Raw genomic sequence first — 72,089 nt, forward strand, 5'->3', positions numbered from 1 at the left:
GAGAAAGGGCCAGGAAGCCAGGGGAGCAGGGGCCACCCCAAGCTGGGACCAGACTGAGCTGACCAGCACCCCAGCCCTGCTGAGTCCTCCCTGCTCTCTCTGGAGGAGACGCGGCTCCGCCCTCAGGAAGATTTCCCTCCCTGCTGCCCAGTCTCTGAAAGGCAGCCTGGCCTCACCGGGCGCCAAACCATTTTGGCCAAACTCTCATGATTGGCCCAGGGAGAGATGTTGGCGTCTTAGGTCGGGCTTCCTGTGCGGCCACGCCCCACGGGCGACCTGCAGCTCCTGGCCCCACAAGGGTATTCAGATGTGGGGAGAAGCGTGGCCTGGTGGGAACCCCCATTTAACCAGGTTGTAGGACCACTAGCCCCCCACTCTATGTAACACCCCACCCCTAAGACATCAATGTGGTTAAAGTAAAATGCCTTTCATATAATAACCTCCATCGGGAATGAGACAGGGGACCCCCAAGGGTTTTTGGGAGAGACTGGGTTCTGATTTTTGGTTTTAATACGAGGCATAAATAACTGTACACGGGGCAGCTATATACAGAGTGGCGCGACATCGCCTCCTGGCGGTCACTCGAGGTGGTGCGCTCAGACAGTTCACACCCACTTGCCAGGCCTGACACAGCAGATTTGGTCTCCATGGAAACGGGGAGGCTCCACTCAGTCCAGGCTGCTACTTGGTAGCAGGTCAAGTAAAGCATTTTAGGTGAGTAAGAGGATGTAAGAGGTGAGACTTGGAGACATAATTTCCCTCCACTCCTGTGACCGCAGATTATCAAGGGCTGTGGCCATCCTTCAATTCCGTGCTTGCACTTCAACTTCTTATGTGGGCTGCGGGAGATCTGATGTCACTGGGCTGCTCTGCTGCCGCACCCTTTTTCTTCTCATAGGGAAATAAAGCACCAAAGATGTCTTCATGATAGCGCTTCTGGCTCTTTAAGAGAAAATAGAGAAGATGCATCAGCACTGTTGGTCCAACCACCTTCCACTCATCAGGTCTGGGCTAGGAAGAGGCCCCGGGGTGGCCCCAGCTCCCCCATCATACCCACACTCAAGGGAATTTGCCTTCCCAACTGTCATGCTTTGTTATGCTTGGATCTCACTTGGAATTGCTTCCATTTCTGTCAGCACCTGCTGTGGTGCAGACCACCATCTCCTCAAGCTTTATCTTGGGTAATAAAACCTGGTAAAGCCTGTCTAGGGTTTGTCCTGCCAGATGCTCCAAGAGATGTGGGCTCTGATGTTAAAAAAAAAAAAGTGGGGTCTAAGTTTGGGAAACATTTATTGCACATTTTCTGCCAGTCTTGAAGATCTGGGATGCACACAGCAGAGCAGAGGATGGAAGTCTGGTGTTAAGCAACAGCTTTGTCTATGCTCAGCTGCACGTGTCCCAAATGTCTTTGACCTTCCTTGAAACATTTCTCATGGCAAATATCTACCAACCCACTGAGCACATTTTGGGAAATGCCTGTGATCGCCTGGTTATTCTTCAAACACAACAGACTAAGCCTCACCCCAGGGCCTTTGTACATGCTGCTCCCTCCAGAACAGTCCAGCACTCTGTCTTCTCACTCTCTTCACTACCCACAGGGCTCACTTCTCACCTCCTTCAGATCTTTTCTCAAATGTCACATTCTCGATGATGCCTTCCTTGACCACCCCATTTAAGTGACACCCCTCCAACTCCGTTCGGTTTCCCGGGTTAATTTTTCTCCAAAGCACTACACATTTTATTTGTTTTGTTTTGTCAGTCCTACAAGCATGTAAGCGCTTTCCAGGCAGGAATTTTTGGCCTGTTTTGCTACTCTTTTATCTCCCAGCACACAGCAGATGCTCAATAAATATTCAGCTGTCTCTGGTGTTCATATCCCTGCTGCTTTGAAGCCTTTGGCTACAGATACTTTCTGAGCAAGGAAACTTGAGGGGAGACCAGGATTCTTTGCTTCTGTTCTTCAGATGGAAACAACAGAAAGAGTTTCTGGTGGCAACCCGAGAGATGTATAGTGGGACCTAGGGCCCACCAAGCTCGGACCTCCAGCCATCAGAAGGACTCCTTTGGGGTCCAGGATGATAAGCCTGACTCTCAGCCTATGCCTTGACCTGCATCCCTCACCACATACCAGCTGCCATACCTTAAGCTGGAAGAAATAGTCCTCCACCTGCTCTTCATTCAGGCTCAGCTTGGCAGCCACCAGCTGCTTCAAGGTGCAGGCCACATCCCGGGCCATGCGCACGTCCCCGCAGATGTAGATGTGGCCTTGATCTTCATGGATCACACGGAGCACCTCTCCGGCCAACTTCTGCCGCAGGATGTCTTGAACATAAACCTGAAGACAGAGAAGAGGGTAGATCCAGGCCCTGCGCTGGGAGTCCTTGTGAGGCAGTAGGGGGCACAGTGCCTGAGAGGGAGCCCCCTCCAAGCCAGGTCCTTACATGGGCCCAGGCTCAGAATGAGGAGGCACAGGGGCACATGGCCGGCCCAGGGCTGGATTAGGGCTAGAGACAGAAATCGTTCAGTGGGGCTCCCACATCATCTCTGAAGTCACCATGATTCAGTAAGGCATCAATCAAGCCACTTCCTCTGCTCAGGGCTCTGACACTACCTGCCTCCGCCCCAGAAAAGGGAACTTCTCAATACAGACCCTCTGTGGGATCCCCACTATAACTCAGAGCCAGGCACAGAGTCCGGGCTCCTCAATTTCATAAATCCAGGAGTCAGTGGGGACTCTGCTCTCCTTCCACACAGTGACCCCAGAGCTGGGCTTAGAGCAGAGTATGAGATGAGCCTTTTGGGGACAAGTTCACCAGGGGTGGCCCAAGAGTCTGTTCCGTCTCCCAGGGTTCATGGGGCACAGTGCTCCCTGGGGTTGGGGGGGCATCAGTGGGCTGTGGTTGGAGCTGCAGTCTTCCAGCTTTGCTGTGCTTGATCATAAGCGGCCTGGACCATCTCTCAGCAGGCTTTGGTGACTGGGGTAGGGCTGCCTGGGACTTTCAGCAGGCTAGGCTCTGGGGATAAACCCAGTGTTTTACCTTAGCCCTGAACCTTGCCGAGCATGGCTCTTCTGGAAGAGTGAAAGTGAGCAGCCGACAACAATGCACACCGCATCCATTGTCGCCCTAAGCAGAGGCCCACTCAGAAGGGAGGGGTGGTAGAGAGCTCCCCCCACTGCCCTGCCCACTGCGCCAGCAGCTGTCTCAGTCACCTTGGGCTGACCAGGCAGGCGAGAATAGGCTGTGTGGACCTCAAACAGCACCCCCTTCTTTTTCATCTCCAGCGCCTCCTCCCGATAGAGGTGGTCCTCGTCTGGGCGCCGGCACCCGAACACCAGGGTCATGCGGCCTCCACGGAGCCCTGTAAAGACCCGGCAGGCTGCAGTTACCAGGAGGGCCGCTAGAGGGCGCGCCAGGACTCAACTCTGACAAGCTGGCGCCCAAATTGAATTTTCATTCCAGCCCCCATAAGTCATTATCTAGGAACTGCCCTCATCTTGCAGATGAGGGACGAAGCCCCAAGATGTCAGGTCCCCAGAGTCACACAATTAAAGCGTGTAGAGACAGGATTTCATCCAGTGTCTCACAGATCCAAAGGTCTGGGGACATCTCCAGCGTGGGCGGGAGGAAGAGATGACTCCAGCCCCACAGGGGCCCCTGACTGAGGCAAACTGGGAGAAGAACCAGATAAACTGGGGCCGTGGCCCAGCTCTCCCGAGGCTCCAGTTCTACCCCAGCCAGGCGCTGGCCACCCGTACCCCCTGGGCACCCAACCCTACCTTTGTGCTCAGCTTCATGGAGCCGTTGCTGCCAGAAGCTGCGGAAAGGGGCAATCCCAGTGCCAGGCCCGATGAGGATGCAAGGACGGGAGGGATCCTCGGGGAGCTGGAAGCCGCTGCCACTGCAGGGGATGGAAGGAGAGAGGCCCGTCTGCAGACACCCCAGGCTGGGAGACTGTGCAGGACAGAGCTGGGTGGGTGGGGGTATGTCTGGGGTCAGGGAGGGTGTTGAGGGTAGAGAAGGAATGAAGCTCAAACTTGATCTTCCACATCTTGTAGACTGTTTCATTTCCCCGGCCAGCCACACCATCGCCTCACCCTGGGGTTTTTGAGAAAGGACCAAGCCTCCTACTTTGGACCCCATCACTGCTGTCCCCTCTATCCCTGCTGGGGACTCAACCAGGCTCTACTGCCAGGTGATAGACCGGAGAGGCTCCAAAGGGAACTAGTGCCTTCTTTATGGGACAAAGGACCCAGAGTGACACCAAGCCCCAGATCCCTCCATTTCACCCAAGAATCCTGGGGACTGGTAGTCACACAAAGTGTGGGGGTGTTTACCTTCGCACAAAGCAGGGCACTGAGTCTTGGGGCTTCAGGCTGTTGAGCCATGTGCTGCAGACACCATGGTGCAGGGGACCCTGGCCATCTGCAAGGACAGCACAAACCTGACCCACAATGCCCCCCATTCCTGTTGCCCACGCTCGAAGCATCCCAGTGGCTCAACCGACACCACACATCCCCTCCAAATGCCTGCCCAGACACTCTGCTGGCTGTAACGAGGGGACTCTTTTTCTTCCTGGTTCTGAGATCTACCCACTATTCACCCAGGGCTGGTAAAGCTGAAAGGGACTTATAGAGTGGGCAAGCCTCTCTTTTTGCCATTGCAGAAACTGAGTCTCGAGAAGGAAAGTGACTTGTACAAGGTCACCCAAGAGGTGATAAAGGCAGGTTTCGGCAAAGCTTCCCTGACTCCAGCTCCGACGCTCCTTACAACAGTTTCTTCAGAGACCAAGCCAGTCCCTACGCAGCTCCGCTGACAGCGGCACAAGGGGCCTGTCAGGGTGACCTCACTCACTGCATAAAGTGTCTTCACAAGTCCAACCTTTGCTGGTAGGAACCCCACGTGAGGAAAGCTGCTGAGTGTTCCCATCTGTACTGACACCTCACCGTCTCTGCAGTGGCCACTCCTGGCTTGGGAAAACCTCAGCTTCTCTGGATTACACTCCTTTCTTGGAGGCCCACCTCTAAAGGAGCCCTCCACTACTTGAGAAGTCCCTCTGCCCAGTTTTTAAAAACTGTGGGACTGTGCTTCACAGAGCACAGAGGGTTCTAATGTTGGGCCAGCCCCCGAGATTGTCAACCAAGGCAATGCTCAGTTACCGGGACAAGGCAGGGCCCTTGCCATGCCATGAAGTAGCCAAGGGCAACTGAACAGGTTTTGGGCCTCCCAGTCTGTCAGCCCACCCCCAGCATCTGCCTTCAGAGCACCCTGTACTTTTTCTCTTAACATCCAAATAATGATAACTGTTTACCTATTTTTTGAGACTCTCTCCAGTGTTCCTCTAGATGCGAAACTCCACGAGAGCAGTGGCTATGTATGCTGTATTTCTATATTCATGAAGTTGCCAAGTACAGGGAGGTATGAAATAAGTGGTCACTGAATGAGTGAGTGAAGGAATGCACTGTCAGCACAGCTCCGCCCCTGTGTTCTGGCTGGACTGTCAGGAAGGCTTGGAGTCACGGGGCTCCAGGAAGGACTGTGTGCTTTTCACATTTGATTTCATTAAATTGTCCCAATAGTAGGACAACAGAGTGGAGGAAGGTGGTTAAGAACATGGTCTCAGCAGCCATACTACCTAGGTTTGAACCTCAGTTCTCCACCTACTAAGAGTATGACTTTGAACAAGTGGCTTCAATTCACTATGCCTCAGTTTCCTCACCTGTAAAATCCACACAGTCCCCATCTCACATGGTTACCAACAGGTAGTACATATACCAAAGGGTTAGCTCAGTGCCTGGTTCATAATTACTCCCTCTGGCTATCCACAGCTCTGTAAGGCAGGTGCTACCACCCCCACTTAACTGGTGAGAAGACCAGAGGTCAGGGGTGCTGAACAGTTACCCATAAGTCACAGAGTTGGACTACTGTGAAGTCTGCCCCACCTCACCTTGGGTGTGGTATGTGAGCACAGCCACAGTGAGGTGGACCTCCGTGGGGGTGCAGTCCCTGGAGGAGCTGATGGAGTAGTATCGGGGTTTCAGAAGAGGGAGCTGGGAGAGCAGGAAGTCAGCAGACACCCTCAAGGATGGAAACTCCTCCAGCACCTCGAGGAAGGTGGGGCTGTTGGTGAACTTCCACTTGTTGAACTCTGAGGGCTGAGAGTCAAGGGCAGTGTCAGGGACTCAGTGCACCTACCCCACACTGAGGGGAGAGGCTGACACAACCCAGTCCTTACTCATTCATTCATTCATTCATTCATTCATTCATTCCCTCAACAAACACGTCCTGTACCAGGCACTGTCCAGGGTGCTGAAACTGGACAAGCTTGGAGGGGAAATAGTTCCTTTGCTGGAGGAACTCAATCCAGTGAGTAGCATTTGTCTAACTTATGTGCTTAGTACTTCATTGTCAGCAACTCATGGTCAGGAGTTAAATTCACCCTTTATTTTGGGGCAAGTCTTTGGAATCACACAGATCTGGGTTCAAATCTTAATTGCATGCCCTAACTAACTGTGAGGTTTTGTCCCAATTACTAACCTTTGTAAAATGAGGATAGCATCACCTACCTCATGGGAATGTTGTGAGAATTAAATGAGAAAACATGTGCCAAATTAGTACAGTGCAGCCAAAGGATGATGTAGAGGAGGTGGCTGGAATCAAAGTAATTAGTGATAATGATGAAGGTAAAAATGATGTCCCGTGCCCTTTGCAAAGATTTGGGCCTAGAAAGGTCAATTAATGCATTGTTTTAAATAAAGTAGTGAATTAATTTATTACACTTCATGATAAAGTCATTATAATGAATTAAATCAATTATGATTTATTATGAGTAAGTAATCATTAATAAATGAATGGACTAATTGGTGCAACTACCCATCTGTCACTGTGCTCATTTATCCTTTAATCGACACCATCCACTGCCAACTCTTCCTATGTTCCAAGCTTGTTCCATATTTTGGGAACATATAAACAGACAAGATATAGGGGCTGTTCCCTAGCTAATTTCTGAAGTGCACTTTAGATGCATCCCGCAGACATGCACAGATATTCAGTTCATGCAACACCAATGTGTCCTAGAAATGGGACCAGTCCCATCAGTCTGTGTCAAGTCTCACTTTGGGCAGCAGGGTGGACTCTCCCCCCCGGGAAGCTGAAACAGAGTTCTCGGCTTCAGCTCCCCCATTGAGTCCCTGTCCCTGCCTCTCCCACCAGCCCCGGCCTTTACCTGGCACAGCTTCTCCAGCCTCTGCCTCTCGGCCTCTTCCGTGGCCAGTTGTGACAGCTTTCGGAGCAGCAGCTGGCTCGGGGGCGTGGTGATGTCCAGGAAATAGGTGAGGGCCTGGCCAAGTGAGCAGGGGGGTAGTCGCTTGTCCTTGACCCAGTAGCTGCCTGAATAGAGAAGGAGTCTGGGTATAAGAAAGGCCCCATCTAGGCTTCCCAAAGGGTGGTGAGACATTGGGGGCAGAACCCTCCCACCCTCCAATGGTAAGGGAGCAAAGACACCGAGGCTGGGCACGAAGAACAGCAAAGGCAGGAAGAAGACAATGCCCAGAGACAGGGCTGCCAGGGAAGGCTGACCAACAGCCCTCCAAGGGGCACCCAAGTGGACACAATCATACAAAACTAACCACACACTGGAGTCCAGTCTCCCTTTGGCCCTGGTCTGAATTTCACAGGACACCCACAGTTGAACAACAGACTCACAGCAGCTAAATCCATCCAAAACTAATGGATGCCCCAGTTGTTCCTTTAGAGAGAAGTCCACGTCTGCAGTTCTCTGGGGTGATGGACAAAGAGGTGCTGGGGGAGCCCAATCAGTGGCAAATCTCCAGGAGTCCCAAGAGGCAGTATGCAGGGCAGTCACAGCAGAGAGCCAGGAGCCAGTAAATATGTATTCAAAACTGCTCCCAGCTTACTAGCTGGGTGAGCCTTGGGTTGCATCTCTGATGTGGATGTCATAACAAAACCAGCCTCTCTGGGTTTGTCTGAGCATTGAATGAAATGGTGCATGTAAAATAACTGGTAAAATGCCTGGTAACGGTACTCAATAGATATGTGGTAGAAATAGCAATATTACATTATTTTGTCCAGACCTGAGGCCCCATGAGCCATGTTTGTCTCCCTATAGTCAGGGGACATCTCTGTCTGCTGGTCCCCGAGATTCAGGTTTTCTCACATTCTCCTGGACAGCCAGGTAGACTCTGCTTCTCTGACCCCCACCTTCCTTTTTTGGCAGCTCTCTCTAGGGGGACACAATCTCTGGAGGTGTCATCGTCACTGAGGAAGCCAAGGTGGGGAGCTACTCCCACAGGCGGCCATGACTGTTATTTCCTGAGTTCAGCTATCCTTGTGTTTGTCACTGCACTGTGCTCCCCACCTGAACACAGGAAGTGGGTGCTTGGCCTCCCCATTTGGGATGGCCAGGAGCAGGCTCACTCTCCTGGCCACTCAAATCTGACCCCCTATCGCCCCAGGAAGATGAGGCTAGAGGAGACCTTTGGCGGGGAAGCATCAAGAAAGTAGAATGCGGACCTCCCTGGTGGTGTAGGTGGTTGAGTGCCGCACTGTGAAGCTGTCCGCAGCCTCTGCAGTGCCTGTTCGATTCTGGCTGGCTGGCGAGAATCCCATATGGTGCGGCAGACCTCTCCTGTCTCGCCCGCTGCTGCCCTCAGCAGTGCATTTCAGTTGATCTGCCTGTTCTGCTCCCCGCTCTGTCTCTGGTGAATCCTCTCACCCTCCCACGCATCTGCCCTGTACCCCAGTTCTTGTATGCATGAATAAATAAAACTTAAAAAAAAAAAGAAAGTAGAATGCTATGAAATGTGAAGTCATACAACTGGGATCTAGGAGGCTCCTTCTCTCACCTGGACAAATCATCACTAGCTTGTGGGAAATGGACATTTCCCCATTCTGGCATTTATATGGTGCCAGGAATTACGGTGAAAGCTGCCATGTACCTACACATTTGCTCCTCACCACACCCCTCCACGCCAAGTTCAGCTGTCTCTATTTTAGAGATGATGAAACCAAGCTTGAGAGGTTTGGCTGTGATGTCCGAGGTTGCACATCTAGTAAGTGATGGGTCCGGGCCTCGAGTCTCAGAGCTCACCATTTCACACGGCTGCCACCAGTTCTCTGCCAGTCACCAAGCAAGCTGCACACACGTCTGTTGTGGGGACACATGTGTGCAACTGCCCAGCAATGCTAGCTGCAAGTATTGTTCTCTTTATAAACATGTTTGCAAATGTTATCACATACCTGCCTCCCCTACTAGGTAGTAGCTCCCTCAGGACAGAGTCTCATTCAGTTTTGCAGTCTGTGCCCTGCCTGGCATATAGTTTAACAAGTTAAAATTTCAACTGAAAAATATTGAGCCAATCAACAACAAAAAAAAGTGCCAAAATGAGCAAAAGACTGAACGGGAAAGACTTCTCAGCCTCTGGCATTGGCCAGACTGCTCCAAAGAAGCATCCTCCTTGCTGGCCTGCCGGCATATCGAGGACTATTTACTTGCAAGGTGGCTCTAGTGCAGGAGGAAGTCACCCACTCAGAGGACGCAGCTAGCTCTTCTCAGCACAGCTCAGAGCTGGCCTATGAGTGGGGCTGGATGCTGGGGCCTGGGGGAGGCTGTAGTGCAGAGGGCTCACCACTCTCGTCGAGGGTCTCCAGGCGCACAGGTTGGTGGGGTGCAGGGCCATCCACTACTCGGTCCAAGATGCCCTGGACCAGCGCTGGCTGGTTGCCTGGGAAAACTCCAAGGTGTTCTCCGGGCAGGTAACTCAGACCTTGGCTGCTGTCACAGGAGAGCTCCACCAGGAGGATGGTGCGGCTGGAGGAGGGAAGAGAAGCCTCTGGTGACGATACCAGGATTTCCTTCAGGGCTCCCTGACGGATGGGCCCATTTCCCCAGGAAATGCACCCTCCTTCCATTTTCCTGCTTTGGCCCATGAGGGTGGGTCTTGGACTAGGGCGTGGGCCAAGGCAGCCCCTGGGGCTGGGGTGCTGGAGAGGACTGGAGGCTGGCCAGGCTCTGTGGCCTAACCATGGGGAAAGGGAGGTTGCACCCCTCCTGGGCCCTCCCCCTGAGGACTTAACCACAGACTCTGCCTAAATAAGGCATCCCACTCAGAGACATGTGGGCGCTGGGACAGATTTTCCTTGTCCCCAGCACAAACCCTGTTGTCACTGGAACAAAGACCAGCTTTCCTAAAGCATAGTGGAGGAGAGCAGATAAACAAAACCTTCAATACTCACTTTCCCTGGTGGGAAAATGTCCTTTCCTGCCAAAACTTTTCATGAAAGATCTTAAGAAAGAGCCAAATGGTTTGAGTTTCGCTTGGCCTGCCCTTTCGGTGAAAGAGTCAAGTGATGAAGGAGAGGCAGGGAAGCGAGTGCCTACTTCCCAAGCTGGAAGGCTGGCCCGTGCTTAGTGGAGACCAGGTAAAGGCACCCTGACCACAGGGTTCAGCCAGGCTGGTCCTACCAATAGCCTCATCAAAGTGGACAGTTCTTTCCTCTCCTTTCAAAGACCCACTTGCTCCAGTCTGTCCTTCCTGAAAATAAACCCTGCAGAAAATCATCCATGAAGCCCTGTGCTCTCTCCTACCTGGATTTTGGACTCTGCAGATTCTGCTTCGACTTGAGTTTCATAGTGAAGACATTCTTGGCGTGCATGCTGCTGAGGGCTGTGGGGGACAGAGAAACGGTGAGGTGGCAAAGTAACCCTAAAACGGTGGTGGAGGCAGCCTCTACGTGTCTGAGGTGATTATACCCAGACACTACCCTTGGGGTGTCCCTCTGTGGTGATTCTGAGCTTTTCTTTCCTTTCCCCCGTGTTTCTGTATCACAAACAAAGACCCTTAGTCTTACAGAGGGTGCTTGTGATGCTGCTGGTATTGGGAAATGCAATTTAGATGCCCAAATATGGTGATATGTAGGACGACCCCATGACTGGGGAGCACAGTAGAGCACAGATGAAGTTGGGGATGTGCTATCCATGCGGAAACCTGCAGGACCCCTGTACTTGTGCTCAAGGAAAGCAGAATCGCCGAGTCATGGCATCCGGAGGGCATGGAGCTGAAAGTTCATGGACTGTGGCTGGAACTACCTCCGCGAAGGGTCCTTTACGGTGCATGCTTGGCTGCCACCAGATCTGGAAGGCTGGAGCTCAAATCCCAACCTGGCCAGATGCTAGTGATTTGCCTCACCTCCCTGCACTTTAGCTCTGTGCTTTCTCAAAGGATGAGTGTCAGGGCTCACTTAGACCGGATGGGCAAAGAGCCCAGCACCCTGGCATACCTCAGTTGGCATTAGCTACCTTTTTTCTTTCCACTATCCTCCCAAGGTTCCTCTGAAACAGCCTCCAGACACAAAGCAAGCCCGTGAGTCTTACACCCCAACAGGCTCTTGAATGCAACAAGAGAGATGCCTGCAGCCTCAGAGCAGCATCTGCCAGCGGGGTCTCCTTGACCGCAGCTCAGGGCTCACAGAGTTCCACCCAGGCAGGAAGGGCAAACAAGCCCCGGGTGGTGCAGAGAAGCAGGCACCTTTGCTGAGGTCCAAGGGCTGCGAGTCCTGCATCAGCCTGTAGTGGCGCGGGTCCCAGTTCTCATTGGAGGTGTAGAGCTTGGGGATCTGAATGTGGTTTTTGCCTGGGACATCAAATGTCTCACAGGCTGCCTGGAAGAAGAGAGAGCAGACTGATCATCATCATTGTCGTGGTCACCACACCACCACCACCAGGGCTACCATTTTTACATCCTCATCATTGAACTAGTGTGTCAAATAATTACTAAGCACACTTATCTGACAGAGCTGATGTGAAGTTTCCAGGCTCGGCCCACCATAGCTATTGCTATTATTGTGAATGTGGATATGAGCAGAGTCTCATTTTATCTGCATGTCCACACCATCAGGTAGGTTGGATCACTTCCATCTTCCTGATATGGAATCATGTGGGGGAGGCCTAGGCTTGGGAACATGTCTGTCCCAGGGCCACTGAGAAGTGGGATGCTTTGCTTAAATGGGGAAATCTCTAACTCAGTGGGGTCCAGTCACGGGGTGATCAAGACCCACAGAGTTAGGTACAAGGAACCATGTGGTCCCTGTCCCCAGACTCTCTGTGCCTGGGAAATGAGACTAGGTCATCAAGAGGTGACCTGGATTGTCAGAGGAAGAAAGATCTTAAATCAGACGCTCCCTGAAGGCAGGGAGGTGTCCTGGCCACCTTCTCCCACTCAAGGGGACACCTGCTGAAAAACGAAACTCTTCTGGGGCCTGAGGGAGAGCAGCAGAGCCTGAGCCCAGGCCCGTAGCCTGATCCACACCTCGGGCCATGCCTACAGGACCTGCGGGGGTTGTGCTACACAGGATGCCAGGCACGGGGTCCTGGGCAACCATGCACCACAGCATCCCTGTCTGTGCGATAGGGCTGGCTGTGAACTGACCTTGAAGGTTTGCACGGCCCAGCTGCGGAAGGGCTCCTCCTGCCCACTCAGCTCGTCCCCTTCCCCTGTCAGGGTGAGTTGAGAGGCTCCCAGTTGAGACAACTTCTGGTCGATGTCATGAGCAAAGGCGCAGAACTGAGGGTACATACTGGAGCCAAGGCCAAACACAGCATACCTGCCCGAGGAGGACACCCAGACGCTGGAGAGCCAAACCCTGCAAGTGCCACCCAGCGCCCACACCTCCTGAGGCGGGCCAAGGCAGCCCCCTCCAGCTGGGCCCACGCACACCCCTTTCTGGTTCTCCCTAGCTTCTAGCCTTATCACCAACTCTGCTGACCAGCCCCATGCTTGGCCTACACACCTGAAAAAGGCCCTTGGCTTGACCCTTGACACAATCTGAAGACAGGCTCCCTCTGTCCTGGACATCTCCGATTAGAGTTCCTCATAAACCCCCAGTGATTCAGAGTCTGGGCCCACAAGGCAGTGCTCAGACAGTGGGGAGGGGGAAAGCCTTACCTGAACTTGTTGGTGAGCTTTTTCAACATGAAGAGGGATTTCTTCAGCTTCTAGAAAAAGAAAGAGCCAGAGTTCTCAGGACAGGATTGACAGCATTGCTTTTTCTGTTCTTCTGGTGGCCTATTTATAAATTGACCTCATCTGCCAGGAGAAGGTTCTAGATCCACAAATGGAAATTGGTTTATGGGTGGGGCCTGGCTTGGGACTCAGGGACGAGTTCAGTCTTAGTAATTCATGTGAGTCTGCCCCTTGAGGGGGGCCATCTAGCCCTGGCAGAGGTGGGGGGGGCCTGCCTTATGCAGAGCATCTGCAGAGGGTCTCTTGGTGGGACACAAGTGTCTCTTCTTGTTTGGAACCTGGTGAGAGTGACATCTGGTCCCATGTTTTCTGAAATAAGCTGCTTTTCCAGGAAGTCAAGGTAATTGTAGGTGGTACATGACGCAGCAGAAATAGTATCAAATCTCACGTCAGTAAAGTATTCTCTTCTCTGTAATTTTTTAGGTTATTCCTGTCGCAGTCATCTGGGGAGGAGGGTATCCTTCAGAATGTTAGGAAGAAAGTCTCAGACTCATTCTGAGACTACACACCTCTAAGTACTTGCCTATTGCCTTTTTAAAAAAACAAAGAGAAAGCCAGGATAGGCAACAGTATCTACCTAAAATTCACTTTGTTTTTGGCTTTTCTTAGTTCTACTTTTTGCTGGCTTTCCATTTGTGAGAGTGATAAAAAATGTTTAAATTCAAAAAGGTAGATCAAGTTACTGAAGCATACTAAGAATGTGGTAGGAGAGATGGCACTGGCACATGGTGATGACTATGAGGGAGGTGATGGCAGATAAGAGGGCCTGGCGTACTCTGAGCACTCGCCCCCAGTGTCTTCCTTAGAATGTGCTAAATCCCCCAAATCCTTTCTTGGAGCCCCCAGACCTCTGGGACCTTGGCCACCCACCTCTCCGTTGCCAGGGGAGTCTCCGTTCCCAAATGTACTTGTCACCACCAGCAGCAGCTGCTCCTTCTCCAGGCTGTCCAGCTGGTACTCGTCCATGCAGAGAACCTACAGGTGCCCAGGGTGGACATCAGCCCTCGGCTTCCCACCTGGGACTGCTTGCCTGCCCCAGACTCCCTGGGCTTCCCTCCCCACCCCACCCAGGTTGAGAGCCCCCTCCTTCATCTCTATACCCCCTTCTTCCAACCAGCACTGAGAGGGGAGCACTTAACCTGTCAAACCAGCACATCCTCTTGATGTTCCTCTCCCCTCAAGCCCCACAGCAAACACATCAGCCAGCCCTGGGGATGCTTCCTCCCAAATACTGCAGACGCTGTCACACACACCCTTTGGAATTCTGAGTGTGTGGATATATTTTCCATAAAAAATGGCATCAACCGCACAACAGCGCAAACTAACAATGCCTTTGGCCCCTCAGAACCCAAACACTTTGCCTGAAGCAAATGCCAGTGAAATGCGTTGCTTCCTCGCTTTTCTACCCAGGCCGCTGTTCTACCCAGGCTGACCTGACTTGCGGGGGCGGGGAATAGAGTCCTACACTGATGGGAGGAGTCAGTCACCCTTGAGGTTTTGTGTTGTTTGTCTTATTGATCCTTTGCTCCCCCTCACATTAGCACTGCACCCTGTACCGGGGGCGTTCAAGGTGCAGGGTTCAGGAAGGTGAATAACATTCATCTAACACAGCTCATATATGTTGAGGCTTGGATTCTTTAGGAAAGTGCTTCTCAAACCATGTTCCCTGGAACACTGAGGAACTTACTTGCTGTGTGAGTTTAGGAATTCCTGGACACAAGTCTACCCTTTAAGCACATATATACAATGTTCATCAGCACTAATCCAAGGCTCTGAGGCCTCCAGAAGTAGAGCAGCCATTTTCACTTTCCCAGACATCTCTGCACACAGGCAGAGAAAAATGGCAGGCACCAGCTGAGTGGACTACCTTGGGGTTGAAGGCACAGCTAAACAAAGCCCCCAGGTCCCTCGCCAGTGTCTCTGACTTCCCCGTCTCAGTTGCAAAGAGGATTGTGGCTCTGACTCTGGACGCCATAGACTTGCGCATCAGGATTGAGGCAAAGAACACAGCTCTGTAGGGAGAGACAGAGAGATACTGTGGGCTGAGGCAATCTTCCAGAGGAAAATGGTGGTCCAGGAGAATGGAAGTGGACAGCGTTTAAAATGAGGCAAGTTGAGGGGAAAGTAACCCTGTGTCTCACCAGCTGTCAGCAGTGACTAATGACCCTTCTCCTCCACTCACCCACTCAACCCACACTCGGGCCCATGGCAAAGGGGATCCTCCAGATTGGTGGGAGCCAGAATCCACAGCCAACACCTTTCTCTTTGTTCCCTGCACTCAAGTCCTTGAAGAGGAGGCTGACCAGAGGAAGGGCTGCAGGTCAGGTGTCAACACTGGCCACTCCCACTTACTTAACCAAGACTTTGAACTGAATCTCTCTTTTCCGGGGTCTCCGCTTCTTGTCCTTCCACACATGGGTTTTCCAGGCGTCCACCTTCAGAAAAGAAGGCAGATGTGAGGCAAGGTGGGGCCTGGCTCAGCATGGGCTATGCAGAAGCAAGCGAACCATTTGTGTGTTCCCAAATTGGGGAATGTCCCCACCCCCACCTCACAGAAGTCTCTGGGAGAACTTCATGTGGGGATGGGGTGGGGAGCAGTGTCTGTCTCCCCAGATTTGCAGCTCCAGTGTCCAGCACAGAGTCTGTACCTGATAGGTGATTGGTTATATTCTCATTAATGTCCCCCCTGGAGCAAAGAGGCCCCCCTTCTCTCTTGTTTTAGATGGCTTACCACAAGGAAAACTATATAATGTGTAGTCAGAACTGAGATACCTTTGGGAGTAAAAGGAGCTATGACAACAGGCACAAGCTGACCAGGGCCAACACCTTTAGAGCAAGAAAATTTATCTCCAAACCAAACCAAAATCCTTTCTGATAAAAAAAAAAAATGAACTTATTTTGATAGATAATGGTTACTAAATACATTCTGGGTTGGGCACCAGCTCAGCCATTACATATATAGCTCACGTGAGCCTCACAACCCCTTATCCTGTCATGGACTCAATGCCCATCCTTTTAGGGCTGGGAGATGAATTAGGGGTCAGAGAGTAAAATGACCCACCCAAGATCACACAGCAAAGAAGTGGCAGAATCACTCTCAGGTGTGTCCCTGTCATTGTTTATGGCCTTCTGGAAAGGTAGGCACGTAGGTGGCCACCCTCAAATATCAACCCCATCAGAGAAACAGGCCATGCAAAGAATAAGAGACATTTCCTTATTCTCTAAGGAACTCTCTCTCTAATGGAAATGGACAAAAGCTGCTCAGCAGCCTGAATGAAACCTAAAAAACATTAAAAATGTATGGTGAGGGCCTCCCCGGTGGCACAGCAGTCGAGCGCTGGGTTGCGAAGCTGCCCGCAGCCTCTGCAGCACCGGTTCGATCCCCGGCTGCTCCCCGGCCACCAAAGGAGGGTCCCACATGGCGCGCAGACCTCTCCTGCCAGCCGCTGCTCCCCTCAGCAGTGTACTTCAGTTCTTCTGCCTGCTCTGCTCCCCGCTCTGGCTCTGGTGAATTCTCTCCCCCTCCTGCTCTTCTGACTGTACCCAGTGCTTGTATAAATAATAAATAAATAAATCTTTAAAAAATAAATGTATGGTGATCCTGATCCTCCCCCACATGTCCTGTAGGAGTGAGTGTGCACAGGTACACACACCAGCACGTCACACACATGCAAACCCCCCAACACGTGCACGATACATTTTCCACCACTGAGCCCCCGAGACAGAAGAGAGGAAGCCCCTCTCTTACCTGGTAGTAGTAGAAAGGGGACAGGACGTAGTTAATCATTTCCTGGTGGAACACAGGGGTGATGCTCCCAGAGATCGGGGGGACCAGCCAAACCCAGTCAGCCGGGCAGCCTCCCCGGGTCCGGTACTCGTTCTGCATGTACTTCATGAAGGACTCTGCGGCTGAGTGGTGGTCCATGATGGTCACGTTTTGCTTCTAAATAAGAAGGAGCACTTGACGGTAAGGGGCGAGGAAATCAGGAGGGTGGCCTGTGGCCTGCAAGATTCTGGATGGACTGTGGGAAGGCCTGGCAATCTATAAGGTGAGAGACCAACTCCTCCTGGCTGCCTTCTCATTGAAAACACCTAAGTGAAAGGCACTTTCAGAGCATCTTGAAGGAGGCCAAAAGTCACAGCAGTCACGGCCAACCCACTGGTCACATGGTGGCCTCCCCTTGGCTCTCTGGCCAGGACTACAAGCCTCCCTGAACTCCCAACAAGTGGCTCTCTGGAAGTTGATAAACCAAAGCTCAGCGTCTTTTGGCCACTTATTGAGAGAGAGTTCCAGGAGTCTTCTCCAAGGTTGAGGCTTTCTCTGCCAAGAAGAAACTAGACACTTGTGAGGAGGATTGATGCCCCAGGGAAACCACAATTCACAGAAGACAAATCAACACCATATCCCATGGCCTAAAATTAGAAGCCAGCGGGTCTGAGCCTTCCTGCAATGACCCAGCAATGGCAGCCACACCCCTCAATGTCTGGGGCAACTCCTTAGGTCAAGAGACCTCCCTGTTTAATGTGAGTAGTTCAAACCTTGGCCTCTTATTAGCCATGTGACCTTGCACTATTAACTTCCCTAAGCCTTAGTTTCCTCATCTGTAAAATGGGATGGTAACAGGTCCTATATCCTGAGGCTGTTGAAAGACTGCAATGAGTTAATACGAGTAAAGCAGGCCATGCTCAATAAAAGTCCACTGCTATTATCACTTCTATCTGCCAGGCACTGAAGCACAGGCACGATGGAAGTGAAAGAAATGGGCTCTTCTTTTCATAAAATGATGTTGTCACTTGGGGCAGCAGAGGAAACCCAGTCATGTTCATGTGGGGTGATATAGAGATATAGAGAGGTGAGGGCAGAAGACGGGGCTTAGCGCAGACAGAGGCCTGCAGGAAAGATGGGACTGGCAGAGATGGCTTTTAAGAGGAGCTGTCTTGAGAAACAGGTCCAAGTTAGGCAGGGATGGGCATCCCGAAGGAGGACACGGCATGAGTCAAGGCCGGAAGCACATGAAGAGCCAGCTGACAGAGACAGCTGACAGAAGGCCCAGTCACACCTTCTCAAATTTTATGGATACACACACCGCCACTCCCGGATGCCAGCCTAGATCTACGCTCAGGAGCCGAGGCTAAGGTGATAAAGATAGTAACAGTGATAAGCAATGAAAGCAACACTGAAGTTTACTGAGTGCTCACAGCGGGGCAGGCGGCACAGCTAAACATTTGCCTACATTTTCATTTCATTCTTAGAACACTGCGAGGGAGATAATGTCATTATCCTGTTTTACAGACAAGGAAAGAAGGCCAAGTCTTTTGAAGTTTATCCTGAAGGAGGTTGACAAGGAAGTCCTGGAGACTCGCGCAATGGAGGGGCAGGGTGGGCGGTGAGGATTAGCAGCCTCTTGGAACACATCCACATCCTGCCAGTGTGGGGGCTGCGCAGAGCCCCCGGAGTCAGGAGGTTGTGGTCCAGGGCCTCTGAGCTCTTCCGTCTCATCTCAGAACCCCACCCCACCCAACACAACGTGACCTGCCTATGGGGTGACCAGCCCTGGAGAGCAGTGTGTGAACGTGTTTACTGGGTGATTGTCTAATGTCCACTCCCCGTATCACTCCACAAGGAAAGGGACTTTGTCTCTTCACCGCTCAGATCTTGGGCACGTGCCTGACACATAGAAAATGTGCGATAAAACTGCTGAGGGAATGAATGACTCTGGCCCATGTTCCGGCCTCCAGGGCATCTGCCAGCTTTGTGGAGATGGTCCCAGTTTCTAAAGCAATGTCTTCACACATCTCATGTCTTGTTCCCAAAGGGAAAGGAAGTATTTATATGAATAAGAGCAGCAGATGAATCTGAGAGGGCTCAATCCCACACAGGAACTGCGGGTGTGTGCAAAGCTGGGGGGTAGGAGGCTTATCAATCAGACAGGGAAGCAAAGGCAACCCCTGCTGTATGCTGGGGTGCTCATTTATTCATCCAATAAATTTCGGGGGAAGGCTAGTATGGCCAGACACACTTCTAGACTTGGAGGGAGAGCAGTGAATGAGAGACAGGGCTCCCACCCCATGGAGCTCACATTCTGGTGGAGAAACACCACAATGAAGCAAGAAAGACGTACTATATACTGTCAGGAATTAATAAGTATTATGAATAAAAATAAGGACAGAGTTAAAGGAATGAGAGACAGGATGGAGGTGGGGCGAGGGCACCCTTTTACATGCAGTGGTAAGGAATGGGACTCCGAGGAGGTGACAAATTGAGAACGGGGTGAGGGAAGGAGCCAAGCATGGGATGATTTGTGCGAAGAGTGTTCAGAGGGGAAAGCATATGCAAAGGCCCTGAGGTGGGAACCATCTTGGTGAGGTTGAAAAGCAGCAAGAATTCCAGCAATCATGGGAGACAAGGGGTGGCCTGTTGCTAGAAGCATTCAAGTTGACCTAGAGTGAGTGAGTGGGCTGATGTATCCCTAACCCCTAGCACTGTGACTGGGTGTTCAATACCTATTTGATGCATGAATAAATGAACAATGCTGTAAGGGGAAAATCAAGCATGAGATGAGAGGTTGCACCAGATGACCTAATGGAAAGCCTTCAGACTCACAATACGCCAGACACACCTGGAAACTGTGGAGCACGGCAACATTGATCTCGATGACAGCCTTGTCTTTCCAGAGTGAGGCCAGCTTGTGTGTTTCCAGGCCCATCCTCCTGCCCACTTCCTGCAGAACCAGAGAAATGGGGGTGAGGTGGGCTTTAGGATGCCTATCCCTCTAGCTGGCTCAGCTGAATGGTCCCAGTTACCTCCAGGATATTGTAGCGCTGAACATCACAGAAGTCCCGGACCCCGATCTCTGTGCCCATGTACCAGCCATTGAAGGGGCACGCCGGGAACTCGAGGCCACCCACTTCCAGCAGCATGTTGGCCACTGCAGGCAGGGCATACCATTTTAGCTCCAGCTCCTGGAACCACTCATACCTGGCAGGGAGAGAGAGCCAGCTGCAGTAAGAGTTTTCACTTTTGCCTACCGTCAAGCCCCCCAACAAAAAGCTTCAGAGAAAGAGTCGAGAAAGAAAACTCCCTTCCAAGGTTTGATCTCTAAGGTCATCCCATCTGGAGAGGTGAACTGGGCACGTTCATTCATTATGCATTCACTTATGAAAACATTTATTAAGCCTCGTTCACTTATGCAAACATTTATTAAGCCTCATGTACACGACAGACCCTGAGTTAAATGTTGAGACTCCAACACAGCAGTAAAGAAATCTAGTTCTTCCTCAGAATCATCATTTCCCCATAAAGCTGGGGCCCGAGATGCAATGCAGAGTTGCTGTACCAGGTCACTAGGCAGGCCTTGCAGCCAGCCCTTCTGGACATCATTTGATATCAGCTGGGCTTTGGAAGAGGTGGTCCTGGCAGGCGCCTGAGGATTGGTCTCACTTAAGAAAGGAGGGGGCCATGCATGTTAACACACACCCCTGACACCCTCAACCAACTTACTTAGGATGCTCCATGGACACCTCAAGCACAAGGTCAGGTGGGATTTCAAAGAGCTCAGGGTCTTGACCATTAGCCTGCAGGACCAGTGGCACCACATCGAAGCGCCCATACTTGGGCTTCCAACCTAGGTCGATGCACAGCTGCGGGTAGGAGACGCCCAGTGAGTTCACAGAGCCAGGCACCTTGACCCTTCTGGGCTCCACTCTGTCACCCCCAGAGGGTGGATCCGGTACCTGGGTGAACTCCAAGCTGGCAGGGTCCCCTCTGATGGTGCCATCAGGCATGTGGTAGCCGGCGTACCGTATGAGCTGAGCATTCCAGACCCGAAAGTCGTGCTTCCCATCGCTCCGCTGGGGGAACACCGTGATGGCTGACCTGCCCCAAATCAAGGACAGTGTTGTTCACCACCTGATCCAGTGGGGGCTCCCAGCCATCCCCTGTGGGCCTCCCCCATTCAGCTCCTGCAGCAGCATCCCAACATGCCAAGCTCCCACTGGCCTTTGCATAACCTGCTGCCCTTGGTGACATATGTTCTCCCTTCTTCATTTCCCTCCAGCTCCTTCCTTCCCTTAGGGCCAGCACAGGGACTGTTCCCCTCTGCGAGGGCCTCCCCATCCCTCAGGCAGGGTTAGCAGACCCTCCATAGCCCTTCCTCTTGCTGCATCATATTTCTTTCCCTGCAGTCAAGTTAGTTGGATGCTGATCTAGTTCACAACATAGGTTCAAGAAGGCTAGAAACATCTTTGTGTTTTATTCACCTCTGTATCCCTCCACCCCCCTCCCATGCCTGGTCTGCAGTAGATAGATCCCCATGAATGTCTGTTGAACAAAAAAAATGAATGAATAACTGAATGAGCTGTTCAGTCCTATCAGCCTTGACCTCCATGGCCGGGGTAGGAGAAGGTGAGGCAAGGGATGGGTGCTCAAGAGAAGTGATTCTCTTATCTCCAAGAAAACACCATGGTGGGGTCATCTTCTGGAAAATCAGCCTCTTGCCCCTCAAAGAAAACTACTTTAGGGGGTCCTAAAGTAACTCCTTTAAGACGTTACTTCTTAGGGCCTCCCTGGTGGCACAGGCGGTTGAGCGCAGCGCTGTGAAGCTGTCCACAGCCTCTGCAGCGCCAGTTCGATCCCAGCTGGCCTCGGAGCAACCCACATAAGAGCAGACCTCTCCTGTCTCACCCGCTGCTCCCCTCGGCAGTGTATTTCATCAGTCTGCCTGTTCTGCTCCCCACTCTGTCTCTGGTGAATCCTCTCACCCTCCCGCGCATCTGGCCTGTACCCTGGTTCTTGTATAAATAAAATAAATCTTTAAAAAAAAAAAAGTTACTTCTTAAAGTTACACCATCCCTTCCAGGTGATATCAACTAGAAGGAACCCAAGGAGATGGGCTAGTGAGCAGGCTAAGCCCTTGGAGGCTTTCCAACGAAACCTGAGACTTTCTCCCTGCTTTCTCCTCGATGCAGAGATGCCTTCCCAGCTGTATCTTTTGGCTGAGACTGGGGACAGGGTGGGCCACCACCCCTACTGTGGCCTCAGAGGAAGGTGCACCCACCTGATGTTGCCATTGTTGGTGGAATAACGAATGTGTCTGCAGATGTGCTCGAACATTTCCTTGGCAGTGGAACAGTTCCGGGCATCGAAGACCTGCATACAGACATGGGTCAGGGACCACCAGGACAGAGGCCTTGCATTGATTCAACGTTAAAGCCACAGGGGACAGAAGGAGCAGACCAAATCCTCGTCCCCAAAGCCCCAGGTAGAGGAGTGCAACCTCCTTGCTGCACGGACCTGGACCATCTCACCCATCCTTGTGCTCTCCCAGAGCCCCAGCAGTGCCCTGAGGAGACCCTAGCAAATCCAAAATCCTAAGAAAACCTGATTTTCAAGCACCATAAGTCAAGATTCCCATAGCCCCAGCCTCACTCCTTTACAACACAAGCACATTTCACACAGCGTTTCCAGTACTGTATTGTAATTAGAGTTGGTTTCATCGGCATATGGCTCGTGGATTTGTCTGTGCAAGTGCTTTCACTATTATCCAACAATAAGTAATACCCCAATGTAAAGATGACCTAAGCTGCTCGGACAAAGAAAATATATTCAAAGAGCTAAGAGTTTAAATATGTTAGTGTGAAAAAGAAAATGACAGGCCCAAAATGGAGGTGCTTATGCTAAGCCCACCAAGACTGAACACTTAACCTAACTGCATTTCCACCTCTCCCAGGAATGTCATCTTAACTGATCAGGATGGAATTTTCTGGGCAGCACGTATGAAGTAATTTTTCCCATTCCCCAAAAGACGAGATAATGTGCCACAAGACCTTTATCTATTCCCACAGGTGGGTTATCTTAACCTGAAATGATTCCCCCCTCTTTTATCTTTCCCTCTATAAAAACCTTTCCTTCTTTGGACTGCCTTTCTAATTGCTAGGGAAGGTGCTGCCTGTTTCATGAATCATTTAACAAAGCCAATTAGATCATGAGATTTTTAAAATTAACTCAGTTGCACTCTTGTTATTTAACACGAAGGAAATAACCTCCCTGCAGCACCAGGGTCGCAGTGACAATAAGAAGATTGTTTTGGTCTAAAGTTGCTGTTTAGTCTCCCAAACTTAACACAAGAGAGAAAGGTCAGCTAGAAATCCTGGTGCTGAAATCAGGTTCCAGGCCTGGGGGAGGGGGGGGTGGGAGTTTTGAGGCCCCATCTTGTGTTCAGGAATGTGAAGAGAGAGCCTGGGGGTCTGGCTTCAGGCTGGGGACCCCCGGGCACAACTCTGCTGGCTGTTCGGGCCACCTGACCCCGGGGCTGTCACCTCCAGCTTCCACCCGGGTCTGACGAAGCCCACCTGTAGGTTGGACCACTGGATCCTCCCGATGCAGCGGGGGGCATTGCGCCAGGCTTGCTTGGTGGCGTAGATGAGCTCATCTCCCGTCAGCTGGTAGGTTCCTGTTGTTTCTATCTCCTTTGTTACCGCTTCCACCCTGGCCAGATGTTCCTCTATTTTTGCCCTGGAGGACAGGAAGACATCAGGAAGATCAACAATGAGAAGGTCTTAAATGGGGATTGATTCAATCCACAGAAGCAGGAACTGAAATAGGACACCAGGCGGGCATGAGGTCTCTGCAGAGGCTCTCCCCTCTAGAGCAGCTTCACCGCTGTGTGACATGGCCCCCCAGAGCTCAACACTCCACCATCGCTGTCTTGAACTGCCCAATCGTTTTTTGAACAGCCTGCCTCTCATCTTTAGGGACCTGCAGCAGTCACGTGGCTGGTCCTGAGCCCTGTGTTACCAGGGGCTTTTTCGCTATTCATAGTCATCTCTGCTGGCAGGCACACGCCAGGGGGCAACCTCTCTCAGATACTTCCTAGACCCAGAGGAGCCTCTACCTACTGAGCCACAGCCACAATCTGCCTCCCGGCCAGGGGCACCTATACACCTTCTTATGGGAAACAGATGAGCCAATCCCTGCCATGGCAGTTCCATGTGCCACTATGAGCCAGGTACTGGACAACAGCTACTCTCAGTCAGGGCCTAACTCAGTCTGTGAGGAAAGCATTTCTGTGACCAGGTTATAGGCCAGGTAGCAAGGCTATAGGCGGTTAAGTATCAGGCACGGGACATGATGTAATGAACAGCGAGGTCAGGACTCAGACTCGGACCGCCCTGGTGCCAGAGCCAGGCTCTCTGCCATCCACCTTACCCTACAGGGGAATACAAGCCTGGGGCTGTCGAGGGCCTGCCCATACTTCCCTGGTCAGGCCTGGACAGGGTCAGTTTCTCATGCCTCAACCTGCAGGGCCCTGGGGCCTGCTTGGGAAGAGCCCCACACATCCGGGGCCGGCATTATGGGATTTCTACATCGCACTGTTTCTCAACCTCCGCTCAGCCCATATGGTATCTCTAAGCCATCTTCTCCCCTCCCTCTCAGACTTCAAAATTATCCCGCAGTGAAGGATTCAGTCAGAAAAGCTTTGAAACACACACACACACACACACACACACACACACACACTGCAACCTTGAGATTTCCAATCAGCACCAAAGACATTTGAAATGGCAACAAACAAAACTATTTAAGGAATGAACTGATTAAGGAGAGTGGACAACTCAGAACAAATGCCTTTCTGTGGGTGAAGAGTGCCTCCAAACTCTTCCTAGATTAAAGAAAAAAAGGCACAAAGACAAAACACTTGGCACTATCTTCAAGGACACTCCTGGCACAAGGAATTGCTGGGTGATGGTTGCTGTTGCGCCCCCCCCCCACCAGACCCCTGCCCTCTTTCCCTAACAAAGCTTATAGCCATACCCTACAACATCCCCCATCCAAATGTGAAAACAGTAGCCATCACCAAAACACCGATGCCTCAAACACACTTGGTCCTAACACACGTCTATTATAAGAAAGGATTATTTTTACATCTTCCCTCAATTCCTGTTGAGTTTTTTATTTTACCACTCTTTTCTGTTAGTCACATTTCTGAGGCACTAAAAATGCTAAAATGCCTATTAGTTCTGAAAAAAAGAACTAGTTCTGAAAAGAGAACAGCTCTTGGCGTCAGCAAACTAGATTTGAACTTAACATTCAGCAATTTACAATTTCTAACTATAGATCCTTCATTCACAAGACGATGGAACCCACCTGCTTTCATGTCTTTGGCCACTAGCAGAATTGTGGGGGTGAATTGCTACTTGCTATTCACACCCCTAGGACCTCTTGGGGAGCCCCAGGTATGAGATTATATCCCAGGTATTGTGACCATGAAAACAGGACAGCCTTCTGTAAGAAGCAATTGGGTTTGAACAAGCCACCAAGAGCCATTCTCTAGCTTCTGGGGCAAACACCCATCCAACTGCCTTCCAAATGCCAGCAAGAACTTCCAGGTCTAGAATGGAATTGGAATCGTTGGGGGTCAAAGAGCTGGATGCTTGAACATGAACTAAAAAACTGGGGCTCTCTACTAAGATGTCTGGGTTGAAATCCCAGCTCTGGGACTTCAGAATGTATGACCTGGAGCAAGTTACATCACTACATGAGACATCCCCCGCTGGCATGTCTCCTTGTCTATATTCCTTGTTGCTAATATGTGGAATACAGAGTAACTAAGTTAAAGATCAGATAAAGACAAGCTTAAAAAACAACCCCTGAAAGCTGACTACAGAACAGAAGCATCCAAAGACAAAAGAAGATGGGGAGGAGCCCGAAGAGCGGGAAGGTAGCATGGTGGACTATGGAGGCAATGGTGGTAGACTGCGGGTGCTTTGGCTACAGTGATGATACCTCATGGGGGTGTCCAAATATTATAAATATTTGAAATTAAAGTCATTAAAGAGAAAGGAGGGGAGGATAGCGATGGCACCAATCTCACAGAGCTGGAACGAGCAGTATGTGCAAGGCACTCACACAGGGCCCAAAACATACTTAGTATCAGCCAATGTTAGCATTGAGAGTGGCCCACTGAAGCCCATCCAGAAAGTTCCTGGACCCCAAAAGACTCATTAGTCAACAACAGAGCTGAAAGTTCAAGAATCTTGAACCTCCCAGTCACAGAGCACTTCTGCAAAGGTTTCAGTTACACAGCACACACAGGTTGCCCCCCAAGCCCCTCGCAGGGTTCTCAGGACATGCATTTAAGACGTCTGCCACCTCACCACTTCAAGATTCTGACACCCTTGCCCCAGAGAACTCAGGCCTCAGCGTCTTGCCAAGTTCTCAGACAACTCTACTGCACAGCCAGGATTGGGGGTCAGTGGCCCGGAAGATAAGAGTCTCTTTCTCAGATTCAAGGTCCCTCCTAGCTCAGACGTACGGTCGTAGTAGAGGCATCTGGTGTCACAGGAGTCACTGTTTCTGCCCCACCTGCTTAGCTGGGTCCCCCAGCTGCATAGCTGTTGCTCACTTCAGGCAGGGAAGGGCCCCAAGAGGCTGCAGGACAAAAGCCACACTCCCCGCCAGTCCATAAGCAGCAAATCCAAGCCCTCAGCCAATGTGTCTTACAATCCCTTCATGAATTTTTATTTTAAAGTTTGAAAGGGTCCTAAGTTCACAGCCATACATGTCACGAAGCCTGGGAATGTAGAACCCCACAGAGTATAGAGCAAAGAGCACTGGCCAGTCCTCTCCAAGTCAGGCAGACTGAATCCAAGGTGCACTGGGTGACCCCTGGTATGTCACTGGACTTCCTGATTCATACCTGTAGGAGAAGGGGCTCTGCTAGGTGGCCTCAAGGCCCTCTCTATCTCAAGCATTTCATAATCAAAAGGTTCATATTAACTATAATCAAGGATGCTATATACCAGGACACTTTCCTAAACTTATTTAATCCTCACGACAATCTTATGAGCCAGGGTCTAATATCACTCCCATTTTACAGACTAGGAAGTTGAGGCACAGAGAGGGTAATAGATTTTCCAAGGATATAGGACAATCAGAGTTATACTCCCAAATCCCACTTTAACCTCTATTGTTATATATTTTCGTCTTATGAGAAAGCTATGAGAACCTACTCTGGAGTATTTCCCCTTAGAAAACTATACTTTATGCCTAGATCCATTAGGAGTCTGGGAAGGAAAGGGGTCTGGGGTCAGAGAGCAATGACCGTGGGGGGGAACTTAGGAGAAGGGGGGAAGAAGCAACCCTACAGGAAGCAAGCCTTACTCTTTGAAGGAGCCGTAATACTGGTTGACAAATTCGATAGCTTGAGGTAGAAGCTCGTCTGGGGAGGTAGGCTTGTCCCTGGGTCTGCTGACCAAACTTTTGGGGTTCATGATGGCCCCCAAGCAAGACTTAGACTTGCAAGCGAGATCCTGGAAAGAGAGAGGCAGATGGTGAGGTAGGCCGGTGGGTCTCTCAGCACAGGAGTGAGGGCCATCCTCCTCCAGGGCCAGCTTTCCCGGCCCCCTCCTTCCACTCCACTCCAGCTCCCTGCCATACCGCTCCACTCCTGTAGCACCTCTTCCTTGGGGTCCACCCAGATTACTCCCCATCCAGTTCTTCTTTCCTCTATTGACTGGACTCTGAAGGGTGTGAGCAGGGGTTTCTTACCCCCACCCCCACCCTAGGGTTCAGTCTCTGGTCTGCTCCCTAGTCCTAGACTCAGAGCTAAGCAAAGCTTGATCCTTGAGAACATCTCAACCTCATTCTCATTTAAAGAGATGGATGTGGGGCCTCCCCCGGTGGTGCAGTGGTTGAGCGCTGGGCTGCGAAGCTGCCTGCAGCCTCTGTAGCACCAGTCGATCCCGACCAGCCGCCGGCGAGGGTCCCACATGGCGCGCAGACCTCTCCTGCCATACCCACTGCTCCCCTCAGCAGTGTACTTCGGTCCTTCTGCCTGCTCTGCTCCCCGCTCTGGCTCTGGTGAATTCTCTCACCCTCCTGTGCTTCTGACTGTACCCAGTGCTTGTATAAATAAATAAACAAACAAACAAACAAATAAATAAATAAAGAGATGGATGTGGCTCTAGGGGACACACCATTTGGTTTTCGGCTGTCATGAATTGAAATGAGAGGGTGAAAATCCCAAAGTCAGAGGAAAGCATGGAAAAAATACTGGAAGTACCCCCAAATGTTAAAGGAGGTGATTTCTGCAAGGTATAGAAAATCATTCTACTTTCAGGGTCTTGAATTTTCCAATTCTTTACCACTTTATAATCACAGAATGTCTTCTAAAGTTGGATTAAGAAACTTAGAAGATAAGAAGAAGTATTAAAGGATACCTAGTCCAACTACTCACTGGATGCTCAAACCCCACCCAGCTCCTTGTCAACTAGCACTTGTGTCCTTCGAGGGACAGGGAGATCACTACCTCAGACCAGTTGATTGAGTTAGAAAGTCTCTCTGATACTATGCTGCACTACATCCCAGAAAGAATTGATTTGTTCCATCACACTTTCTGGGTTATCCACTATCTACTGGAGGGGGACTCAACAGAGAGGTGGTATCACCTTCTTATCATAATTCATGAAACATGGTACTCCCAATAAGTAATACTCCCTTTGCCCAAGCAGATGGCTGTCTGGTCTGCCCAAGGGGACATCTGTATGACCCACAAAGGGCCCAAATGGTTTCTCTGGCTTGGGACAAAAATGGTTCTCCATGATACCCCAGACTTCTCACCCCTTTGGCCTTGTGGTAAAGTGTATCTTGGAAACTGGTCCCATTGCCCCAGTTTTTGATCTTCATATGCTGTTGGCAGGATGATGGGGTCATCTTTGGTTTATCCAGGGGTTCTGGAGACTTCTAAGAGGGAAGAAAAACACAGATTTTCAAATGCCTTCAATCCCAGGACCCCACAGGTCTCTCCCAGGCCCCTGGGCCCTGCTTGACCTTGGCAGGGTGGGGAGCTCTGGGTGGGTATATAGGTCAGAGTGTTCATCCATGTCCCTCCCTCCTTCCTGGCAGCTTGGTCACCTGGGCCAGGGCCTGCTGAGAGTCCCAGGTGCCTGGGCTACAGGCCAGGCTTCTCTTCTCACCCAGCACCTTGCCAAATGCTTTCTCATAGGAATTGCAACAGGAGAGTGTAAGGTTAGTCTCCAGGGAGACTACTGTCACTGTCAGTACTGCTCCCACAGAGGCACTGAAGAATACCATAATTACCTTCTCTCCCACCTCTCACCCATTTTTCTGCCCACCTCTCTGAAACACTGTGGTCCAAAGCACTTAGGGAAGATGGAATCCATAGGACAGGGCAGGAGCTGAGCCTGAAGGCTCAGCTACTGAGTCTGGGATTACTTTGCAATGTCCTACCCCAGCTCCAAGAATGGTCTCCCGCCCAAGCCTGCCAGCCCACACAGGCACATCATCCAGGAGCCAACACACCTTAGGCACCACTGCTGATCACCATGGTCATCCTGCTTCCCCAAAGTTCTTCCTCACCACCATCTGTGTCCTCCCGTCTTTACTCACTGCCAGACCCCAGCTTCCACTAGGCTGCTCAGCCTGCCTCTCTGGGCAATGAAGGAAGGGGCTTCCCACACCCAAGTGACTCACTGACCTTTGCCATCTGTGGGATGGGGTGGGGAGGCTCATCTCCATGCTTGCTGGAGCTGTGACACTTGGGGTCATCCTGTGTCACTGGACTGTGAAAGGAAACAGCCATTATGAGTTGGAATATCTGAGGACACAGAGGGATCTTGGAGTCCCCTCTGCCAAACCCTTGTTTGTTGGATGGGGGACCTCCGGGGTAGAGGGTGGGGGTAACTTCTCATGGTTTCCAGTCAAGGGGGACGTGTGCATGTGGCTAGAGGCAGCTGGTCAGACCTGCTCTCCACATCATACCTCCTGCCCTCCGCTGCGTCTCTCCTTCTCGCCTTCCCTCTCAAAGCCAAAAGACACTGGGGAGCTGAGCCAAAGCCAGTGGTCCTAGTGATGACCCACAGAAACTCCCCCAAAGTGGAGTACAAGCATGGCACAGAGTCTGTTGGGCAGAGACTGGCTCCCTCAACCCTGCCCTTCCAGGCCAGGGGCACTAACTACCACCCACTCACTTTTAGGGAACTTAAGCTTTTTTGTTTAAAGGACTTGATTTATCTTGGTGTATTTATTTATTCTAAAATGTTTTACTATGGAAAGTACTAAATATACAGAAGTAGAAAGAATAGTGTAATGAGCCCCGGGGCCCTTCACGCAGGTTCACCTTCAAAACCATTTCAACTCTTCTCTCCCGGCCCCTGCCACCATTTTATTTTTAATTTTTTAAAAAAGATTTATTTATTTACACATATAAGAACTGGGGTCTGGGCCAGAGGTGCCGGGGGTTTGGGGGGCAGTGGGTGTGAGAGGATTCACCAGAGACAGAGTGGGGAACAGAACAGGCCGATCTACTGAAATACACTGCTGAGGGGAGCAGCGGGTGAAACAGGGAGGTCTGCTGCACCATGAGGTTGCTCCCGGGCTGGGGATCAAACTGGTGCTGCAGTGGCTGCTGGTAGCTTCATAGTACTGAGACTTAAGCCTTTGCGCAACTAGGGAGGCCCCCCTGCTACCATTTTAAAGCAAGTCTGAGACATCATGTCATCTGGAAATGTCTCTCTAAGTATTTCTGGAAAATAAGAACTCTTTAAAAACAATATTAATTGCATTTATTTTAAAAGAATAGATTTTAAAGACATTAGACTCTCTTTTGAAAAGAAAAAAGATACACTAGTCTGAAATCATTCAGAAACTTTTGGCTCTTGTTCGGGATTTCAGGTTCGCTCTGCTGGCAAATGCTTTAGGGGATGGAAGACAGGTGACCCTTCTCAGCTGCAAATGCTGAACACCCCACACATGCCTGCTCCTGGGGCCAGTCACACTGGCATCTGAGTTTGCAAGCTCATTGTCTTGTGTGGGAGCATGTGTATCCACACACAAGGGAAATGGGGGGCAGGGGCGCTCTCATTTCCCACTTCATACATGTCTGTGATCTTGGGCTACGCACTGCTTTCATTATTGGAAAAATTATTGAGCATATATTTATAATAGTATTATACAACCAACTACATATATTATATATAACATTATGAGATTTTGAATTCTAAAGAGATAATGTTCCATTAAGAGAACATAGATATGTATCAGAAAGCAATTTCTAGCTCAATCAAGTGATCCAGCAGCCCTATAAAGTACCCTCCATGTGACTGGCTTTCATCACTCCTTCGGCCTGAACTGGTGTGTACCGTCAAAAAAAAAAAAAAAGCCAATACAGGGTAGTGCAGACATCCGGAACAACAACAAAGCCATGGCTGAGAAGTCATAATGGGGCTGCTTAATAGGAAGATGACCGGGGCCTCGGGGAAGGATGCCTTACTACTTTTCACAATTTTATCCCATCGCCCCGGTACCCCAACCTCATCCTACTGGTTCTTGTTTCCTCCCACTTCTGGCCATAGAACTGGAGAATATGAGAAGCGTACAGGTTCGTGTTAACATTTACATTGAGATACAATGATTTTGTCCACTTAACATAGTTATTGTCCCCCAAATATTAAAAAGCTCTTTGATAATCCACTACCTAGAAGGACCATAGTTAATTTGACCTCATCGCCTCTGGTTGGATATTTTTGGTTATGCCCAGCTTCTCCACTATTATAAATAATGCCCCAGAATGTATATACAGTCAGATGCTGGCTGTGTGTGTACACAAGCACAGGAAAGCAGCCAGGGGCATGCCGGGGAATGCTAACAGTGATGGGCATGAGGTGAGAGACACAGGAGATGAGTTTTTCTCTATGCTTTTCTGCATTTTCCAACTTTTTACTTTGACCATGAATTCCTTTCATAGTTTGGGGGAAAATACCTTGAAAAATAAATGAACAAAGCTACGCACAGTCCCCCTTCTTCCACAGTGAGCAGATTTCTTTGGGGTAGCTGCTGGGAGCTAGGGTGACCAGAAACCAGGTAGGCATATTAAGGATCTGGATACTTAGAAGCGAATTATTGCAGAGTCTGTCCAAACACTGGTGCAGTTTTGGTTAAATCCACAGCTGTGCTGGGTTCTGCCTGCCCTACATGGGAAGGGCCGACCCTTACCCACAGGCCCCCAGGAGTGCTGGAGTGCGGTGCTTGCTTAGCCCCAGAACTATCCACCAGCCCTGAGCTGAGGAGGCTGAGGTGGGAGACGCGTCTGTGGTTTATCTGAGTCAACAGGGGTCCGCATTCCCCAGTGGTTCCCTTTCTTCCTCCTCAGCCCATCTCTGCAAACACCAAGAGAAGGGGTAAGGGGCCAAGAGGAGCTCTGGGAAATGAATCTTATTTGCAAAACAAGACCTTCTTTGCGTGTGTGTGTGGGGGGGGGGGAACCGGCGCCGGTGGCCGGGAACGAACCGGCGCTGCAGAGGCTGCGGGCAGCTTCGCAGCCCAGCGCTCAACCGCTGCGCCACCAGGGGAGGCCCTCCTTCGCTGTCTCAGCCGCATCTATCCTAAAGAGCGTAGTGGATCCAGGATGAAACATGTCGAAAGCTTCCAAGTGTCGAAACACCCACAGCTCCTACTCCAGGCGGCACCGACGGCTCTGCAGGGTGCACATGGGCGTCGCTGGGCTGTCTGGGGCTACTGAATCGCAGTCTCGCGTGCATTGTAAAGGAAGAAAACGCTTTAAGCAAAAATCTCACTGGACGCCTACAGCGTGGATGCGCCAACCCATAAGTGCACAGAAAAGCGAGGCTCAGTGCCGCAAGGGCTGGAGTCGGGTCCCCGCGGGCGCCACCCGCTTCCCTCCCCGCGAGCTCGGGCCCTGAGGGAGTACCTGGCTCCGCAGGGGCCGCGGGCGGGCTTCGACCGGAGGATCCTGCGGAGCAGCCGGCAGAGGCGGGGCCGGGCGGCCTCGCACGCGGTGCTCAGCCCGTCGCGCATGGCCCCGGCCGGGCGCAGCTCTCTGGACGCCCCATCCCTGCAGCGCCCGCCCTTTTATCAAGGCCGACTCGCCACCCCCGCCCCGGGGCGGGGCGAGCCGGTGTAGCCTCTGGGAGTTACTTTCAGCGCGCGGGGCTGGGGGCTGGGGGCCGGGGTGTTGTGTCCGGGGGCGGGGGCCGCGAGGCCCCACCTCGGCCCTCCTGGGACCCACACCCAGTGGCGGCATCCGCAGGGACGTCAGCCTTCTGGATGTCGCTGGACGTTTAGACTGGGACAGGTATAGCAGACCTCGGGTTTGTTTATTCCACACTAAAAAGCGATTCTGATGATAATAATAACTCCCATTGTAAGGTGCTTTATAGGTTAAATAGCAAACTTTACTGTTTTTTATTTCGTCTACATCTTACCAAATTCAGTCAAGAAAGAAATTTTGTACTGTTAGGGTCACTTCTTGAGAAGGAAATTAAGGGCTCAGAGAGGTTAAGGATTTTGTCCGAGGCCACACAGCGGCCTCAGGGTCACCGTCCAAGCTCTCTCATTTCACAGGGGTGGCCCACGAAGTGTTAATTTTTCGGTGTTTTCTGGGTAATCCCCGAAAGGAAGCCAAAGAAAGTGCAGGGTTGGCATGACTTTTAGTGGGACCAAAAGCCCCGTCCAATTCCTGCCATGCTCCTAGTCCTTAAGGAGCTGCTGACTCTGCGCCATCTTACGCTGCTCTGCACACTGGGAGCAGGATAACTTCTAAGCACCAGCCAAGGGCAGGGCAGTAGACCTCCAGCTCAGAGTACAGGGAGCCCACCTGGATATATACCAACATATTTAATCCCAAACCCAAGTTTAAGTGACTGAAAGAGAGTATTCTGAGCCAACCACAGCCCAACTCAACTTTGTTCCAAATTCTGTATATCTTCACTAAATGTTCTGCACTAGCTTTAGTCTGTAAACTCCACCTCCCAGACACACACCATCCTCACGTCCTAATTGTTCAGACAAAATATAGAATCATCAACCACATATACTAAGTTCTTGGTCTTATGACCCCGGGGGTTTTAAAAATTACTTTTTAACATCAAAATATATGAATTGGCTCTCATTGCTTTCAGGTGAAAATCCTTAGCATCAATGGTTCCACTTCCAGCAGCATCGCTGCCTGCCCCTCTCACCCGCAGCTTGCAGTCCAGCTGGTCCCACCTCCTCCAGAAAACCTCCCACCTCAGTCCTTCCTGCACTACAGCCAGGCCAGGTCCTGAAACATCCCCAGACCAGATGCCTTCCAAATTTTCCTGTAACCTTCTACCTCTCCTGCCTCTCCCTAGTTTATGAAGCTCTTTAATAACCCATCATTGTGTGCTCCTCCCCGAATCAGTGAGGAGAGCATCAAATTTCCCTATTCCCTTCTTGACTCCCAGAACTGGGTCTTTTTTCCCCTCTGTCCTTTTCTTAATCCAACACATAGTAGGCCTTCAGGGAGAGCCCATATAATGCACAGGTTAGGAACTTGGACTTGGTTCAAACCTCAGCTCTCTCACTTTCCAGATAAAGACCTTGAGTAAATTGTTGAACTTCTAAAATAAGGGTAATAATACTTTCTGACTCACTACTAACACAGTAATAAGGATTTTCTGAATGTTATCTGTTCTTTTTGGCAGCTTCCTATGCAATCAATAAATGACTTTATTTATTATTTATTTAGCTGATAAACAGAAAGATTTCAGGGATATCTCCATGACTCTCCAGCACAATGCCAGCAAATAATTGTTAATGGACTGAAATATGCCTGGGATCAGAAGAATGCAGCCTGATTTAGTAATTTGGAGCCAGACCGCCTGGTTTGGCTATCATTTACCAACTGTGACATCTTAAAAATCACTGAAACTTTCTAAACTTCTGTGTCCTCAGCACCACAGTGGGAGTGTAACAGGGTGGTCCCCAGGAAAGGGGGAGGTTCCAGGTTTCCTGCCCCACCCAAAAGAGGGGTGGAGCTGAGCAGAGAGAGAAGAAGCTGCAGAGGAGACTGAGGAAGGAAGGACGCAGGATGGAGATCCAGAAGGAGACCTGGAGGAGGCACCTGGAGCCGAGAGACACGTGAAGAAACTACGTTTGCCTTTTGGTCGTGGACTGGGTGACACAGATGTGGGTGAGAGACCCATGGGGAGGTGACAATGGCAGCTTTTATCTTGATTTTGATTTTGCTCTTTTCCCTCCAGCATCAGTGGTTCCACTGGTTATTTCTGATCCTTTTTTGTGGGTCCCCACTGGAAGACGCTTTAGACTTGTGGCAAGCTTTGGGACCTTGTTCTGGGCCAATCCCATTTGGGTGGAGTTTTACCCACGAGGGGACGGGTAACTTTGGGTGCTTGATTTAGAAACTAGATGCTTTGCCTTTCCTGTATTGTTTACTAATTGTATTAAAGTTCCTTCCCATTAAAGTCTCATATGTTTTGTGTTGATGCGGCGGATGGCAGAACCCATTTAGAGTAGGCAGGTTTGCGGGGTCTGGACTGCCCCTCTCCTTGCCCTGTAACAGGAGGATAACAAAAGCCCCTTCCTGGAACTTTTGGATTATTGTGAGAGTTAGATGAATTCATCATGTGATAATTCCTCTCCTCCTAATATATGATTTGAGCACTTCCACCAACCTACCTTGGCTTAAAAAGATGGGTTCACTTAGCAGGCTTGCCTCAAGTCAACCTACAGCCTGGAGTCTGAGTTCAGGCCTCCTGAATGATCCCAAAACCCAAGTCAGGAATAACTGTCAATGCCTTAGAAGGTGTGGGATCTGGGGATACACCTACACACTGTAGGTTGACTGGTTTCAAATGTCCTCCCCTTCAGTCCAACCCACATACCACACCTGAAATGTCCTACTCAAGAATCAACAGTGGCTCCCAGCTGCCAAGTAGAGCAAGTCCCAGACTCTTCCTCTGTTCAGTCCCTCTGTTCTCTGACATTGGCTTTCCACCCGCAGCCCCAGGCAGCAAGTCCTGCTTGCTTCTGTCCCTGAGTCTGCCCACTCTGGAAGGTCCTCACTTCTTCTCTTCACCTCCTCACTTACTCCCCACTTTTCCAAGTCCACCAAGTCCACTAACTCCTGTGAAGTTCATAGAGGAGACTCTGTACAATACTACTGAGCCCCATCCTAGCTACCAACAGCAACAGCATCAATGGCAGCTACTACAAACGTCATTTATTGAGCTCTTGTTCTCTGCCACACAAGGTGCGAAGTTCCTCACATGTGAAAACTCATTTAACACTTACCACAACTCCAGGAGATAGGCAAATCAGGTCACTACTCTGGATTTAAACTCAAGGGTTCTTCATTATGGGGGTGGTGAAGGGGAAGGAGACTGTGAAGGAAGGTTGAGGAAGAGTCTACAGAACTGGACTCAATATGGTTAGCTGACTAAAGAAACTACTTTTGAACAAAAGACCAATGAATGGTTATCAGAGGGAAGGGAAACAAGGGATGGGAATATCAGCGAAGAGGGGACAGCTGTATGGTGAAGGATAGATTTGGACTTTTAGTGGTTCTTATCTTTTTACAGATAAGGAAACAGCCTCAGTTTCCTTATTACAGATATGTAGGTAATGTAATAAGGAAACTGAGGCTTGATTTTGTTATGATCCTCTAATTAGGATCCTCTAATGCCAAAGGTCACAGAGGCAAAGTGGCAATGTTAACTGCTTATTCCCATACCCATGCTCTTATGTAACCATGCCCCTGGTTAAATGTGCTTTTCTACCACCTGACAGGTCCAGAGTTGCCATGCCCCCCACCTCTAGGGAGCGCCCTGCCCAGAGTAGTCCTCGGAAGAGGCTCCCTATGGGGCCGTGGGCCTGTGATGCAGGCAGTCCAGTGTAGACCAGGCTGTGATTTGATTCATGCTTTGATGTTACCTCAGATGCCCTTGTCTTTGCTCTTGAGCAAGCCTCTACCGCCCTGTGCACGGCTATAAACTCTTCTGGCACACTCTAGAAACCTGTCTAGAAGCCTGGTTGGTTGGCTTACTAATTCTCTCAGTTCTGCCCCAGCCTTACTCCTTCTACATGCAAGGGTTGGGGACCATATAGAACCCAAATGGAAGCTCAAATTCCAACTCTGTGATTATAAGTTGTGTGACCTGGGGAAATCATTCTTGTCTTAGAGCTTCCGTTTTCTCATTCTGTAGAATAAGATAACGTGTGCTTTACAGAGCCACTGTAGAGATCAGTTATGTCATACAAGTGAAGTCCTGCATAACCCTAGCACAGGGCCAATGCTCAGTAAATTAGATAAGCCCATTCAGCCAGTGTTTTACCCACACTCTCTCATGTCATCCTTAATTGCTAGGAGGCGGGTCCTGTTAGTGTTCTCATACTGGTTCAGAGAGGCTCACTTGCCCCATGTCTCCCAGACAGTGACCTAGGACAGTGCAGGGTCAGTCAGGGTAGCTCAAGGCTGGATGCAGTTTGTCTGACTTCCTAGTACTCTTCACCAGGCAGGTGAAGGTATTTAAAATACCTAACAAGCAGTGAGGTACCTGCTCTGTATGCAGAACAGACATCAGCCGGGAGGCAGCCTTGGCTCCAACCGCTGGGCCCTACTGCCCCCCATTCTCAAGCCAGGTATTCAGTCTCTGCCCTCAGTTCACATTCTTTGAGGACCAGGACTGTGCCACGTCCCTTCCTTCTCCATATGGTGTCAGGTACAATAAGCAGTGGCTGCATAAAATTCCAAAAAGACATCCAAGAAGCAACTGGAGAGATCGGACCTCAGATCTCAGAGCCAGAAGCAGAGAGAGGAATTCTGAGTCGGTGGCGCCAAGGAAGGAATGGAAGCCAAGAGCAGACAAGCAGCAGGGAAGAGCTTACCTGGAGAGAGTCTGGAAGGATTTCCCCAAATTATTGTTGATGTCTGCTCCGCCAGACAAATCATATTGGTTGGACTTGGCCTTGAACAGAAACCTCCAGGGACAAGCCATCTCTGCGGCTTTGCAAATCAGGTCACTTCTCTGGATTTAAACTCGAGTGTTCTTCACTGTGGGGTGGTAAAAGGGAAGGAGACTGTGAGGGAAGGTTGAGGAAGAGTCTACAGAACTGGACTCAATATGGTTAGCTGACTAAAGAAACTACTTTTGAACTAAAGACCAATGAATGGTTATCAGAGGGAAGAGGAACAAGGAATGGGTATATCAGGGAAGAAGGGACAGCTGTATGGTGAAGGATAGATTTGGATTTTAGTGGTCAACTTAACCACATGTTGATTCTCAATGATGCACAACAGACACTTTTATGATGTTACCATGCTATGCTAATTCAATTTAAAACATGTTGAAAATAGACACAATGGTAAGTCTTGAACAGCTACTTCATAAATGCTTTGCAACCTCTGTTCCTATTTTGGGGTTGGAGTGGGGGACATAACAGAAACGTGGACATAGGCTTTAATTCCACAAAGGCACATAACAATCTAAAGGAAAAACCCTGGACCTGCTGCTCAGCGAAGACAGGGCACTCACCCTATAAAGCCTCCTTAATGGGACTTGCTGGCTACCTGATCCAGGTAAGCTTCACCACTGGTCTGAGGCAGGGTTGGGGGAGCCAGGTGGTCCCTGAAATGTGGGTGCCTTTGCCTGACCTGAAAGGTCTTTTCCAGCAGCTCTAACTAGCAACTGTTATCATATGCACATCCTTGAGGAAAGTGCTGGAGTTGTAGCTGTCTTTCTTTTTAAGATTTTGCAACTACCAGTGCTACCACCTGCTCAGGGAGAAAAATTGTATGAAAAGGCACATTCAGCTCTCAATATTTGAGACCCTCTCCTTTTTTTTTAAAAAAAAAAAAAAAAGACCAAAAAAAGAGAGCTAAGGGGAGGCCCATGTCTGGTCTGGGATCAGTGTGGTGATGTGCCCCATGGAAGAATTTAACCCCTCAAACACAGGTTCCAACCCTGGATCAAGCGATTTCACTGAGATTCATTTCTTCATTCATAAAATGCACTTAATGATATTCACCTTAACAGAATTTGTTTGGAAGAGGAAAGTTGCATGTTATAAGGACTGGATAGAATAATAATCTATATAAAAACAATTCTGAGATAACTCCTACTTTCCATTACGAATTTTCTTAGAAGTTTTTCCTTGAAATGTAGCAACCACAACAAATATGTGTAGGAAAGAAAACTGAACAAGATGCCTTGTTTGGATGTTAACAATGCTTAAACTTGCCACCAGCTTATTCGTCAAGGCAGAAAATCCCCACCATTTTTTGAAGCTCCCCAAATGGGAAGAATCAAACCCCTCTCAAAACAGAGGCTTCCCTAGAAATGAAGACAACTCACCTCACAACGGGTTGTGCTGCCCCTGCAGGGTATGAGCCAGATGTGGGGAGATCTGCACCTTGACACCTTCGGGATCTTCTATACCTGCTCAGTTCTCTCACCAGGGGTGGTTGAGAAATTGCAAACCAGTGATTCTGAGTTCTCTGGGGCCAGAGAAACTCAGTCTTCAACTTGCTGCAAAGTTAGCTTCACACTGGCATTAGAAAGTATTTATACTCGCCCCATGCCATCCGGGAAGTGGATTTCTAAAGGGTGTGTCCCAGGTTGGGTGTACAGTTAGCTAATATATGACTGAGCCTCTGGCTGTGGGTGAGTTCATCTTGCTGTTTCATCACTCGTGTGGGGTATCCTCAGTCAAACCACCTTTCCTGGTCCCAGGTCCAGGGCAGCAAATAGTTCATTAGCTGGGTGGCACCCTGATAAAGAGCCGTCATAGAGTCCGGTTGCTGTTAGCCAAGCCACATTTTAGCATCTGGGGATTTATTATCCCCAACAGGGAGCAGACTGGGTAATTCCTGTCTCTCCTTTCTGTTTTCCAGTTTGTAGCAAAAGTCCAGGAAGCTGGGGAAGATTGACAGTATGGAAAACTGGAAAATGCCCAGATGATGGAAGCCCAGTGATGCTGGGTGATGTCAGTTTTCCAAATAAGTTCCTGAAATATCCAAGTTGAGGTTTTTGGAAAGGAAAGGAAAGAAAGTTGATGGTCCAGAGATGTTGATGTCACCAATGTCTCACACGTCAACTCTAAGTAAACGATGACAGGACAGCAGGTGGGATTATTTTCTATAGGGAAAATAGTCTTTTTCTTAGAACAACAATTATGGTATGTGGAAAATTATAATCTGTTATAATTCCATTTATTATGGGCTTCCAATACAGTGTTCCTATATGGTATGAATTATTCCATTATACACGTAAAAGCAACAACTAGAGAGTTGAAAAAAAAAAGAGGGAAAATAACCACCCTTGATATCATCCTCATGCTTTGTGGTCACCAACCACTTGTTTTCTTCTTTCTTTCCCAAATTAAATGCAGAATTTGCCTAAGATAGATCAACTGAGTCACCAAAAAGACACAAAAGATCAAAGCTCACAGCTCTCCATGGAGTGAATGAAGGAAAAACAGTAGCAGATTGCAATGGGGTTCAATGTACCTACAACATTCCTTCTCCCAGGCTTTGGCCAGTTCAGCTCAGGGAACCCAATACTGCCTGAGGAAAGACTCAAAGTCCCTAGACTCAGGAAATGCAAAATCGAGAGAGTGTGACATGCAACGGGGCAAGGATAGCACCACAGTGCCTGACTCTGCATTGCTTGGGGAAGGTTCACCGGGAGAGGACCCTGGGGTAGGATTTGAGGGATGATTAGGAGTTTACCTTACTCTGTCCCCGACTTCCCTTTGACTGCCTCCATATGTTCTGGCTATGCACCTGCCAAAGACACATGTATTAACCCTCTCCACCCTCCAACAGCCCTATGAAGTAGGTATGATCACTTGCCATTCACAGAAGTCCCTGTCTTCCCACCTACTTGGCATCGAGTCATCTGGTTGGATTTTCTTCAGAAAATACAATTATTCAGCTGTTTGATCTTCTAGCTGGACTTGGGGAGCATGGGCAATGAGATCCCAGGACAGTGTGCTTCGCCCTTCACTTTAGGCTGGAAACCTGGCTTGTCCTCTCCGATGCTTCCATCCCTGGTGGAGATGGCTGCTCCCACATGCAGTCCCCAGGGTGTCTCTATGTTCCTATCAGCTTGTCTCCACCGGGGTCCTCCCTTCAAATGACCCCCCAAAAGCGTGTGGTGCTCATAACCACAAAGCTGCCTGTGTGTCCATGTCTTCTTTTGACTCTCCTGCCTCTGAACAGGTGTGGAAATCACGGCACCTGGAGTCTCAGCTGAACCTTCAGTAGGCCTGAGAAGGACCCCAGACCTCCCGACTAATTCAAGAACCCTGGAGGGTAGAGACTCTGCTGTCCTCCCCACCCAATAGCTCTACACCTACTTATTGACTTAGAATGGGCATCCAGGAAGCATTAGCTGAGTGGAATGGTGAATGAATGATGATTAGCCAAGCAAAAGGCTTCTGGAGTGTCTGGCATGAAGTTAGTGCTCCACAACTACTTCCTTCCCTGTTCCAGTGTGTTCTGCTCATGTTACCAGCCGGAGACCTTCAAAGCAGCCCTGTCACTGCCAAGCTCAGCACCTGCCAATTGTGAGGGTCTTGGTCCATGGACAGCTTGGGCCAGTAGTTACTGATTAACCTGTGCCCCAGCCTTTGAAGATGTGGCCGCAATTAGCACAGAAGGACCTAGATTCCAGGGACAGCTACTCCAAGGAGCGGCTGTGTGACTTCTCCCCTCTGGACCCAACTTTTCCCGACAATCAATGGCCAACAAAAAGGGAGGAAATGAGATACAAGGAAATGCTTTGATCTATACAGCAAAAAGGCATCTGAGCAGGGTTTTTTTTTTTTTTTTCATTCAAAGCAGTTTATTGGTGAAAAGATACATCATTGCAATGAATGAAAACTTCTTGACATTAAGAGTATTATACTGCAGGTGCATTATCATTTGTCTATGCAGATTAGAAGTACATTTTTCACTTAAAAATTAATAGTTACTGAAAGAATGCTAGTAACTAATGTCAAGGTATAGAAGAAACTATCAGGGAAAGCATCTAATAAAATTATGCTCAAACCTTATTTTTTAAACATCCTTGTCATTTTTTCCACAATATAAGATTTCTCCCATCAGGTGGGGTTACCACAGTTTTCTCACTACCCAGGTTCCCACAGTCACCACCACAGTCCACCTCATGCTCCTCCCTCCACGTTCTCTATTCTCCCCCTTCCCCACCTCCTCTCTCCCACATCTCCAGTATCTCAGATCTATGATCAGCTTTCAAGGATCAGTCTTACAGTTTGTCTTTATCAGATCCTTTGTCTGGTTTCTCTAGATTACACATATAAGCAATACCATCCTGTACTTCTTTCTCCTTCTGGCTCACTTCGCTTAGAATAATCCCATCCAGTTCCATCCATATTGCCACAAATGGCATGAGTTTATCTTTGTTGATTGCTGAGTAGTATTCCATTGCGTATAGATAACACATCTTGACCCACTCATCTATCTTGGGACATTTAGGTTGTTTCCATGTCTTGGCTATTGCAAGTGGCGCTGCAATAAACATAGGCGTGCAGGTTTCCTTTCAAATTGGTATTTTTGTGACTGAGCAAGAATTTTCAGTCCCTGAGGTAGGTCAGAGAATAACAATTTACCTTTTGACAAAAATATATAGGTGGTATGTACTGCAGCCAACATACCCTTCCCCAAATGGCTCAGCGCTTCAACATAAAAACTGGTTTTTAATTTCCCACCCCCACCGACATTAAATTTATTTATTTATTTTCATTGGGATACAACTCATGCAACATAAAATCCACCATTTTAATAATTTTTAATTGTTTTTCATTTATTTATTTTAAAGATTTATTTATTTAGGCATTCAAGAACTGGGGTATAGGACAGAGGTGCGGGGCGGGGTAGGGGGTGGTGAGAGGATTCACCAGAGACAGAGTGGGGAACAGAACAGGCAGATTGACCTAGGTACACTGCTGAGGGGAGCAGCGGGCGAGTCAGGAGAGGTCTGCTGCACAATGTGGGTTGCCCCCTGGCGGGCCAGGGATCGAACTCATGCTGCAGAGGCTGCAGATGGCTTCACAGTGCTGCGCTTAACCCTTTGCGCCACCAGGGAGGCAGCTTTAATGATTTTTAAAACGTACACGTAGGTATATATTCACAGTGCTGTGTGTCACCATCATGATCATCCCAGTACTCTCATAATTGGCCAACAGCAAGAAGTGAAAAGAGCAGTAAGGATCATGAACACAGGCTGAGAGATTGAGCACATTCCTCAGCAGACAGCCTCCCAGCCAGGACGGAGGGAGGACCCTGTCGCCCACCCGGAACTCTCGTCTGCAGGAGCCAGGGCTGGCCCCACCCTGGAGGCTGTCTTGGAATCCCCTCTGCCTGTCCTGTGGCTTCCTGGGCCTGTGTGGCTCCCTCTCCCTTAGCCCTTGTCCCTACTCATCCAGAAGTCATATTCCTGAGCCTCTTCTGCTGATGGATGAGGAGGGCGAATTCTGCCAAAGAAAATCAAAGGGGGACAGATGGGCCCTGGAGGGTGGGGATGGAAAGTCTGAGGGTGCTTGGAGAAAAGCTCCCCTCCCTCCATTACCAGCACATCATGGTAATAGCAACCAACCCTTGAATTTCTCAGCTCATCATCCTGGGACTGATTTTCTATCAAACAAAGATGATCTGTCCCCAGATGGGGAGAGTCAGCTCCACTTGACTCTCAGGAGTTAGCAACTTTGAAGCTCTTTTTACAAAAACAAGGCACTTATATTCATCAACCATTTCATCCATAAAATGGTTTTTTTTACCAAGCCCATTTTACAGATGGGGAAATTGAGGCTCATTCAGTGAAGTTAAACGACTTATCCAAAGCACACAGTGAGGTGGTGGTAGAGTGCCAACTTCCAGCTGGAGTCACTTGCCCCATCCCCTCTGCTCTATACCCCTTGGTCCCCAGGTCTCAGCCCCAGGGGACCAAGGTTCCAGTGCCACACCCACCACCTTTCTTTTCTTCCCCCACCATCCTGGAATAATTCCCCATGATAAAATATCCCCATGACAAAAATAATTGCAACTACTATGTATGGAGTCCTTGCTCAATATCTGTAATGAGATCCTGGACTTGCCATTCCTTATCTCAGTCTCCTCCAGCAGACCTCTGAAGGCACTATTGTTATGCCGATTTCACAAATAAGGAAACAGAAGAAGAAAGTTTGAGAAACCATCAAATAACACAGCTCTCAAAAGGCAGAGCTGAGGCTCAGGTCCCGTCTGAAACCCTGGTCCTCTCTGGGCTCTCCCACTTGCCACCTGGCTGCCCCTGTGCGCAGGCCCATTTCACTGCATGTGGGCACACCTCTGCTGCAAGGCCAAGTAGCAGGAAGCCGGTGGGAAACTGAGGTCAAAGTAAGATCTGAGGACTACCGGGGGTGAATGTTCCCCCCACCCATCCTTCCCATCCCCATCCTCACCAGCGTCTGGTACCCAGCACTGTGCAAGGCAAAGCAGGTGCGGGGTGCCAGGGGCAGAAAGGGAGGGGGAAGGAGTCCCTGCCGGATGTCCGCGCTTCACAGAGGTCCCAGTGGAATGTTCTTACCAGCTCTTTAAAGGGAGTACCATTATCTCTGATTTACAGAGGAGGAATGTGCCGTTCCACAGTGATATGCCCCTCACCTGAGGCAGAATCAGGATTTGAACCCAAAACTGTCAGACTCCAACTGATAGGTTCTTGCTTTGCTGCGTGTATAGTTAGGTAACACTTAGCACAATGGTGGGCAAATAGGTGACCCCAAATATACAGCTCTTGTTCATCTAGAACATGCATAACAGTGATGTACTCTGCTACACCTTGAACTCAATGAGGACAAGAAGGCTCTGTCATACCTGTTGCTATGTCTCCACGATACACAGTAGGTCCCCAAACGTTGATTACATGCAAAATTTGTGCACTTACTCTGTGTGTGCATGGTGCTTCCCCAAATTCGTGCCAACTCTGTCAGGTAAGTGTCACTGCTCCCACTTTATAAGCAGGACACTGAGGCTCAGGGAGGTGACTCGCTGCTTCAAGGACCCATGAATGGAAACTGGATAGCCAGAAATGCAGACCTCTGTCCTCCTAACTCCAAAGTCGAGGAACTCTCCCCTGCCCCTCCCACAGGGATGCTGTGCTGGCTCCTCTACTCTGCAAAGCTGCCCAGCTGCCTTCGGGGGCAAGGGGGGACTTGCAGAATAGAAGCACTTAGAGGGGGTGAGGACACAGAGGAGGGCATCTCAGGCCAAAGATAAAGCCTCACTCTCCATCATTGCTAAATTAGAACATTAATTTCCCATCTCCCCGGTGGAGATTTTGTGTCTCTTGACACTCAAGGAATTCCCATTGTCATCCCAAAAACTCCAGCTCATCCTTCCCGCCACGTGGTATCTTAGGAAAGTAACAAGGCATCACAAGTGAGCTTACAAGGCACAGGGAGGTAGTGCCCTCAGGGTGGCCAGGAGGATTTGGAGTACCCCCCACCCCCAGCTTAAGCTGGGTCAGGCAGCTGATTGCAAGATGGCATTTCTGCAAGGCCAGCTCCACTGGGCTTATCTTCACTGTGTACACTCAGGGCTGTGAGGCCAAACTGGATTGTCTTCCGATCCCAGCTCAGCCAAGTGAACTTGGCCAACTCTCCTGTCCATACCCAACCTCAGTTTGTTTGACGGCAAAGAGTTCAGAAGGAGCCTCTTTATAGATTTTCCTGAGGATAAAATGAGATCCTGTCTTCCAAGTGCCAGGCATTCAATAGTTACTATTAGCTCCTGGTGGATGGGAAAACTGAGACCCAAAGTATCTCAGTCCCAAGCCTCACAGAAATTCATCTTGGCTTCTTCTGGTTCCGAAGAGCCCAATTCCCCCACTCCCAAATTCCCATGCATTCATCTAGGCCTGTCCCTCCCTTCCCTGGGCTCCCTGGAACCCTCCACCCTCTTTCTGGATTGTGACATTATTGATTATTTATGTGGTCTGCTCAAATGTCCTATACCTCAGCACTCAGAAAACAGTAGGTGCTCCGTAGATATTCTACTGTTGATGCTAAAGGCAAATTCCATACCTGTGTGAGCTTGGACCTGGTTTTCGTCAAATGATGAATGTCCCTAAGGCGAGATCAGTATACCTAAGGCAATCCACGGGAGATTTGCCCGCTGGAATAAAAGAAAAATGGAATGCCGTTTAAAAATGTTAATAGCTGAGGGTTTTTTTTTAATTTAAATTTTATTTTTATATTCCCCATACAATTACAACCCCCTTATTTTTACCCCAAGCCCTCCTTTCCCCACCCCCACCCCCCATAGAGTGTCTCTTGTTCATAGTTATTTGTTGATTTTGATATTTTCTTTCTTATAGTTATTCTTTTTCCTAGTCCCTTATTTAAGCTTTCTAGATTCCTGCTATGAGTGAGACTATCCGGTATTTTTCTTTTTCTTTCTGGCTTATTTCGCTGAGCATGATCCCTTCCAGCTCCATCCATGTTGCTGCAAATTGCATGTGTTTATCTTTTTGAATGCTGAGTAATATTCCATGGTGTATATGTACCACATCTTCTTGATCCAGTCATCTATTTTTGGGCATTTGGGTTGCTTCCAAAGCTTAGCTATTGTAAACAGTGCTGCTATAAATATAGGCATGCAGGTGCTCTTTGAAATTGATGTTTCTGTGTCCTCTGGGTAAATACCTAAGAGTGGAATAGCTGAGGTTTTTATTGATGGTATTACTATAGATGGCAATTTACTGGTTTTCCACTTGTAGAGTATGAAAACAAAATTATTTTAAAAAAACACTTTTAAGGGCCTCCCCTGGTGGCGCAGTGGTTGAGCGCTGGGCTGCGAAGCTGCACGCAGCCTCTGCAGCACCGGTTCGATCCCCGGCCGCCGGCAAGGGTCCCACATGGCGCGACAGACCTCTCCTGCCACGCCCGCTGCTCCCCTCAGCAGTGTATTTCATTGGTCTGCCTGTTCTGCTCCCCGCTCTGGCTCTGGTGAATCCTCTCACCCTCCCGCGCTTCTGACTGTACCCAGTGCTTATCTAAAAAAATAAATAAATAAATAAATAAATAAATAGATCTATCTTTAAAAAAAACACTTTTAAGTTAAAAAAAGAGCTTATTTTAGGAAAAATATTTAAGCGAGTACTAGCGGTGGTATGGAAGTGTGACAAAAACAATGAGAATGAAGGTGGGACACAAATAATTACAAGGAAAGGGTACTAGAGGACACATGGCTCTGCCTTCTCGAAATTCGTGTGTGTGTGTGTGTGTGTGTGTGTGTGTGTGTGATCACTCCACTGGCCTGTCAAAGGGAGACCTTGAGAAGACATTTTCTAAGAATCCTCCCGGTTCTGCTAGACTCAGGCCAGAGGTCTCCAGACCCTGAGCCCCACGTCATTTATTGTCTGACCACTAGAGGGCGTGAATCACACAAATTCCAGCAGCTCTGTGGATACTGTCTCCCTAGTTGAGTCATTTGGGATGATTTGGAAATGACAGAAGCAGAGGGATTTTTTTTGGAAATGCCCAAGTGACCACCTGTGGTGGAAAGGCCTAGGTTGGGCCAGGAGATGGGCGGCTTTGGCCACTGAGTCTGTGGAGTGTGGGGTAGGCTGGTGCAGGCCTGGCCACACCAGCATGGTCAGCAAGGGGCTAAGGACTGACCCATACATGGGGGTGTCCCAGCCATTCATTTTCTTTAAGGGCCCAATTACTTGTTGATGCATCATATTCCTTTCACCCTTCCATTCTACTTCCTGGGTTAAGGATAGCACAGTGTCATCTGTGTGTCCTGAGGTGTGGTTGTGCAAGGGTCAAGGATTCAGGTGCAAGTAATGTACTTGCAACATGCAGGGGACGTGGTAGGGGCATGGGAAGGGTAGCCAGCCATCAGAGGTGTGCTGGTAAGCCAGCTGCCACAACAGGCTGCTGAAATTTAACTCTATGGGGAAACTGAGGGAGCAATATAGAAGCTGGACCTCGCAGTGGTCCCATCTGCAGCTGTGGGCTGTTTGCCCAGAAATTCCAAAGCATCGCTGGTTTAGGGGCTTCGGAGGGCTAATTTCCAAAGGCCTGCTGTGGGAAGAGTGACCTTTCTTGGTTCTAGAAAAGCCCTCAAACCCAGAGATGAAGATACTGGCAGCTGGAATTTACAGGGTACATGGAATGAGGTCTGTGAGTGGAGCACTGACTGCAGGACTATTAATCTTTATGATAAACAATGGTAGAATTATGGGTGATGGTCCTTTTCTATTTTACCCTTCTCTGTATTTTCCATGTGGGCTTATGTTAGTTTTATCATCAGAAAAAAGTAAATCTTTACTTTTTGAAAATGCTCTTTTGGATATGTGGCAGTGCTAGGGGATCACCTTTCCTGAAAGAAGACCTCTGGTTCATATTTTAGTTACAGGACGTGAGAGAGGGCAGAGGCCCTGGTTCCTGCCTGTCCTGCATGCATTCAACACACCTTTTGAGCATCATTAGTGCATCTGCCAACCTGGGAGCTGGGGATCCCTGGCGTGCAGCGAGACCAGTTGGGTCTCTCTCTACTTGGGGCCACTGTCAGGGCAAACCTCAGGCCAAGTTTTGGGCCTGACACCTACACTCATCTGTAGACCTCAAAGAGGATGCTCTTGCTTTCAGTAGTCTCCTCTTAAAATGGGTGTGTAATATTGATCCCCCATCCTGGGTCTTTGTGAGGGTTTAATGAGATGGGTATTAAGCTCCAGCATGCTCTTATTTTGACTGAGTGTGGCTTTCTCTGAACGGGAGCAGCTCACCTTCTGCTTTGTCTGTTACTCTTCTGCCAGTGTCTGGCACACACTCAAAACATAATGCCTGGCTGATTGATTCAGGCACTTTTCATAGGTGATCTCATTGAGTGCCCACCACAACTTTACCAATGACAAAACTGAGGCTTAAGAAATTTCTCCAAGGTCACACAGCTAGTGAAATTGCAAACAAGCCACAATTCAGGTTCATTTGATTCCAAAAGCATTTGTGAGGTGCTCCACGGGGTGCAGGACTAGGGGTCAAGGCAGTCCTCTCTCGTCCAAGATCACACTCCTGCCTGAATCATTTTTAGGGTAGAAACCAGTCCGGGGAAAGAGGCAGGAAAATAAAAGAAAATGCCCTATGACCTTGGCAAGCATCTAGAGGAAGGAACAAAAGCCAGTGGGAGAGTTTCCCAAGAGCTCTTGAGAGACCCCAAGAGGCCAGGCAGTTATATGACTGGAGCAGGCAGGTTTTTGCTGGGTATATAAGTCAAAACCTGCAGGGATGCCCTCAGAGCAGGTTGACAGTCCCCACTGAAGAGTTGCATTGTGTCTTTCCACCCTTGGCTACTGGGCACCTGTGTTCCTGTAGGAGAAAATCTTGGCGTTCAGCATCTGACGGTTGCACGTTTCCTGACTCCCCCCTCCCGCCCCCACCATCTCTGGACTCTTCCCAAATTTCAGGAGCTCCCTAGCAAGACTGCTTTTCAATGAGTCGTTTCCTCTGCTTGCAATACCCTTTCTTGAGAGTGCCTGCCCCCACCCTTCTAGCTAACTTTAATCCCCCTCAGACTCTGCTCCACTTCATGGTACTGCCATCTCTAGAATGTTCCCTGACCCTCCTTGCCCAGCTCCCTGAGATCCTCCTCTAGCTCAATGCTGATCGCACTGTTTTTTGTTTTGTTTGTTTTTTAAAGATTCTTTTATTTATGCATACAAGAACTGGGGTACAGGCCAGAGGTGCGGAGGGTGAGAGGATTCACCAGAGACAGAGTGGGAAACAGAACAGGCAGATTGACTGAAATACACTGCTGAGGGGAGCAGCAGGAGGGTGGGGGTTGAGACAGGAGAGGTCTGCTGCACCATGTGGGTCACCTCCCTGGCCAGGGATCGAACTTGTGCTTCACTGGCTATGGATAGCTTCATGGGCTGCATCTTAACCCCTTGTGCTACCAGGGAGGCCCCTGATCTCACTGTTTTTAATTGTGGACTCACTCACCTGTGTCCTGTAGTGGAAACACGCACCCAAAAGCCACATCTCACACATCGCCAAGCATCAGCACAGTGCCTGGAACATAGTAAGTGCTCAATAAATATCAGTTAATTAAATTAGAATCCACATATCATAAAATGATCCTTTTAAAGTGTAAAATTGAGTGGCTCTTAATATATTCACAGGGTTGTGCAACCATCACCACTGTCTAATTGCAGAACATTTTCATCACCTCCAAAAGAAAACCAGACCCCTTAAAAATCACTGCCATTTCCTATTTCTTCCAGCCCTAGGCAACCATTAATCTGCCCTTTATCTTTATGGATTTGCCTATTCTAAACATATCATATCAATGGAATCACACAATGGGTGAGTTTTTGTGTATGTTTTGGAACATTGTATAGGTTTCAGCTACACAACATTATAATTTGGCATACATATGCAACATTATGATTGCCACCAAAAGTCTAGTTTCCATCCATCACCCTACAATTGACCCTTTGCCCAGTTGTCCACCCCCCATTTTTTTCCCGTCTGGTAATCACCATCTTGTTCTTATAATCTGAGAGTTTGTTGTCTTTTGTTTTGTTTAGTCATTTTTTTTATCTTCCACATGAATGAAATTATACAGTGTTTCTCTCTCTCTGTCTGACTTATTGCACTTAGTGTCATGCCCTCCTCCATGTTATTGCAGAGGTTTTCTTTTCTTTTCTTTTAAGATTTATTTATTTATTTACACAAGCACTGGATACAGTCAGAAGCACAGGAGGGTGAGAGAATTCACCAGAGCCAGAGCGGGGAGCAGAACAGGCAGACTGACAAAGTACACTGCTGAGGGGAGCAGCGGGTGCAGCAGGAGAGGTCTGCCCACCATGTGGGACTCTCACCAGCAACCTGGGATCGAACCAGCACTGCAGAGGCTGCAGGAAGCTTCGCAGCCCAGCACTCAACCACTGTGCCACGGGGGAGGCCCTATTGCAGAGGTTTTCAACTTTTTTTGTAGCTCAATGGTGTTCCACATCTTCCTTCCTTATTCATCTGTCAGTAGGTACTTGGGTTGTTTCTAGCTATTATTGGCTGTTATTGAAAATGATGATATGCAAACATGGAGGTGCATATTTAAAAAAAGAAAAAAAAAAAGAAAGGTGGCCCAAAGAGCAGTACAAAATGAAAGGATTTTATAGTTAGAAAGAAGGGGTAAGGGAACAAGCAATTCTCATGCTTAGGGTTAGGTAGCCCATCCCTGGGGATGGATAAGATCTTGTGGCAGATTCTCATCTCTCTTTGGGGAACGGAAAAGTTAATTAATAGGTGCTGACCAGTTAAGACTCACTCCATTCCCTGGAAAGGTTGAAACTGAAGAGAGGTCAAAATCAGTTAGGTTAGGTACTAAGTTTTGGTGGGTTTAGCCCAACCTCCTCCATCTGGGGCCCATCCTTTCCTTTTAACAATTCCCCACCTTTGATTTAACTCTCAGCTCAACTGAAAGATGTGCTAAAAGTTAAGGCATTAGCACCACTCTCAGCTAGGACTTTGAATTTCTTAGTTCTTGTTTCTTTATGGGGAACCCACAGTTCATGACGGGCTTTTACGTTTTATTTGTTTGTTTGCTCAGCTCTTATGACATTCACAGGTCACAGCCCCCTGTTCATAATCTTTAAGCTGGTTGTTTCCTATGCTTCTTTCTGATATTCCAGTCTTGGGGAGATCATTTCTTGGTGGTTAGTGGCTGCAAACATGCATTTAAAGCTCTTGTGAGAATAGTGTGCACCAGGGGAGTTATAATGATTATGAAAAGCAGGATAATTCCCAATGTTTGGACTGCACTTTGGAGCCATAGTCTCCCAAATCCAAACTAACCCAAATCGAATAAGCCAAAGAAAGACCCTGATGCGGGAGCCATTTTTTGAAGCCAAGTGACCTGTTCAGTGATGTTAGGTAATTGAATTTAAATTTCTCCAGAAGTGTTAATCCAGATGTTGCCAGTGGTGTGGGCCACGGTGCAGTCTCCTTGCTCTGTTAAAAGTCAATCAAAAGCTATCCTATCACCAAGAACAATGTTGTCAGAACCTGAGTATCTTTTTTGGACATCTTGATTGGAATCTATGATATCTTCAAGAATTAAGGAGAGGTTTCTGATCCTACTTTTATTTACATTGACTCCTAACCAAAGAAGTAAGGATCTACCAAAGTAGGAAAATCTTGAATCACAATTACTTCCTGCAGGGCATTTCTAACTCAATGATGTAAATTCAAGAAAAGACCAGGAGTCTCTAACATCATGGACAGAAGGGAGTTTTTGATGACAAATCCAGCAGTCTGAAAGTTCTCCCCACCCTATCCCCGGCAATGGCTTGGGAAATGACATTGATGGAGTTATCTTTCCAGGCCAATGACAGAGTAAAGGAAAGAAAGTAAAAAAGAAAGGGAGTTCAAGTATAAGTCTTGACCAGGTGTCTTGGGAGAATTGTCCATCACAAGAGGTCATCTGCTTCTGGGATGAACCTCCCAAGTCAATTCATTTTTCGCTTTCCAGCTGGTCCATAGTTCCTAGACTCTGTAGGACCCAAGGTTCATGTACCTGAAACCTGACTGCCCACTAGGTAATGAGAAGGGCCTGTGAGAGTTCTTCCCCAGGGGTATAAGGCAGATTTTGTTCTCAGTGATTCCAGGTCAGAAGGGTGGGAGGGAAAAGGAAACTCTAGTGTGAGGAGTTGTAGCCAGATATTTGGAAACTAGAAGAATCCGGCCTCCAGTCCAGCTTGTAGGAAGATGACAAAACCTTAAAGATAATTAATAGGGTTAGAGACTAATACCTACCAAGGTTACAAACATAATTTTTCTCTTTACAATTATCTTTATATTTTTTTCACAGTGAAACTAATTTTCTTTGCCTAAAACTTGGCCTGATTATTTTTATACATGAAGCCCCTTTTAATACCTCTTTACTACAAATTTTCAAAGGCTTTAAGGCCAGGAGGCTGAGCCAAGGATCCCCCACTAGATTTTACCTGCATACCGATAGTTTGGGTGAATTTCTCTCTCAGATAAGACATCCTAGTCAAAGACTGGATAATAGCCATGTTTCTGAAAGCGTCCTATTACTGGGAAAAAGGATTCTTATTGAATTGATGCAAATAAATACTGTCGTGAAAATAAGAATACTTACAAAGGGTTTCCAAGTTCTGGAGGGAATGGTCGAAAACATGAGTGAATGTTTTGTCTTTGTTTATATTTGTTTTTTTAAAGATTTATTTATATGTATACAAGAGCTAGGGTGTAGGCCAGAGGTGTGGGGGCGTTTGGGGGCTGGGGACTGCTGTGAGAGGATTCACCAGAGACAGAGTGGGGAGCAAAACAGGTGGATCTACTGAAATACACTGTTGACGGGAGCATCAGGTGAGACAGGAGAGGTCTGCTGTGCCATGTGGATCACCTCCCTGGCAGGGGATCAATCTCACTGGCAGTGGCTGCGGATTGCTTCATAATGCTGAGACTTAACCCCTGCGCCACCATGGAAGCCCCTGTCTTTGTTTATAAAGCCAAAGATGCCTTTAGAGAAAAGACCTCCTTCAATCTAGTTCAGTTCTATGATCTTAAAATTTAACAGGCACCTTTATTCTAGAGTCAAAGCCCTTTCCACAAATCTCTCTGAAGATGAAACACATTAGCAAAAGCAACAGAGTGAAACAATGACTGTCCAGGAATGGCAAAAGGTTTTACATGTCATGGTTAAAGATCTATCAGAACTTATTATCCACAAGGAAATTTAGTTATTTCTGTGACATACATCTTAAGGTAATTAGAATTATAACTATTAGCATTATACTAGGACAGCAAACCAAGAAGGTTTAGCATCATTTCTTATTTTTTTTCAAATTGAGGTAACATTGGTACAAAACCAATGTTAAAAATGTGTATGATATAGGGGAACAGTTTCACACCTCCTCAGATGTTCGTCACCACACCCACCCCAAAGCACCTACATTCCTTCACCACAGACTATTGGGCTCCCTCCCCACTTTATCGCCCACCCCATCCTCCACCTGCAGTTATATTTCTAAAGTTTATTTTGGTTTAGTTTTGCTGTTCCTTTGTTTTTTCCTCTCTGTATTCCACATAGGAGAGAAATCATGTGATATTTGTCTTTTTCTGATTTATTTCACTTAGTGTAATCCCCTCCAATTCCATCCATGTTAACACAATGGTAAAATTCCATCTCTTTTATAGCTGAGAATCATTCTATTGTGTATATATTAGCATCACTTCTTATTTGACAATGCTTTCCATGCAATTTAACATGCTAATAAACCTAGTTAATTTAATTTCTCTCTTTTTATAAAAAGAGAGAATAAATCCTTTACAATATACTAGATGCATTTTGCTATGTCTCAAGGTTAGTTCAAGGTCAAAATACTTCGCTTAGAATTTGATGTGGTGGGGGGAATATTTGTCACAACACCAAAAAAAAACCCCAAAACCCCTACTTACGATACTTGATCAAATTGGATCATAGATCACTGTGAAACAATACCTAATTATTCATTTATTCAAGGCAACAAGAGATTTTATGAACAAAACTTAGCTTGGAAAACTAGATTTACTGAAGTAATGGAAGAACTAATAATAAAATAAAATGAAGTACTGAAAATAATTTTGTTACAATGCAAGATCTTTGCTTTCTATACAGACTATTTAAAAAGAAAAACCATTCACAATCTGTCATTGAACAGACCAATAATCCAAGAAAATTTGTCCTTTTTTTTTTTTAAAGATTTATTTATTTATTTATACGAGCACTGGGTACAGCCAGAAGTGCAGGAGGGGGAGAGAATTCACCAGAGCCAGAGTGGGGAGCAGAACAGGCAGACTGATGAAGTACACTGCTGAGGGGACCGGCAGGCACGGCAAGATGGGAGCCTCGCCGGCTGCCGGGGATTGAACAAGCGCTGCAGAGGCTGTGGGCAGCTTCGCAGCCCACTGCTCAATTGCTGCACCACCAGGGAGGCCCGAAAATTTGTCCTTTTAACAGAGAGAAACCAAATTCTAATTTTGTAGCAGTGCACTCTTGAAATTAAAATTCATTTCCATCCTAGCCAGTGCTGACCACACATAAAATTTCTTTCCTGAGATTTCTCTTCCACAAGTCTTCCATAACGTTCCTTTCTCACATTCATATTTTGTCCTGTGTCTTTAAATAAACAGTTTTTCTTTTGAGGGAGGCCTGTTTTCCTCAGGCAAATGCATCTCCATCCCTTATACCTCTGCTACTGCAACTCAAATCTTACTTTCTTTGTATACAGAAGTATTTTTTTAGAGATCTATTTATTTATGCATGCAAGAGCTGAGGTGCAGGCCAGAGGTGCGAGGGGTGAGAGAGTGAGACAGAGACACCAGAGACAGAGTGTTTCTGAGAGACAGTGTCACCAGAGACAGAGTGGGGAGCAGAACAGGTGGATCTACTGAAATACACTGCTGAGGGGAGCAGCAGGTGAGACAGGAGAGGTCTGCTGTGCCATGTGAGTTAGTTCCCTGGCAGGCTGCAGTGGCTAAGGATAGCTTCATAGTGCTGAGATTTAACCCCCTGTGCCACCAGGGAGACCCTACAGAAATATTTTCCTTACTGTTTCCATTAGTTTTAGTTACTCATTTTAATTAGGACTCAACCCTTAAAAGCCAATTTCTAGTGAAAAGAAACAGTTGTGTATTGTTTGTTATAATCATATTCTATGGATTGGCAGATTTATAAACAACTTTATAATTTTTTAGAAGTATATTCTTCCTCAGATGTGGTATATATACACAATGGAATACTATTCAGCAATCAAAAAAGATAAACTCATGCCATTCACAGCAACGTGGATGGAGCTAGAAGGAATTATGCTCAGTGAAATAAGCCAGAAGGAAAAAGAAAAATATCACACGGTTTCACTTATAGCAGGAATATAGGAGAACCAAATAAGACATCAGTGTAAAAAAAGTAACAGTACAAAACACAACAAAACAAAAATGGACAACTATAAATCAGAGACATACTGTAAGGGAGGAGGCAGGAGAGGGATCGGAGGCAGGGAGGGAGGAGCACAGGGGACTGAAGAGATGGTGCACAGTTGCATTGGTGAAGGAAACTATGGGGACTACACCTGAGGGGGTAGAGGGAAGCAAATATTGTTTAAAAATGAACAATGATGTAAAAATTTAATAAAATAATTAATAAAATAAAAAAGAAGTATATTCTTCCTCATAGTAAGCTTTCTAATGTGGCATAAAGCCTATTTACCTGTACACTTCAGTATCTTAAGTTTCTTGGTAATGAGGAGTCAAAAGTAGGTAGGCTTATGTTCAGTAATTAATGTTTTAGTACTTTATTTTGTTTGAAAATAATCTAGGGCCTCCCCGGTGGCGCAGCGGTTGAGCGCTGGGTTGCAAAGCTGCCCGCAGCCTCTGCAGCGCCGGTTCGATTCCCAGCCACCTGCGAGGGTCCCATAGCGTGCACAGAACTCTCCTACCACCCGCTGCTCCCCTCGGCAGAGTACTTCGTCAGTCTGTCTGCTCTACTCTCCCCTCTGGCTCTGGTGAATTCTCTCACCCTTCCACGCTTCTGACTATACCCAATGCTTGTATAAAAATGAATAAATAAATAAATCTTTTTAAAAAATAATCTAGATAGTGAATGGATTTCCATTATTTAATTTAACTTAGTAAAACTGAAGTTTCAAGTACCAAAAATCTTTGCGAGACTAACAAAACTGGTGCTGAAATGTTCTCCTAGAAATTCTTTCCATTTGTATCTACTTAATTTACTTCCATTAGTTATGTTTAACTTTCCCATAAAATTTATTATTAGATATGTCAGCCATTATTTTAAGTTTTTCTTTCAGTTAAATAGCACAGTTATTTTGACTGAAAGCTCAGTATTATATTTAATGTTGAAAACTCTAAAGACATGTCTGTTTTAAATTAAATCATAAAATTTTAAGCTATTTTTTATTTGCCAAAAGTTATCCCAGGTTACATTAAGTTGGCAGAAAAAAGCATTTGAGTTACTTTCCATTATTTTAGAAATAATTTTTATAATCACTTATAAATTAAACTCCCTAACAAATTAATTTTGGTTATAGCATTCAGCTGTAAAAAATACAGTTTAATTGTAAGCAGACACATTAACAACACATAAGTGGTTACAGAGATCTTAGTTCTCATTTAAAAAATTTTTGTTATTGGCCCTCCCTGGTGGCACAAGGGGTTAAGCACAGCACTGTGAAGCTATCCTCAGACTCTGCAGCACAAGTTGGATTCCCAGCCTGCCAGGGAGGTGACCCACATGGCCCGCTGCTCCCCTCAGCAGTGTATTCAGTCAGTCTGCCTGTTCTGCTCCCCACTCTGTTTCCGGTGAATCCTCTCACCCCCCACACCTCTGGCCTGTACCCCAGTTCTTATATGTGTAAATAAATCTTTAAAAATAAATAAATAAAATTTTTGTCATGAAATACTCTTGCCATTTGCAGCAACATAGATGGAGCTGGAAGGGACTGTGCTAGCCAAAATAAGTCAGAAGGAAAAAGATAAATATCAGATGGTTTCCCTTACATGTAGAATATAGAGAAACCAAACGAAAGGTCAAGAAAAAGGCAAAACTAGCAAGCTGACCATAGATTTGAGGCATACAGCAGTGGAGGGGGAAGGGGAACGGGTTTAAATAGGGGAGAAATCAAATACTGAACAAAAATGAACAATGATATAAGAAAAAATAATGAAAAATTAAAAAAAATGTCATGAACCAAATGCAATATAAGATTCACTAGTTTATAATAGAACAATTGGATTCAAATTTTGTTTCTGGCAGTTGGAAAAGTTCCATTTATCTGCTCGTGGCTTGACTTAGTATTTAAGGAGAATTGGCGCACTCCCTCCCATTTCTGTACTGCCCTCAAGGAGTCACTGCCAAGGAACCTCAGTCAGGTGCTTGGATTTTAAACAGGCCCCTTATTTTTGTCTTCTATTACTTATCTCCCTGAAGTTTGCATTTTAGTATGATGACTTGATTTTTTTTCCCAGAAAGACTTTGAATTGTTTCCTAAGGCAGATTTTATGATACCTGAGATGAACAGCTTTGCAAAGTGAAAAAGTTTTCTTTTTACTCTCAGCACTTTAGTCTAGGGGAAATCCTATCAGGTTCTGAATAACAGTTTCCTGTTTGGCCAGATTTTTGACCATAGAGTTATTTTGTTTTAATTCTTTCAAATGTCTTGTCAGGTATCACTGGGATAAACAGCAAATATTTCTGGCGCCACGGGTCAAGTCTGGAGCCATGCCCAAGATTAAGATCTAAAGGCCTAGATTTAGATAGGCCTCTTCTGTCTCTGTTGGGTACTACAGACAGACAGATCAGGGAAGTCACCTTTCTAATTTTTTCTAGGGTCCCATCCTAACTCTCCAAATGAGGTTTAAAGAAGATTGTGTTAACTTTGCACCTTCTACCTGAATACAGGTTTTAGTTTTCCTTTGTGCACTGCTACTCACTAGTAGAAGTTTACCAGAGAATCTCTTGGAGTTTTGTCAATTCTCGAAAGGGGGTCCTCCTCTGAAGGCAGGTCTGGAGGTGTCTCACTAACTTGGCCAACTTCTGTCTACCTCTGAGCACTGTGGTCTGAAAGGCAAGCACTTGGACCTGAGCAGAACAGCTGCCCCCTCAAGCTGACCTACCTGAACTGGAAAACCAGTTAGATCAGGAGCTCAGTGGAAAGAGAAGGGAATTCAGAACTGAGAGGAGCTTCCCTACGTCCTCAGAAATGGCAAGGAAGACCGGGAACTCAAAGGGGGTTCTCAGGTACCATTCCTGTATTTCTCCTGGTGCCTAGATGCTGTCAGAGTTCTCTTGGGACCTCGTTGCTGCCATCAAATCTGTAAAATAAGAAACATTCAACTGAATAAATGGACTCAGCTTGAACTGGCAGCTTAGAATCTTGCAATGAGGCCTCCCTGGTGGCGCAAGGGATTAAGCACCACACTATGAAGCAATCCGCAGCCTCTGCAGCACGAGTTTGATCCCCGGCCGACCAGGGAGAAACTCACATGGCGAGGCAGATCTCTCCTGTCTTGCCCAATGCTCCCCTCAGCAGTGTGTTTCAGTTGATCTGCCTGTTCTATTCCCCAATCTATCTCTGGTGAATCCTCTCACACTCCCCTTCCACCCACTCTCTGGCCTGTACCCCAGCTCTTGTATTCATAAATAAATAAATCTTTAAAAAAAAAAAAGAAGGACCTTGTAATGAGCAAAAATTTAAAGGTTCTGTATTTAAGGCTCCACAGGAAAAACATCTGCATCTGTGTGGGGGACAGGAGCTGGGGCTGTCAGAGCAAAGGCCTGTATAACTCTCTAGTCCAGTACAAAGCCAGCTCTCTGTTGAGTAGTTTCCATATTACCTAAGCCATTTGTTATTTGAAGCAGTTTGAAGATCAGGAGAGGAGGAAGAGAGGGTTGAAACAAATTGCTCGAACGATTGGGGTGGTTGTAGCAACGACCCCTCATTCATGGCTCAAGATGCCCTCTGGGATGTACTCGAACTGAATGTCTGGTCTATGGAGGACGTGGACTGTGACTGTCATGAATGTTCAGAGAGGCCAGAAGTGTCTTTACAGCCGGGTCCACTCTGGGGACATTCCTGGCTTGTTTGTCTCCAGCTGGGCCCTAGTTCCGTGTAATGAGGGGCTAGTTGTGACACACACCTCACAAGGCTGTTTGATTATGAAAAGATTTCATGGACCCAGATCAAGAGGAGAAAAAGACAGGATTTAGGGGGTTGGAGGGTGGGGGTAAGAGTATCTATGCTCAGTTTTACTAGAAGGGAAGAACACAGTGGGTTGGGCAAAGAGGGAACCTTACTGAATCAACAGCTTTGTGATTGCAACGCTGTTCCAGGCCTTGTTTGGTCTGTGACAACTGTTAATGATTTTATCACTAATACTTAACTCCTACTGAAAAAGAGATGCCTTGAAGTGTTCAGGACACCTGTCCTGGCCCAGTCACTACTGAAGAGTTTCCTGGGCCTCAGTCTCCCTGCCGTGTATTGGGTGACCCCTCCCAGTTGACTGGACACGTCACTGGGGTCAGCCAGTGGTGTGGGAAGGCAGCCTGGAGGGCCTCTATTCAAAGGGTTTGAACTGGAGACAGCAGAGGAGCAGAGGGTGAGAGCGAGCACGCACCCTGATGTGGGAAGGCAGGGCAGGTTGGTGTGGGAGGAGCAGGTCAGTGGTTGAGTTCAGACCAGGACACCCTGCCAGGCTGTGGAGCCAGCCCCGGCTCTGGACAGAACTGCATCCGAGGTCCCAAAGTCAGCCCGGGCTGTGCAGTCCAGCTCCCCAGCTTCCTTATTGCCCAGAGTATCCTGCAATGAACTCTTCTTCCCAGAAGGAAGGCTGGGTGATTTGCATTTGCATTTTAGCAGCGCCCAAACACAGCTTACCTCAGGTACTATTATTGTTTTATTGAGGAAAGAGAGAGGGTCCACTCTGATAAGGCACAACCTGGAAAGTACCCTGTCACATTTACTGGGGTGTTGAGGAAGAGGAGAGCTTCGTGAGATAGTGAAAACAATCGGCTGTTCACTGCCTTAAAATGACTTTAGCAAACCAGTTTTATGCTCATTTGGTGAAACCATCTGTCCCCCAGGTAATGTGGAGACTTGAGTCTTCTCACCATGATGTTAGAACGGCCAAACGCTAGAACGAAGTTACCGAGCATTTACTAACCAACCCACTGGAAGCTTCCGGGAGCTGCCACTCCATGTCCCATACCCTGGACCAGCAGTCTGCCTGACACGCTTTCCTAAACGCTTTCCTAAAATGGCAGGAGATGGGAGGATGCTCGGGGACGTCATTCCTGCACAGGGTTTTGTTCTGTTTTCTAATTAGCATGGATTTCTTTTCTTCGAGTGTACAGGTCTTTGAGTTTGAATACTCATGTAGATCCCTGTAATCACTACTACACTCATGTGCAGTTCCGTCAGCCTCTACAACCTCTCATGCTACCCTCAACCCCTAATCTCTGGTGGCCACTGACAGGTTCTCAATGCCTGTGGGGTGGCCTTCTTGAGACTGTCGTATAAACGGAATCCCAGAGTGTGTAACATTTGAGACTGAATCTTCCGCCCAGGAAGGCCTTCTGAGGATCATTAGAGTATTGAAGACAGGTTGTTCCATTTATTGCTGAAGACTAATCCACTGATGGATGACCCATGTTGAACATTCAACTGCTGAAAGACATCTGGGTGGCTTCCAGTTTTTGACAGGTGAGAGCTGTTATAAACACGTGTGTATAAGCATCGTGTACTACATTGTGTCTCTGGGTTGAGGACCAGAGTGGGATTGCTGAGTCATGAGCACAGTGTATGGGAAAGAGTCGACCTATTGTCATGGTGACCATACATTCCCACCAGCCCTGAGAGTGCTCTCCGTTGCCCCACACACTCACCAGCACTCAGTGTTGTCAGGTTTTTGTTAGCTTAGCTGTGGAATGACACCCTAGTAGCTGTGTATCTAGTGTCTTGTCGTGGCTGTGCATTTCCCCGTGATGTGCTGAAGCAGGCTGCAGCAGGCAACTCCAAGCAGGTCAGTATGGGCAAGAAGAGCATGTGTGGGGCAGGGAAGAGAGAGGGTGACGGGATCACAGAGGGGGCCAGGGCACAGGGTTCTCGGATGCTATGCCCAGGAGCATGGGCCCCTTTCCTGTCATCAAGGGAACTACCGAAGGATGTAACAATTGCTTAGCTTTACCTTGGTCATTTTTTTTATTATAAGAGTTAGCTATAATGTGGGCCTTCCCGGTGGCACAGCAGGTTGAGTGCAGCACTGTGAAACTGTCCACAGCCTCTACAGCGCAAATTCAATTCCCGGCTGGCCAAGGAGATACCCACATGGCACAGCAGACCTCTCCTATTGCACCCACTGCTCCCCTCAGCAGTGTTTTCAGTTCATCTGCCTGTTCTGTTCCCCGCTCTGTCTCTGGTGAATCCTCTCACACCCCCACACCTCTGACCTGTACCCCAGTTCTTGTATAAAAATAAATAAATCTTTAACAAAAAAAAAGACTTAGCTGTAATGTATTGTAGAAAAATATAGAGCAACAAAAAGGCACTTAAAATCCTATGTGTCCTAACTACCTAGAGGACAATCAGTTACACTATTAAATTTGGGCTGGTTCTTCTATATGCACACACCTACCCCACACATAATTTTTTCACAAAAATAAGCTCAAGCCATACATTCTGTTTTGGAACATGCATTTTGATTTTGCTTAGTAATAACACATGTGAAAATTTTCCATATCATTTTTGTATTATGTTAATTTTTTTGGTTAAGATAAACTTCTTCCTTTTTTTTTTTACTGTAACATATGTATTCAAATTAAAACATTAAAAACATAAGAATATTATGACCCACCCATCTGGCTAAAATATCAGGATACAATACCCTGGTCTCTTACCTAACATTTCCTTAGTTCTTTCTAGACACTGTTCTTTTTTTTTTACAGAACAGGCAGACTGACTGAAATACACTGCTGAGGGGAGCAGCGGGTGAGTCAGGAGAGGTCTGCTGCGCCATATGGGTAGCTCCCTGGCCGAGGATTGAACTTGTGGTGCAGTGGCTGCGCCACCAGGGAGTCCCTAGACACTGTTCTTTATATGTGTTGACTCTTATCTCCTCCAAACAATCCTCTAAAGTAGTCATATTGTTATCACTACATCATTATGAGGAAAGACACAGAGAGGTTAATGAGCTTACCAAAATCACACAAGAGGTGAGTGGGTCGAACTGAAACTCTGGGAGACAGAACCACCAGTACTCGCTGTTGGGTGGACCCAGAGGATGAAGGAGGCAGAGGTGGAGGGTGACACCCAGGTTTCTGGCTGCTGCACTGGAGGGGCAGAGATGCCACTTGACGAGCAGGGCAAGACAAGAAGAGGAGCAGATTTAGGGATAGGGTAAGATGAAGAACTCAAAGTTGGATGCTTTGAGGTTGAAATGCCTACGGGACATGAAAGTGGAAATGAATGGATGAAAGAAGACTGAAAAAGTGTAAGAATGACCAGCCCCAGGCAAGGATGTTCACACACAGCCCCAGACAGCTGTGGCCAGTCCCTACCGGGGAGGCCGTAACACTGAAGTGCAGCATCGGAAGGCTCACAGCTGCTTACAGACACAATTCGGGGACAGGTTTTTTCAACAATATTTGGCAAGTCCCCAGGAGCTGGCCACTGCTCTGTCCATCTGCTGGGAGGACTCGTTCTGAACCTGGGGATGGAACTGGGGTGAAGACTGTGTCCAGAGCAGGGTCCTGCCATCACAACACCCTGCAGGGGACAAGGCACATTCCTCAGGATCAGGGTAGGAGCGGAGACAAGAGGTGGGAGGTTTCAATCCTCCTTCTCACGAAACAAAGGGCTCTTCATGATTTAATTAAAATGCCCATCAAAGGCCTCAGAAAACGAGTTAGTTGGGATGAAATAAAAATAGTTGGAGTGAACACATTACAATTTAATTTTATTCTGGGGGCACCTAGGAGGTTCTAATATTAAAGAGACAATCCTTCACTGTCCTGCCAGATTGGGTGCATTTCTGAAGATATCCAAGTCCTGTTTTGAGCGGCTGAGACTCTCAGTAACTGAGCTCATCTGTCCTTTGTTTCTCAGTGAGAGAACTGCAGGGGTGAGAGCGTGTCTGGCACAGGGCAGGCGTTCAATTAATATGTGTGGAAGGGAAGAGGGAAGGAGAGGGGGGGGGGGAGGAGGGAGGAGAGAGGCAAGACTGAAGAGGGAGGAAGGTAGGGAAGAAGCAGAGAGTAAGAAGAAAGAAGGAAATATGGAAGACAGGCAGGAGGGAGGGAGGGAGCTAACTTAGTATTCAGATTGGCCTACTGTGTGGATGAGACAAAACATTGCAGGAACAACTCTTTTTCCAGATAACCCATGACTCGCTTCCTCTCCTCCTTCAAGTCTCTGTTCATCTGTCACCTTCCCATTGAGACCACCCCTGTTTAAAATTAGAGTCCTTCTCCATGACCCTCCTGATCCCCCTTATCCTGCTTTATCTCCCCAGAATTTAGCTTCACATCCTATATAATTTGGATATTTACCTGCTCCTCTCTGTTAGAACAAAAGCCCCATGAGAGGAGGAATTTCTATCAGTTTTGTTAATTATATATATGCCGTGCATAGCATAGTGCCTGCCTCGATAGATGTGTTGGCTGAGTGCATTGATTAATATGTCAGAGAATAAATGGTTCATCTTCCGAGGAAAGTGTGCCCCAAGAATGATCCTGGGTTAGTGGAGCCCACAGAGCCCACAGTACCCAGGCTCCACTCCCCCTGCACTCTGGATGCTCAGGAGTAAGCCCTGAGTCAGGGGATGAAATATTCTTTTAGCATCAACTCAAGGGCAAGGCCCTCATCCCTTGTCTTCTCTCAGACTCAGTGCCTACCAGCCAAGGCCAAAGCTCACATACTCCAGACATGTGAGAAATAACAGACACCCTCTACCCCTTCCTCAGAGTGGCTGCCGGGGCTCATGTAGCCAGAGAGAAGGCACTGGGAGGGGTCCAGGAAGGCCTTGAACTGTAGTCATCAGTCTGGAAAACATTATTCCAGTCTGATGTCTGCAGACCTCAATCCAGGACACTCTTTTTCTTTCTCTTTCTCTTTCTCTTTAACTTACAGAAACAAACAGTTTGGGTTTCAAAATATTCAGGACTTTCCCCCGCTACTGCAGCTGCCAGGACCAGCTTTCTTAGTCTGCTGTGGTTTACAACCTGTTTCCCTCCGGAAGTAAAAATTTGGACTGGCAATGTGAAGAGTAATGAAAACATTAAAAAATACAAAGTGGGCTTCTTTTTTCCAAGGGTGGTTTCTTGGAAATCTCCATTTTTTCCAGCAACAGATGAAAAATCTTGGCTTGCTGTGACATCCTTCTAAAGTGCTAGGAGGCCGGAGATTGTCACAGGTGGAAAGAACCCACCTCCAATCTCCATATAGACTGTGTGTAGGGGCTCTATGAGTTGATGACACCACACTGCTCCAGCCCCCCTCCCTTCGTCCAGGCCTCTAGGGGGCGCAGTCCAGAGACCCCCCAGCTCTGAACACCAAAGGTGTCCATAATCTTTTTAATGACTAGAACTGGGCCTCCCTGGTGGAGAAGGGGTTAAAGTCTCTGCGCTGTCAAGCTCTCTGGCACAAGTCTGGGGAGCTAACACACATGACACAGCAGACAGCTTCTACCTCACCCGCTGCTCCCCTCAGCAGTGTATTTCAGTAGATCTGCCCGTTCTGCTCCCCACTCTGTCTCTGGTGAATCCTGACATGCACACCCTGCACCTCTGGCCTACACCCTAGTCTGGAAAACATTATTCCAGTCTGATGTCTGCAGGCCTCAATCCAGGACACTCTTTCTCTTTCTCTTTAACTTACAGAAACAAACAGTTTGTGCTTCAAAATATTCAGGACTTTCCCCCATTACTACAGCTGCCAGGACCAGCTTTCTTAGTCTGCTGTGGTTTACAGCCTGTTTCCCTCCGGAAGCAAAAATTTGGACTGGCAATGTAAAGAGTAACGAAAACATTTAAAAATAAAAAAAATTTAAAAAATGACTACAACTCCACATTAAATGCAGGCCCCTGTCACAGATGGAAAGGACTGTCTTTCACCAGATGCTGTTAGAACAGTTGGATTTCCATATGGAATATAACAAACTTCAACCCCTGCAGGCCTCAATCCAGGACACTCTTTCTCTTTCTCTTTAACTTACAGAAACAAACATTTTGGGTTTCAAAATATTCAGGACTTTCCCCCGTTACTGCAAAAATCAAACACAAAAATTAATTCAAAATGGATCAGACACCTAGATGTGAAAGATAAAGCCATAAAGCTTCTAGAAGAAAACTTGAGAGAATATCTTCATGATCCTGAGGCAGGTGAAGAATTCTTACACAGAACCAAAAAACCAATAACTATAAAAGCAAAAGAAAATAAATTGGACCTCATTAAAATGAAAACCTTTTGTTCATCAACAGGTATTATTAAGAGTAAAAAGGCAAGCCTGAGACAGAAATATTTATGTCAACTTTTATCTGCCATACTTCTAACAACAATTTGTATCTAGAATACATAACAGGGCCTCCTCGGTGGCACAGCGGTTGAGCGCTGGGTTGTGAAGCTGCCCGCAGCCTCTGCAGCGCTGGTTCAATCCCCGGCTGCTCCCCGGCCACCGGAGGAGGGTCCCACATGGCGCGCAGACCTCTCCTGCCGCCCGCTGCGCCCCTCAGCAGTGTACTTCAGTCTGCCTGCTCTTGCTTCCCGCTCTGGCTCTGGTGAATTCTCTCACCCTCCCACGCTTCTGACTGTACCCAGTGCTTGTATAAATAAATAAAAATTTAAAAAAAACTTTTTTTTAATTTAAAAAAATAATAAACAAATAAATAAATAAAATAAAATACATAACAAACTTCTATAAGCCAATAAGGAAAAAAGTCAATCTGGGGAAATAGAATATTTTTCCTTCACAAAAAAGACTATCTAAATGGTCGCCCAACATTTCAAAAGGTGCTCAACATCATTAGTAATGAGGAAAATGCAAATTAAAATCCACAAGCAGGTTCTACTACTCACCTACCCAAAGTGTTATAACTAAAAATACCCAAATGATACCAAGTAGGATTGACGGTATACATATAAGTTTTACACGTAATCATGACTTGATCTGACCACACTGGAATACTGTTTGGCAGCATCTACTGAACCTACACATCCGTCTATCTTAGGGCCTCACAATTCCATTTCCTGCACTCCACAAATGAACACATACATTCAACACAGGAGTACTGAGCATCGTACACCATAGTGGAAATTATCCAAATGCCCATGGAAGGAGTCAAGTAGTTCAGCATAGACTGTAGGATCTGCATCGTCAAAAATATTTACTATCTGGTCCTTTGCAGAAATAGTTTACCGTCCCTTGGCATACAACAGTGAAAATGACTGAATCTCTACCAACTGCAAAAACCTGAATAAATCTCATAGGAAAAATGTTGAATGAAAAAAGCCAAACACAGCAGACTGCACCCTGTATGGTCCTATTTAAAGTTCAAAACTGACAACATTAATCTATGGTGATGGAGGTCAAAAATAGTGGTTTTCTCCGGGCAGAGGGTTTTGAAGGGCCATGAGGGAGCCTACATTCTTCTATCTCTCTCTCTTTTAAAAGATTTATTTATTTATACAAGAACTGGGGTATAGGCCAGAGGTGCAGGAGGGTGAGAGAATTCACCGGAGACAGAGTGGGGAACAGAACAGGCAGACTGACTGAAATACACTGCTGAGGGGAGCAGCGGACGAGACAGGAGAGGTCTGCCACGCCATGTGAGTATCTCCCTGGCCGGCTGGGAATCGAACCTGTGCTGCAGAAACTACAGACAACTCCACAGCCTGCACTCAATCCTCTGCACCACCGGGGAGGCCCATTCTTCTATCTCTTGACTGGTGATCGTTCCACAGGTGCATACTCACACAAAAACCCATCAAGGTGCACAGTTAGATTTTGTACACTATATTGCGTATAAATTGTACCTCATTTTTTTAAAAGGTAAAAACTGCTCAATTCCAAACAGCGTCTGCCACATGCAAAACACAGTGGGGGAATTTCCTCCTTCCCCCAGAGACTGGACTCGCCATTAGTGCAGCCACACGTGGCCCCTTTCTGTATGAGGTGGGCCAAGATAGTGACCTTTTTTACATATGAGCCACACACTTAGTTCTACTCGATTCTATCAACCTAGCTCCAAATACCTGGATCCAAGTGATGGTGCCAAAGGCAAGCTTCCACATTGTTCCTCAAATTTTAGAATGCCTACAGAGCACCTGGGAGCTTGCTAGCAATGCTGATTCCTGGCCTCTCCTCCTTCCCCAACTTCTAGTTCTTTCAAGTCCTTTGTGGGAGTAACAACGGAGCTGCAGGCGATTCTGGTGCAGAAAATCCAGAAGCCACACTTTGAGAAAAGCTGCTGCACAGTCTCAGGGCATGAGGGTGCAAAGGGCAGAAGGCAAAAGAGCACCATTTTCCTAGGTGACACAGGGGAGGAGAGTGCTGGGAGGAAGTTGCAGGGCAAGAGAAGGTGAGTGAGGTTGGGGAGGCAGGGGGAGAAGGTGATGAGTGTCAGGGATCTTTCTAAGTCCAGCCGTGCGGTGTGTAATGCCTCTCCCCGTCTCTCCACCAGTCTTGTAAAGTAGCCATTTCTCATTACTGTGCCATGAATTCAAGTGGCCACCTCCAAGGAATGTTGAAGTACTGGGCCCAGCTTTAGAGGATGAGAAAAGAGACTGTCGACAAAGATCAGGCCACATAGAGATTTGATGACCATACAAAAAATGGAAAACATCTTCCTTCAGTACTTGGGGTCAGTCATTCCCTTCAAACCCTTGATTTCTTCCATAAAGTCCAGGTGTAAAGCCCCCATTCAGGTAGGTAAATGTGGAGGTATGTGCTTAGACACATGTGAGGACTCATACGTGACAATGATGGGCAAGACAGAATAAGCCGCGTGAAGTGACCAGAAGAGTCTGCATTAAACAGGTTATGTTAAGTAAATGAGGGAGTCTTCTGGTTGTTACAAAGATCAAAACAATTCTTCATGCTAGTGGGTAAATTTCCACAGTAGATTTTTAAGTAAAAAAGCAAAATGTAATAGGATCATATGACTGGTAAAAACCAACAGGGAGTAAAAACCAACACATCTGGATATACTCTTATGTAGTAAATATCTAGGGAAGAAATATAGGAAACTGGCAGAGCAGTTGCCTCTGGGAAGAGAAATGATCTGAGAGAGATTTCAGGTTACAAGTAAGATTAATTTTTGTTTTATACTCGTTAGTACTTCTTGATATAGCTTTTATCCTGCATAAATTTTATTTATCAAAAAATTAAGAAGGTAAAAAGGAAAAGGGCCAGGAACAAAGAGGGACCTGAGTATTATCAGGTTGACATATATGGAGGGTCCTGCCAATCACCACAGTGCCCCCAGGCAGCAAGCCAAGTCTGTTCCAGCCATGGGACACCCCGCTCCCTTGCTTCCCCCACAGGCTGCGGTAAGAGCAGATTGTCTTGAAGTCATGCCTACATCCTGGGAAGGGACACCATGTCGTGCCAGCATGGAATTTCCAGCAGCTCCTGTTGCACAGTGTAGGAGATCAGAGATTAAGTTTGGGATAACGTGGCAGAGGCAGAAGCAAGAAGGCTGAAATGCAGAAGGGGCAGAAGCTTGGAAAACACACCCAAGGACCTCCTAGTCACCATCAGAGCAGAAGCAGTGAGAGGAAGAATGCGGCAGTGGCTTAGGCGCCAGGCCCAGACTATCGGGAATCCAACCCAGATTTTTCCACTGAGAGATCAAGACCCTCAGGAATACATTTCTCCCTCATACAACGACAGACTATCACATAGAGTGGAATAGAATTAAATGAGTTATAGCAGGGGATGCATTCCAAGAGCCCCAGCAGATGCCTTCTACCGTGGATAGTACCAAACCCTACATGCACTGTTTCTTTCCTTTACATGCATACATATGATGAAGTTTAATTTGTAAGTTAGGCACAATAAGAGGTTAACAACAATAACTAATAATAAACTGAAGCAATTAGAACAGTATGCTATAATAAAAGTTAGGTGAGTGTAGTCTCTCTTTCTCAAAATATCTTACTATACATAAAATTTCCAGACCTCAGCTGACCACGGGTAATTGAAATTGCAGAAAACAGAGCTGTGGCTATGAGGAGGCTACTACGTTGTATAGTTTAAGCATTTGCATGTATGCAAAGCCTAACACAAAACAAACACAGAACAGGAGTCAACTATTATGGCTTCTGTGTCTCATTTGAATTCCATCAGTGTACTGTAAACAAGAAGAGATTATTGTCCTGTTTTACTTTGATACACCAAAGTTCTGCTAAGTAGACTTTATCACATTAGACAATCGGAGTCCCTGATCCTTCTAAGCCTAGCATTTGATCCATTACATCAACAATTCCTTAACTCTCTTCCAACAAACACTTACTGTCTCACTGAAAGTATAATAAATGTTTTTGTAACCAATAAGTTTAGGAAATGCTTGGCTAAGTAAAATTAAGAAGGTTATTTGGGGCAGCATTTATCAGAACCTTGAAAGGCTTAATGCTCCTGTGACTCTAATGCTCCTGTAGCATTTCCCAAGTCATTTGACTATTAAACATTTTTTTCATGGCACACCTGTAAACACCATGGAAAAGGGCAATAGCTCTCAAGAAGCTGTGCCATCTCAGGACAGGCATGCCTAGAAGAAAGCAGAACTATTCAACATCTGTTTCCATGCCAATCTCCATCAAAGACAATGGCTTCAAATCAGAAAATGTAGGATATATGGGCGTGATGGTCTAGAAGAGACAAACTGTGGAAAGATGAGGATTGAGGTAAGACTGGGGTGTGAATTCAAATCCCAATCCCCTGCTACAGCAGGTCAATTTCTCCCTTAGAACCGCCATTTCCTCATCTCTAAGATAACAGAGTGGCATCTATTCCATTTGGGTGTTTCAAGATTTAAATGTCAGCAGCTTAAAGAGCTGCCCTCTCTGTATCAGAATGTTTTCAGTTGGAAATGATAGGCTTAAATGGGTTCAATAAAAAATGAAGGGAAGGGGAATTTACCAAAATAATAAAACATCCAAATGGGGTTTTACCGTTTGTGGTAAAACATCACATTACCAGTTTGTGATGTCATTAACATTAACATTACCAGTTTGCAAGTACTCATTCTTAACACCAGATAGTTTTTCCCAACCCAGGAAAAATTCTAGGCTCCTTATTGAATAGAAGATCCATGAGTGTCTTGAGTTCTATGGACCAACATAAAGTCACCAAGAATAAGTCATTTGGAAATCATCTTTTATTCTTTTTCAAAAGGATTGAGGGGGTCTCCTCGGTGGCACAAGGGTTAAGTCTCAGCACTATGAAGCTGTCAACAACAGCAGCATTAGTTCAATCCCCCAGCCAGGGAGCTAACCCACATGGCACAGCAGACCCCTCCTGTCTCACCTGCTGCTCCCCTCAGCATAGTATTTCAATAGATCTGCCTATTCTGCTTCCCACTCTGTCTCTGGTGAATCCTATCATCCCCTGCACCTCTGGCCTGCACCCCAGTTCTTGTATGCATAAATAAAGGATTGAGAGAATCACATCAGTGATTCTCAATTTGTGTGGGCAGACACCTCCGAAAGCTACCAGAATTTCCAGAGGATGTTTACATAAGCCTCATTCAAAGGTCTATAGTTTTATTAATAGAAACTACTGAAAATAAAGTCCACCAAATCTCCTTGACTGGAATAATAATCATTGCACAGGACATAGGGAAAATAAAAAAAAAAGTTTGAGAAGCACTATTATCAATGTAATATTACCGAATGCCAGATGACTAAACCTCTGTGAGCACTTCATGATAGCTGGAGGAATGTGAGCTGGCTCATAAGAACAGGTGTGACTGATAGAAACAGGATAGTTTCAGGTGAAATACATAAAATCTTTAGTTTTTCTTTATTAAAGTGCACTGGTTGTGTGTAAACCACTCAGTAAATTTCTGTGTGTGTCTTAGTGGCGTAGAGAGAGAGATAAACATAAACATAGATACAGATGCAGATTTGGCTATAGACATCCACACACCACTAAGATGAGGATATAACACATTTCTAGCTCCCCGGAAAGCTCCTTCATGCCCCCTTTCAACCCACTGTTTCAGGACCATTATGATTGTTCTGTCCTTGAACTTCATGTCAGTGGAATGATATAATGATATACACTACTCTTTCTTACCTAAAAATTAGGAGCAGTACAGATTCTCCAATTAAATGTCACTAAAGGCTAATCATTTTGGTCCTGTTGAACATTTGTGCATTTTTGCCCATTTGCAGATCCACAGGGGACTTAGTTGACACCCAGAGGACTCGGAGACCTAAGCTCTGAGACCTTACCTTACCATCCTGCTTCTCAGTTTCATCATCTTTGAAAATGACTAGATGATGCTTAAGATTTCTTCTACACACCTAAGTTTCAAATAAATGAAAAAATTGTAAAGTAATATCACAAGATGGATAGACCTTGAAAATACTGTGCTATGTGAAATAAACTAGACCCAAAAGGACAAGAGTTATGATTCTTGTTCAAAAGGACAAGTATTATGATTCC

The 72,089-nt window shown here is 47.5% G+C and overlaps 1 protein-coding gene across 1 annotated transcript; it reads right to left on the reverse strand.

Annotated features, from left to right (window-relative positions):
• Positions 1-822: 822 nt before the first annotated feature.
• Positions 823-37,834, reverse strand: NOS2 (nitric oxide synthase 2; the record flags this gene model as incomplete). Its single annotated transcript, XM_084238931.1, has 26 exons — positions 823-942; positions 2,141-2,335; positions 3,212-3,360; positions 3,779-3,900; positions 4,337-4,424; positions 5,947-6,154; positions 7,225-7,388; positions 9,647-9,828; positions 10,606-10,684; positions 11,546-11,678; positions 12,446-12,620; positions 12,962-13,011; positions 13,910-14,014; positions 14,907-15,051; positions 15,392-15,474; positions 16,788-16,982; positions 19,660-19,761; positions 19,844-20,018; positions 20,541-20,680; positions 20,774-20,915; positions 22,096-22,187; positions 23,390-23,552; positions 27,201-27,349; positions 28,659-28,781; positions 29,536-29,620; positions 37,725-37,834. 26 exons carry the CDS (start codon positions 37,832-37,834, stop codon positions 823-825), a joined length of 3,474 nt encoding a protein of 1,157 aa, XP_084095057.1.
• Positions 37,835-72,089: the final 34,255 nt, after the last annotated feature.

This window comes from Talpa europaea (assembly GCF_964194135.1).
Source record: "Talpa europaea genome assembly, chromosome: 7".
Lineage (NCBI taxonomy): Eukaryota > Metazoa > Chordata > Mammalia > Eulipotyphla > Talpidae > Talpa > Talpa europaea.